This window comes from Rhineura floridana, chromosome 5 (genome assembly GCF_030035675.1).
Source record: "Rhineura floridana isolate rRhiFlo1 chromosome 5, rRhiFlo1.hap2, whole genome shotgun sequence".
NCBI lineage: Eukaryota > Metazoa > Chordata > Lepidosauria > Squamata > Rhineuridae > Rhineura > Rhineura floridana.
The window spans coordinates 180,543,356-180,615,444 of NC_084484.1; the positions used below are offsets into that span (position 1 = coordinate 180,543,356).

The 72,089-nt window shown below is 45.7% G+C and overlaps 1 protein-coding gene across 4 annotated transcripts; it reads right to left on the minus strand.

Annotated features, from left to right (window-relative positions):
• Positions 1–1,233: 1,233 nt before the first annotated feature.
• TSKU (tsukushi, small leucine rich proteoglycan) lies at positions 1,234–36,296 on the minus strand. 4 transcript variants are annotated; one of them, XM_061629033.1, is made up of 2 exons: positions 36,095–36,296; positions 1,234–2,431 (listed from the first exon to the last, which is right to left on the minus strand). In XM_061629033.1, exon 2 carries the CDS (start codon positions 2,420–2,422, stop codon positions 1,361–1,363), a length of 1,062 nt encoding a protein of 353 aa, XP_061485017.1. In that variant the 5' UTR covers positions 2,423–2,431; positions 36,095–36,296; the 3' UTR covers positions 1,234–1,360. The 4 variants fall into 4 exon arrangements, with proteins under 4 accessions (XP_061485017.1, XP_061485018.1, XP_061485015.1 ...); XM_061629034.1 differs by lacking the exon at positions 36,095–36,296 and adding an exon at positions 35,584–35,851; XM_061629031.1 differs by lacking the exon at positions 36,095–36,296 and adding an exon at positions 35,363–35,476.
• Positions 36,297–72,089: the final 35,793 nt, after the last annotated feature.

The following is a 72,089-nucleotide window of genomic DNA, read 5'->3' on the forward strand; positions in this document are numbered from 1 at the left end:
GCCCAACGGTAGGTGGAGGCACAGCCAATAACAGGCAGAGCTACCTAATTCTAGTTTTGCCCCCATTCTCCTCTCTGATCAGTTCCCCAAGGGCAACACTGAGACTAAGGAGAGAGAAGAAGCAGACAGGCAGTGCCATTCCCTAGACTGAATGTAAATAAGAAGGCAGGCAGGTGGAGGCTGGCTGAGGGCAGGCTGAAGTTGGTGGGGCGGAGCCCCAAGTGTCCTAACAAGCCGGCCTCTACTATGCTGGACCCTACAAACGGGCCAAAGGAGATGCAGAGAGTGGCAACACAAGAACGGGCCTTCTCAGTGGTGGCCCCCCTGGCTGTGGAATGCTCTCCCCAGGGAGGTACGCCTGGTGCCATCACTATCCACCTTTAGGCACCAGGCAAAAACATTCCTCTTCTCCCAGGCATTTGGTTCTTAACTTTGGAAGGCTTTTGGAGGGCTTCTGCGGTATAGTCTTCCTAAGAAGGGTTGCTCCACTGTCTGATGTACTGTTTTGGTTTTTAACTTTTTAATATATTTTTAATCTTTTTTAATTTTTTTATTAGCTGCAAGTCACTTTGAGTGTACACATGTGTGTAGAAAATTGACTACCTACCTACCTTATTAATGAAATAAAACACATAACCGAAACAAACACCTAGTCTTTGCCTTGGGAGTCTTGCCCACATGTTGTTTCCCCATCCTCTGTTGTTTCCCTTGGGGTCAAATTTTAGATTGCAAGCCCTTTGGGGCAGAGGCCTCTCTTGTATTTTGCAAAACACTCTGCCTCTTTATGGCATTATATAAATAAAATCAAAAACAGAATTCATATTCTAATTGGAGGATGCATGTCTTTCTCACCATTCCCAGTTAGACACATCTCCTCACCTTGGCTTTTGACACTTGAGAGATTCGGCTATGGGGCAGTATACAAATGTAATAAATAAAATAAAATAAATGAATAAATAAACAATTTTTTAGGACCCCCTCTAGTTGTGAATGTAATTGGTTTTAAACTGTTTTTAATGATGCCCTGGGACCTACTGGTGAAGGCTGTTTGTGGTTGTTTGTGGTTGTGTTAGTAGTGATGGCTGTAGTTGTGGTTGTTGCTGTGGTGGTGGGTTGTGGTGGTGGTAGTTGTTATCATTATCAGTAATGATGATCATGATGTTGTCAGTATTAAGAAGGAGAGAATTTGGGGCAGGAAAGATGAAATCAAATTAACTCACACACAATCACCACTGTCTTCAATCAATCATTGTAATCAAGTATTGAATTATACAAAATATATAAATTAACAGTTTTTTACAGAAGGCACATTTGCGGCTTTTCAAAGTACGGGCATCCATACATTCTCCTTGACCCCTTGTCACAAAACATAGGGTGCCACTGCTACTGACCCACGACTGTCATGGCAACTTAGGACCTCTTTCTTGGTCAGCCCAGTTTGTCTGTGGTATTGGCCCTCTCGGATTGTCTTAAGACATTTTACATTCTTGCCCATAGTGATGCTTTTGATGGAAGGCAAGTATTTCAGCATTGTTTTTGATAAGGAATTGGCCACCCCTGTGCCAGACAGATTGAGTTCTTGCAAAGAATTTAGGCTGTAGAAAACCTCGGCATTCAACAATTTAATGTTGGGGTTGTTGGATAAATCAAGCACTTGGAGAGCAGGCAGATCTTTGAAGCTGTACGGGGAAATCCCCAACAGGTCAGGAATTCCGCTGAGCGACAGATGGATCAAATCCTTCAGCCCCACAAATGCCCCTTTCTCAATGGCCGCGATTGGGTTTCCATCAAGGTTTAAGAACTGGAGTGGTATCCCTTGGAGGTCCGGGATACCCTTTAGCCTGTTTCCAGACAGATTTAAGCTCTGAATGTTGGGAACGACTTTGTCCTGGTGTCTCAGAACAAGGCTTATTAAGTTATTTGAGAGATCGACGTTGATCGGTTTCCCTTGACCTTTTGTTGCAAAGATGTTTGTCGTTATCTCCAGGATGAAATTGTTGCTGAGATCGACATCCCCCAAGGGCGACCTGGAGAAGCACTCATCTGGGAGGGCAACCAAAGAGTTGTGACTCAGATCCAAGGATTCAAGATACCGGAGTCTAGAGAACGTGGTGGGAAAGATCTTTGAGATTTTATTGTAGCTCATATCTAGGCTGACCAACGTCGTATATCCAGGGCCAGTCAACATAGACTCATTGATGGATTCCAGATTGTTTGATGACAAATCCAGGTATGTAGTGTCCAGGGGAATGGGGACAGGCACTATATGAGATCCAATCCCACTGCAGTCGACCTTAGTTAGGCTGAAGCTGTCAAACAGACCAAAGCTCTCCACTTCACAGTGGCATCCTGGGAAGCAAGTCTTTGAAGTTGTAACGCTGGGAAAAAGCAGCAGCAGGCTGAACCAAATTAAGGAAGGCATAACTGGAATCTGCAAGGACAAAACACAGATGGAAAGGCAACATCAGAAGAGTCACCAAGCACTGGCAGAATGTTACAGTGTGCGGAGAAAACTCAGGGGGAAAGATGGCTCCTAAAAGGATACTTGAAAACAGGGATTTCCCCAGATTTGCAATAATGCATCAGCATTATTTGGTTTCTAGACTTTGTTCAGACCCCTGCATGTACAGAGTTTGCCACAATTGTCAACTTGTTTCCCCATACCCCTCCCTCCCCCAGTTACTGATGCACATTTATTGTTGTTGTTGTAATTATTACTATTATTATTAATGATAATGATAATAATAATATTTCTATCCCACCCTTCCTCCCTTTAGGAGCCCAGGGCAGCACACCAGCACATGGATTCAACTGCAGTGCAAAAAGGAGTCTTAATGCAATCAGATGATCACATCAAGATTCCTTTTTGTGCTGCAATCTAATCCATGCTCCTATGCACTGGTGTGCATTGGTAACATGCAGGAAAGAGAGAGACACTGCACATGGACCAGTTTTGAAATTCATTTTAGGAACTTGGAGGAAGTTAAAACCAGACTGCAAGCAGAGATGAACACAGAGAAGCACCCTACTGAACAATAAGAAAATGGGGAAGAGCCACTCAGCCGTATTTGCAAGGCTTGTTTAAACAAAGTGGTGTAACATAGAGCAAACTAACAGAAAACCCCACTGGTGTAACACTCTTTGGATTTTACTGCTTCAGAATGTAGGGGGTAAGGATGGACTGCCTGTGCTTAGGGGCCCCACATTCAAAGCTAAAACAAAATAAAGTAAAAAATGCCCGTGCAATGCAAAGCAAGAGTGTCAGGAAAAGAGCCTTCATTTAAAACAGGCTAACCTTCAGTGCACAATTTTGGGCTCAAAACAGATGCCAGGAAAAGCCTGACTTAACAGTGCGTCCAGTGATGCAAAATGATACATTTTTCCCCAATCGGAAAATATAATGTTGCCTGTCACACTCTGGCGCTGAGAAAAGTACCAGCGAGCTTCTCTCCAGCACCTCTGTAAATTTTTCAGATGTCCTCCTTGGTAAGTTTCTGCAGAACCTTGCTTTAAAAAACTAAAACACCACCCCCTCCACACATTAAGAGATATGAATTCAGGCCTTAAAGATGCACAGACCTGACACTTCATCACTTGATGACTGCAGGGCACTCTGCATACGCTCAGACGAGCATAAGCCAACATTTTGCTTTTTAAGTGGCAACCCTAATGGTCATATTCCCCCATGGTTCCCCGATGACAGCAGATGGATTTTTAAAGGCTTTTGAACTCGGAAGCATTCCAGTTTTGCATGTTTGAAAATGAAAAAAGAATCAGGCTTCTATTTTTTTTAAAGAGCAATTTCCATTTCAAAATTGAACAAAACTGGGCCAATGCTTCCTAACAATTGCACAACAGTTGTTCTTTCTCTCTGAGGGCTGAGGAAGGCAGGTTTTATCCTTAGCAGCTGCCATTAAGACCCATAAACTTTGGAACTGGCCGATTGATCTCAAACCATAGCAACTGTACTCCAGTGTGAATTTACAGCAGTGGAAGTTTAAAGGAAGAAGAAAGAGTGAGAAAGAGCTATTTGAAAACGATGGATGACAGTGGGGGATAAATTCCACAGCCTCACGAGGAAAGGAAGATCATTAGGAGCTTCTATTTTTAAACAGGAAAGAGAGATGCCAGCCCAACAGTGAATGAAACCTTATGACCCGGAGTGATGTTGCTTTAACAGCACCACTTTGCCAGCAAGAGCGATCCTTTACAGCATCTCCATTCTCCAAAATGTGCCCACCGTTTGTAAAGTTTTAATAGACTCCTGGGTTTTTTCTAGGACTGATTAATCTTGTCCACCTGCATTTAAGTTTGACTCCACAGCTAAGTTACACACAGAATTGCTGCTGCTATTGTTTCTCTAACAGAGGCCATAAAAAAAAGAGAGCATTTATTTATTTCTTTTAGCTGAAGCATCAAGGAGAGGAGCACAAAGCAAGTTCTCCAACCTGTCTGCCAACTTTCATGCTCGTCCACAGAAGTTCATAACTGATCAGATGGAAGTGAAAGGAAATTGTCAGGAAAAAATTGTTTTCAGAAATGTTAGGAAGCTTGACACCTGAGGCGAAGGGTACAATCCCATTTTCAAGGATTGGGGAACAGGTCAGATCATCCCCAGCTGACAAAGCGTCAAGGCAAGTTAAGCGTCAAGGCCCCAGCTGACAAAGCGTCAAGGCGAGTTAAGCGTCAAGGCCCCAGCTGACAAAGCGTCAAGGCGAGTTAAGCTTCAGGCCCCAGCTGACAAAGCGTCAAGGCGAGTTAAGTAGCAGAGCGAGTTCGGCAGCAGGGCGAGGAGACCACGGCCCCCCACTCTGCCCGTCTGTTCCCTGACCTCAACTAAACCGCAGTCTCCAACCCATTGACGTAATAAACCTTAAACAAAACTATGCAGGTAAGAAGCCAGCAGGGGTGTGGGGGCTTTCCAGTGTTTTGCACCGCCTGCAGCATGTACGACTATCTGCCTGTTGGACAGAAGTCGTGGGTATGCTCTCGGTTCAATGAGCTCCTGGCTCTCCGGGAACGACTTCATTTCCTTGAGGCCAAGGTGGCGGACCTGGAAAAGCTGAGAGAGGCAGAGAGGTGTGTGGAGGAGGCCTTCAGGGACGTTACAGCTGTGTCCCACTCCAACGATGATAGCTCTCCTGCTATCATGGAGAACGATGGTCTCGAGGAAGGAGAGCATCCAGCTGAGGAAGAGGGAAACGATCCCTTAGAAGGGACCCATTCCTTGGAGGATGAGCAGCTATCCTCTCGTGCCGAGGATATATCTCCAGGGGCTGGAGGGATCCTTGTAGTGGGTGATTCGATCATTAGGAACATAGACAGTGGGGTGTGTGATGGGCATGTAGACCGCAAGGTGTTTTGCCTGCCTGGTACGAAGGTTGCGGATATCGCCCGTCGTTTAGATAGTTTGGTAGACAGTGCTGGGAAGGAGTCAGTGGTCGTGGTGCACGTTGGCACCAACGACATGGGGAAATGCAGCCGTGAGGTCCTGGAAGCAAAATTTAGGTTGCTAGGTAGGATGCTGAAAGCCAGGACCTCCAAGGTGGCTTTCTCTGAAATGCTACCGGTTCCACGCGCAGGACCAGCCAGACAGGCCCAGCTTCGCAGTCTCAATGCGTGGATGAGACGATGGTGTCGGGTGGAAGGGTTTGGATTTGTTAGGCACTGGGGAACATTTTGGGACAAGCCAGGCCTGTACAAAAGGGACGGGCTCCACTTGAACCAGAATGGAACCAGACTGCTGGCACTTAAAATTAAAAAGGTGGCAGAGCAGCTTTTAAACTGACTGAGGGGGGAAACCCGACAGGAGCTGAGAAAGGTCCGGTTCGGAATAAACCTCCCCCCTGGGATAAAAACCAAAGAAATGATGAAATTTTAAAAGGGGTAGGCCTAGAAGTAGGCATTGTGAGAGCAGGGGCACAGGATATAAATTCAGAAGAGCAAAATTACCATAGGCCTAACCACAAGTGCCAAAGACACTTGAAGAGAGACACTGCTTACAAGTGCCTGTACGCTAATGCTAGGAGCCTGCGAACCAAGATGGGAGAACTGGAGTGCTTGGTCTTAGAGGAGAGCATTGATATAGTGAGCATAACGGAGACCTGGTGGAATGGAGAAAACCAGTGGGATACGGTTATCCCTGGATATAAACTATATCGGAAGGACAGGGAAGGACGTATTGGTGGCGGAGTCGCTCTATACGTGAAAGAAGGCATTGAATCCAGCAAGCTCGAAACCCCAAAAGAGGCAGACTCCTCCACAGAATCGTTGTGGGTGGTGATACCATGCCCCAGGAGGGACTTAATACTGGGAACGATCTATCGTCCCCCTGATCAAAATGCTCAGGGAGACCTTGAGATGAGATATGAAATTGAGGAAGCATCCAAACTAGGAAATGTGGTAGTAATGGGTGACTTCAACTACCCGGACATAGACTGGCTGCATATGTGTTCCAGTCATGACAAAGAAGCAAAGTTTCTAGATATTCTAAATGACTATTCCCTAGACCAGTTGGTCATGGAACCGACCAGAGGGACGGCAACCCTGGACTTACTCCTCAGTGGGGACCGGGACCTGGTGCAAGATGTAAGTGTTGTTGAACCGATTGGGAGCAGTGACCACAGTGCTATTAAATTAAATATACATGTAACTGGCCAATTGCCAAGAAAATCCAACATGGTCACATTTGACTTCAAAAGAGGAAACTTCACAAAAATGAGGGGATTGGTAAAAAGAAAGCTGAAAAACAAAGTCCAGAGGGTCACATCACTCGAAAATGCTTGGAAGTTGTTTAAAAACACTATATTAGAAGCTCAACTGGAGTGCATACCGCAGATCAGAAAAGGTACCGCCAGGGCCAAGAAGATGCCAGCATGGTTAACGAGCAAAGTCAAGGAAGCTCTTAGACGCAAAAAGTCTTCCTTCAAAAAATGGAAGTCTTGTCCAAATGAAGAAAATAAAAAAGAACACAAACTCTGGCAAAAGAAATGCAAGAAGACAATAAGGGATGCTAAAAAAGAATTTGAGGAGCACATTGCTAAGAACATAAAAACCAACAACAAAAAATTCTATAAATACATTCAAAGCAGGAGACCATCTAGGGAGACAATTGGACCCTTGGATGATAAGGGAGTCAAAGGTGTACTAAAGAACGATAAGGAGATTGCAGAGAAGCTAAATGAATTCTTTGCATCTGTCTTCACAGTGGAAGATATAGGGCAGATCCCTGAACCTGAACTAACATTTGCAGGAAGGGATTCTGAGGAACTGAGACAAATAGTGGTAACGAGAGAGGAAGTTCTAAGCTTAATGGACAATATAAAAACTGACAAATCACCGGGCCCGGATGGCATCCACCCGAGAGTTCTCAAAGAACTCAAATGTGAAATTGCTGATCTGCTAACTAAAATATGTAACTTGTCCCTTGGGTCCTCCTCCGTGCCTGAGGACTGGAAAGTGGCAAATGTAACGCCAATCTTCAAAAAGGGATCCAGAGGGGATCCCGGAAATTACAGGCCAGTTAGCTTAACTTCTGTCCCTGGAAAACTGGTAGAAAGTATGATTAAAGCTAGATTAACTAAGCACATAGAAGAACAAGCCTTGCTGAAGCAGAGCCAGCATGGCTTCTGCAAGGGAAAGTCCTGTCTCAGTAACCTATTAGAATTCTTTGAGAGTGTCAACAAGCATATAGATAGAGGTGATCCAGTGGACATAGTGTACTTAGACTTTCAAAAAGCGTTTGACAAGGTACCTCACCAAAGGCTTCTGAGGAAGCTTAGCAGTCATGGAATAAGAGGAGAGGTCCTCTTGTGGATAAGAAATTGGTTAAGAAGCAGAAAGCAGAGAATAGGAATAAACGGACAGTTCTCCCAATGGAGGGCTGTAGAAAGTGGAGTCCCTCAAGGATCGGTATTGGGACCTGTACTTTTCAACTTGTTCATTAATGACCTAGAATTAGGAGTGAGCAGTCAAGTGTCCAAGTTTGCTGACGACACTAAATTGTTCAGGGTTGCTAAAACAAAAAGGGATTGCGAAGAGCTCCAAAAAGACCTCTCCAAACTGAGTGAATGGGCAGAAAAATGGCAAATGCAATTCAATATAAACAAGTGTAAAATTATGCATATTGGAGCAAAAAATCTGAATTTCACATATACGCTCATGGGGTCTGAACCGGCGGTGACCGACCAGGAGAGAGACCTCGGGGTTGTAGTGGACAGCACGATGAAAATGTCGACCCAGTGTGCGGCAGCTGTGAAAAAGGCAAATTCCATGCTAGCGATAATTAGGAAAGGTATTGAAAATAAAACAGCCGATATCATAATGCCGTTGTATAAATCTATGGTGCGGCCGCATTTGGAATACTGTGTACAGTTCTGGTCGCCTCATCTCAAAAAGGATATTATAGAGTTGGAAAAGGTTCAGAAGAGGGCAACCAGAATGATCAAGGGGATGGAGCGACTCCCTTACGAGGAAAGGTTGCAGCATTTGGGGCTTTTTAGTTTAGAGAAAATGCGGGTCAGAGGAGACATGATAGAAGTGTATAAAATTATGCATGGCATTGAGAAAGTGGATAGAGAAAAGTTCTTCTCCCTCTCTCATAATACTAGAACTCATGGACATTCAAAGAAGCTGAATGTTGGAAGATTCAGGACAGACAAAAGGAAGTACTTCTTTACTCAGCGCATAGTTAAACTATGGAATTTGCTCCCACAAGATGCAGTCATGGCCACCAGCTTGGACGGCTTTAAAAGAAGATTAGACCAATTCATGGAGGACAGGGCTATCAATGGCTACTAGCCGTGATGGCTGTGCTGTGCCACCCTAGTCAGAGGCAGCATGCTTCTGAAAACCAGTTGCCGGAAGCCTCAGGAGGGGAGAGTGTTCTTACACTCGGGTCCTGCTTGCGGGCTTCCCCCAGGCCCCTGGTTGGCCACTGTGAGAACAGGATGCTGGAGTAGATGGGCCACTGGCCTGATCCAGCAGGCTCTTCTTATGTTTTTATGTTCTTATGTTCAAAATTCACACTTGCAGTTCTCCAACCAAGCAACATTTACAAAAATGCATACCTTAGGGGAAAGTGTGCATAAAAATGAATATATTGGTGGAAAAACATACAAAATGCATTGCATTAGGAGAAATTGCTTACAAAAATGTGTACACTAGTCAAAACTGCATACAAAAATGTATTTATTAGGACAAATTCACCCTAAAATGCTGATGAATTTTCATGAGAATTTTTTTTACCAAAAAAACCCACAAATTGTTGCAGAAATGTGGAGAACTCCTGCTGGGAGGAATGGCGGGATATATATCAATCAATCAATCAAACTGAATGTAAAATTAGAAAAATGAAAAACTGAGAGGGCCAAAACGGACAGATCGTTCCACCCCTACTCAAGGGTAGCTTAATGGGGTGTCTTCCAGATGGTGGGCTACAACTCCCATCAGTCCCAAGCAGCCTGACCAATGGCCAAGGATGATGGGAGTTGTAGTCCAACACCCCCCGAAGGGAACCACATTGGCTAATCCTGCTCTAGCTCAGTCTTATCTGCACTGGCGGGCTCCCCAGGGTTTCAGACAGATGTCTTTCCAGCCCTACCTAGAGCGGTCAGGGAAAGAACCTAGAACTCTCCGTATTCAAAGCATCCCTCTAACAGCAAACTCAAGTGGTGAGTGCCAACTTGACTAAAGATCAAACAGAGCTGGCAAGACACACAAGGAATATATGGCCATACTCCCGGGAATCCTGAGGTTTGCAGAAGTACAGCAAAACCCCCAAAACACTTTTAAAAAAGCCTAAGGGACAATCCCACTGCTCAAAAACATCCCAGTGAGGAACGAGCATGCGCAGTAGTCATTTAGTGGAAGCTGCCTTATATTAAGTCAGGCCGTTGGTCCATTTAGCTCAGCACTGTCTGCACAGACTGGCAGGGGCTTTCCGGGGTTTCAGGTAGGACTCTCCCCCCAGCCCTATGTGGATATGCCACTGGAGTTTGAACCTGGGACTTTCTGCAGCTACGGCCCTTCGGTGTTGAGTGACAGTTGGAAAAACAAAAGGGAGGGTGGCCGTGAGAAAGGGATGTAGAATGCTCAACAGGTTGTCAGACTCTGGAGCAGGGCATGGCTGCCTGCCTGAAACCTTGGACAGAAACACTCCTCTTAGGAGCTGATGACACCCTCCAACATTTTGTTGCAGGCCCCACTTAGGTGCAGGTCCAAATGGTATGCACGCATGAAAACATAACAGTGCTAGTCCTACGCAGAGCAGATCCACTGAAACTGATGAACTTCAATGGGCCTGCTCTGAGCAAGGCTAGCATTAGATTCAACCCACTACAGTAAATTTAATAGCTGATATTTTGCCACCTCCTCCTTCCTGCATTGTTCTCTCGAACAGCAGGGGGCGCTCCTGGTAGAGGCAGAATATTGCACGAGGTTTTCCTTCCTGCCGACAAGAGTCAGAGGTCACGCACTCCAGGTCTGAGTGGGTAACTCCGTTCAGGATTTTCCACCATAGGAATGACCTGGGCAAGGAGAACTAGGCATTAATCTACAATGATTATTTATATATTAAATAATCTTCCCACAAAAAGAGCCCAGGGTGGCAATGATGTTCTTCATACTATAAGTAACCCATGTACTGGCAGCGTAGCAAAGTGGTGGAGACTTGTGTCGGGACATCAGGCTTGTGGGGTCAACTTTAAGAGCATAAGAAGGGTCCTACCGGATCAGGCCAGTGGCCCATTCAGTCCAGCATCCTGTTCTCACAGTGGCTAACGCGAGGCCCCAATGGGAAACCTGCAAGCAGGACCCCATTCACTCCACTAGCAATTCCCAGCAACTGGTATTCAGAAGCACACTGCATCCAACAGTGGAGGTAGAACACTGCAGTCCTCACACCAGCCATGTAAGGTGGGCCAGGATTATTACTGTCATCAAGTTCAAGTTTCTAGTCTTGGTGTGCAAAGCCCTATACAGCTTGGGACCAGGATACCTGAAATACCTTATATACCCAGTCGATCACTGCGCTCTGCAGGTGAGGGCCTCCTGCAGATACAGTCTTATCAGGAAGTCAGTTCTGCACAACATAGGAAATGGACCTTTAGTGTGGCAGCACCTGCCCTGTGGAATTCCCTCCCCTTAAATATTAGACAGGTGCCATCTCTGTTATCCTTTTGGTGCCTACTAAAGACCTTCCTCTTTCAACAAGCCTTTTAAGTTGAGACCTTATCCCAGTCTGCGTCTGTGCTGGAATTGCTTTTTAAGGAGTTTGTAAAGCTTTTTTTAAAAAAACAGTATGTTTTTAACCTCTTTTTTAAAGATGCCTTGAAAGCTTTAAAAAATGTTTTTAAGGTTTTGTTTTAATGTGTTTTAAAGTCTGTTTTTATGATGTTTTAAAGTGTTTTTAGTGCTTTTGTTTGCCCAAATAATAAATTAATAAATAAAATAAAAGAGCCCTGCTGAATCAGGCCAAAGGGGCCCATCTAGTCAAACAGCCTGTTCTCACAGTGGCCAACCAGATGCCCACTATGGGAAGGCCCCAATCAGGACCTGGGTGCAACAGCACTCTCCCCACTTGGGATTCCCAGCAACTGGTATTCAGAGGTGTACTGCATAGTGTAAAGCAGGCTTTGCCAACCTGGTGCCCTCCAGAGGTTTTGGACTACAACTCCCATCAGCCCATGCTGGTGGGTTTTGTATCCCAAAACCTCTGGAGGTCACCGGGTTGGCAAAGGCTGTACTACATTGCTCAGTGATTATCATTAAACACAGGTAGAACATAGCCCAGGGGTGGGGAACTTTGGCCTCTAGTCCAATCATGGCCCTTCAGGGAGTCCCATTTGGCCCCCAAGGCCATTTTCTTCAAACCACACCCGCCTGCCCATCAGCCGATGTCACTGGTGATGTCAGCTGATGGGCAGAACCTTCTTGGAAAGCCCACCCCACGCTGATCCTTTCAACCTTTCAAACTGTGGGCTTTCAAATTAAAAAAAAACCTGTTTGCTTTTGCTGAACACACAGGGAAAGAAAGCAGACCCCCCCTTCTTTGGCTTCATCACTCTGTGGTAAAGCAGCCCCTGCCACAGACGTGGCTCTGACGGGGACATCGTGCAACAATGAAGAAGAAAAAACAGGTCTCCTGGCTTTCGTTTGAGTGTGCAACCCACCTGTCAATCATATGATGCCACAGTGGTCATGTGATTGACACGTGCATTGCCCCACCCACCAGCCAACGTTGGTCCGCTAGATGGCCCCTGGAGCCAAAAAGGTTCCCCATCCCTGCCATAGCCATTGTGGCTAGTAGCCATCAATAGCTGTTGAGCCTCTGCTGCCCCATGAGGGCCAGGGAGGGGGGAGACATGAGTTCCAGGTTTCCAGGCTGTCAGAGGGTGCGGAAGAACAAGGAATTGTTGAGTCTGAGCAAGACCTTGGGAGGGGGTGAGTTCGACTCTGGGCCAATTCCCACAGATGGCGCGGTCTCGGAAGCGGAGAGCGCGCCGCCCCCCGACAGGCTGGAGGAGCCGTTGGAAGATGTCACAGAGGGTGTGTTGACTCCCCCTTTACCAAGCAGTTCTCGAGATGCCTCAAGAGTGTCACTGCCCCTGACCTTGAGCAGGTTGCTAAGGAGATGGTTCTTTCGGATGAGCCATTAGAGGCACACACCCCGTCACCCCGCTCTCTACGTTGCGAGAAGCGGACAGGACAAAGGCAGGACTTGCGAAGGAGTCAGAGATTACGATCTAAAACTTTCCCTACTTAAGACTGCAGCTCTCTGGGTTAAGTTGCTGAGTCAACTTTCTTCACGCGTTGCAGACCATGTCTAGAGTGCAGTTAGGGACTTCTAGTGAGCTAGCTTAAGATATTTCTATGAAGCGTACTGCTTTTGATGTATCCACTACTTTAATAAAACAAGATTTGGTTGCACCTGTGTCTCAGCCTCGTGAATCCCACTCTGAACAGGACAATAGCACTAGACTTTATTTTACAGAAAAAAACCCAAAGTCCACCTACCACTAAGCCAGGTTCAAAGTGGCAGCTCAGTTATCTAACTCTACTCCACAAGAGACACATCAGGGTGGCCTCCATATGCAAGTTTAACAACAGAAGTGGAGCTTTTGTGTTGTTGCTTTTGTTAGAAACAAGGGGGAGTAAGAAACCAATGTGAAATCTATCGGATGGATAAACTGGAGCACATCCATGGAAAAGTGACCAGAAGAGTGTGGTGATAGGGCCAGGGGGGGAAGGCAAGTCCCACGGGGAGCGGTTGAGAGATCCGGGAATGTGTAAGCCTGGAGAGGAAAAGATGAAGTGCATACGTGAAAGCGGCTTTCAGGCATGTTGGAGAGCCAGCATACAAAAGATGGAGCACGCTTGTTCTCCAGAAGGCAAGGATGGGGCCAAGAGGTGGAAACTGCAAAGCAGCTTTGGCTAAAAATTAGAAGACATTTCCTAATGGAATATACCATAGTGTAGTGTATGTATGGATAGATAGACAGATAGATAGGTTAGACCGATCGATCAATTGTAATTGTTTTTTACATGTTGTTAGTGTCTTGTAAGTGGAGAGCCAGTGTGGTGTAGTGGTTAAGGTGTTGGACTAGGACCCAGGAGACCAGGGTTTGAATCCCCACACAGCCATGAACCTCACTGGGTGACCCTGGGCCAGTCACTGCCTCTCAGCCTCATGAAAACCCTATTCATAGGGTCGTCGTAAGTCTGAATTGACTTGAAGGCAGTACATTTGCATTTGGGGAACAACAGCACAAGAGGGCAATTGTGCTCATATCCTGCTTATGGATTGGCTACTGTGGAAAGCACAATGTTTGTGTGATAGGATGGAATATACAAATAAAATGCTGTATAGCCAAACCTATTACATTATATAATATTTCATTTCAGAGAGAGAGAGAGAGCGCCAGTGTGGTGTAGTAGGGTGTTGGACTATGACCTGGGAGACCAGGGTTCGAATCCCCGCATAGCCATGAAGCTCATTGGGTGACCTTGGGCTAGTCACTGCCTCTCAGCCTCATGAAAGCCGTCTTCATAGGGTCACCATAAGTCGGAACCGACTGGAAGGCAGTACATTTACATTACATAGTGTTTTGTAAACAGAGCTTGGAAAAGTTACTTTTTTGAACTACAACTCCCATTGGCCCAATCTGGGGCTGATGGGAGTTGTAGTTCAAAAAAGTAACTTTTCCAAGCTCTGATTGTAAATTGCTTCAAAATGCCTCATAGGAAGCAATTCCTAAATTAAATAATAGTAATAATAATAATAATGGTAAGAATTGTTCAGCAGTGGAACACACTAACTTGGAGGTGAGGGGCTCAGTCTTCTGCATCAGAGGCAGGATGGAACACAGGCAGCTACGTTATACCAAGTCACACAGCTGGTCCCAACTAGCTCAGTACTGTCAACACTGACTGGCAGGAGCTCCTCCGGCTTTCAGACAGGGGACTCTCCCAGGCCTAAGGGAACATGCCACTGGGGATTGAGCCTGGGACCTTCTGCATGCAAAGCAGATGTTCTGCCACTGAGCTACGGCCTTTCCCCAATTGACAGCCATCAGGGATGCTTGTAGTTGATTCGCACAGTGAGCAAGGGGCTGGACTAAATGGCCTCCAAGTTCCCTTCCAGCTCAATGATTCTTACTCTGTGATCAGCCAATAGATCCTCAACTACCTCCTGCTCACCCTTGGGCCAAGCTTCTGAGCTACAAAACAGGCAGTCCCTAGTTGGGAATAGGTTTTCAACCCTTTCCAGGAACAGGGTGAGATCCTTCACATAAGTCAATTATTCAGTGCAATGTGCTTTTCTCCTGGGTTTGCCTCGCTCTTTTTGTTTCGGGGTGGATGAGGTGGCAGTGGAAAGATTTTGTCTGCACAAGAAAAATAAATAAAAAGGGACGAGGACAAACCAACCAACCAAGAGCAAATAGAGTTGGCTGCCAACAGAGAGAGAGAGAAAGCATCATGTTCAGCCTTTAATTAACCTCAGATGCTTGCTTTTTTTGATGCTCAAATGGGCAACTGCCCAGCTTCCTCTTGAATTAGTCTACAAGTCCTTGCTCTTGACAATTCCCCTACCCCCCACAACTTTATTCCTCTACCACCCCATCCCGCCCTCCCAATCATACATTTCTTAAGCATGTCCTTGGATCAAGAATAACAACCTTGCGTGTGTCGGCTTACGGTTTTCTCTTTCAGCAGAGCCATAATTCAGCATCTGCAGCCGCCTGGAGGGAATTTACTGCAAGAGCCATCTGAAGGGGAAAGAGACTCCTCATTCTCACCTGTCCTCCCAAACTCCTCGGGGCCAGGATATCTGTTCAGATTTCTTTTCTTCTTTGGATTTATATAACATTTGGAGGATTCCTCCCCCATGCAGTCGGTTTATTGTGAAATAAATGCACACCGGTTCTCATTTGTTTCACATTGCCCTCCTCTCAAGCTAGTAAGGGGACATTGCCATTTTGAAATTTATTGTAATCCTGGACTTGCAATACGGTGTGCTTGGGAAAATACAATACTTCCTGATGAGAAGAAAGAAGTCTGTTTGATTGCACCAGAGCCCTGGGGAGTCTCGCATCCTGTTTCCCCACAGTGGCTGACCTCTGAACCCCCCCCCCCACGCTTGAAGCCAACAGCCCTCTCTGGTTGGTGCTACCCAGGGCTGGTATCAGTGGCATACTGCTGCTGAAACTGGAAGTTCCACTTTGCTACTATGGCTCATAACTGTTGATAAGCCTCTATCCTCCCCCAATGAATCTGTCTAACCCTTCTTTTCAAGCTGGTGTAGATGTTGCTGAACCAGATGTTGGTAGCCCAACTAGTGGGCTACCAGATGTTGTTGGACTACAACTCCCATCAGCCTCAGCCAGCATTGCCAATGGTCAAGAAAGACGGGAATTGTGGTCCAACAACATCTGGTGGCCCACTAGTTGGGAAAGGCTGCCCTAGGAGGAGAGACTGAAAGAACTGGGCATGTTTAGCCTTGAGAAGACTGAGGGGAGATAGGATAGCATTCTTCAAGTACTTGAAAGGTTGTCACACAGAGGAGGGCCAGGATCTCTTCTCGATCGACCCAGAGTGCAGGACACGAAATAATGGGCTCACGTTGCAAGAAGCCAATTTCAGCTGAACATCAGGAAAAATTTCCTAACTGTTAGAGAGGTACGACAATGGAACCAATGACCTAGGAGGTGGTGGGCTCTCCAACACTGGAGGCCTTCAACAGGCAACTGGACAGCCACCTGTCGGGTATGCTTTCATTTGGATTCCTGCAGGGAGTTGGGACTCGATGGCTTTATAGGCCCCTTCCAATTCCACGATTTTATAATTCTGTGGGAGTGCGATGGAACTATTTTTATATACTAGGAAATGGCACAGCACTGTGATGGATTGTGTAAGGATGGTTGCTATATTGCAAGGACCTTGAAGCAGTGGCGCCACAGTGCATCTCTCATGCGCAGACAATGAAACACTGCACTAGCGGTAAGATTCCCATTGGTGAGGTCTGGAGCCAGTGTGGTGTAGTGGTTAGAGTGTTGGACTACGACCTAGAAGACCAGGGTTCAAATCCCCACATAGCCATGAAGCTCACGGGGTGACCTTGGGCTAGTCACTGCCTCTGAGCCTCATGAAAACCCTATTCATAGGGTCGCCATAAGTCGGAATCGTCTTGAAGGCAGCACATTTACATTTTTACACTGCCTGATGTCAAGAATCGAAGTCTCATTTTGGTCTTCACTTAGGGTATCCACTTACACATCACCCAAAAGAGAGGTAATACACCACACACAAAATTGCATAAAATTTTCAAATGCGTGCACACACATATACTTTGAAATCAGCTTTTGTTCTAGTAAGTGGTATATAAACGTCGATAAAGTAAGTAAATGTAAAAATATAATTACTATAATTCATTCAAGTAGAGCAGCCTTTCCCAACCAGTGTGCCTCCAGCTGTTGTTGGACCACAACCCCCATCTTTCCTGACCGTTGGCAATGCTGGCTGAGGCTGATGGGAGTTGTGGTCCAACAACATCTGGAGGCACAGCGGTTGGGAAAGGCTGAAGTAGAGGATTGTCCTAGGACAGCTCTTCAGCATGAGAACACAAGAGCAGCCTTGCTGGATCAAGCCAATGGCCCATTTAGTTCAGCATCCTGTTCTCACAGTGATCAACCAGGGAATCCTGCAAGCAGGACCCGAGTGCAAGAGCAGCGCTCTCCCCACTTGTCCTTCTAGCTACTGGTATTCAGAGGCATACTGTCTCCAACGGTGCAGGTAGAACAAACCAGGGCTCTGGAGTCGGTACGCCAAACCTTCGACTCCGACTCCTCTGTTTTTCTACTCCCCAACTCGACTCCTTCATAAATGGCAAATGTATATTAACTAGTAACAACAAATTTACTGTAGTAAAATGGTAGCACAAGGCATTTCACCACCACCACGTGAATCATCGGGCTAGATTGATAGAACATAAAATATATTTCATTAACATTGCTGAACAAGAAAACTTTCCTAAATTCCTATGAAAGTTTTTATTTTGAAGTCGGAGTCGGTAGAAATGTACTCCACCCAAAATTGCTTCCGACTCCGAGTCCACAGCCCTGGAACAAAGCCATCATGGCTGGTAGACCTCGACAGCCTTGTCCTCCATGAATTTGTCTAAACACCTTTAAGAACATAAAGAGAGCTCTGCTGGAAAAAGCCAGTGGCCCATTTAGTTCAGCATCCTGTTCTCACAGTGGCCAAGCAGATGCCTATGGGCAGCCCAGAAGTAGGACCCGAGTGCAAGGGCACTCTCCCCACCTGCGATTCCCAGCAACTGGTATATCGAGGCATACTGCCACTGACAGTGGAGGAACAACATCGCCATCATGGCTAGTAGCCACCAACAGCCTTTTCCACGTGAACTTGTCCAATCCTCTTGCAAACGCATCCAAGTTGGGGGCCACCGCTATACCGTGACAGCCAATTCCAGAGTTTATGCGCTGCGTGAGGAAGGACTTTCTTTTGTCTGTCCTGAGTCTAATACTGAGTTTCAGTGGATGTCTCCAAGTTCCTAGTATTATGAGAGGGAGAATTTTTTTTCCTCTGTCCACTTCCTCCACACCATGCATAGTTGTATGTGCTCCTATCACATTGCCTCATACTCATATTTTCTCTGAACTAAAAAGCCCCAAATGCTGTAACCTTTATTCTTCCTCTTTCAGGATTCTTTAAATTAGTATCATTAATAGAGTTGTCCTATTCTTTCTTTACCTTCTGTTTACGGAACAAGTGAAGGCTTTCCCTGTCATGGAAAGGTGCCAGGCCTCTGGGTTTAATTCCTTTCTGTCACCTCCTCAGAGCTTTAGCTGGGGATGACTTCCCTCTTTTTCTCTGGCCTCAGCTGTTGCTGATCACCCCTCCCGCCCCACTGTTTGCTGCAATTTTCTAGACAGGAGAGTGTGGTTAGCTATTTTCAGAGAAACTGATGCCAAGTCCTTTGCGTATTATTAATATTTTTCCTTCCCTGCCACCGAGTTCCGCTTGAAGCCCTCGTAAGCCAAAACTTGCAATCTGCTTTTTAAATTTGGGGGAGGGAGTTTAAAAAGTCACTGTCTGGGGGAGCTGCCAAGAGGAAAATGTTAAAAGAGAGAATAATAGAATAGTAGAGTTGGAAGGGGCCTATAAGACCATCAAGTCCAACCCCCTGCACAATGGAGGAATCCAAATCAAAGCATTCCCGACAGATGGCTGTCCAGCTGCCTCTTGAATGCCTCCAGCGTCAGAGAGCCCACTACCTCTCTAGGTCATTGGTTCCATTGTCGTATGGCTCTAAGGAAGTTTTTCCTGATGTCCAGTCAAAATCTGGCTTCCTGCAACTTGAGCTCATTATTCCGTGTCCTGCACTCTGGGATGATCGAGAAGAGATCCTGGCCCTCCTCTATGTGACAACCTTTCATGTACTTGAAGAGTGCTATCATATCTCCACTCAGTCTTCTCTTCTTCAGACTAAACATGCCCAGTTCTTTCAGTCTCTGTTCCACAGAGAGAGAGAGAGAGAGAGAGAGAGAAAGAGAGAGAGAGAGAGAGAGAGAGAGAGAGAGAGAGAGAGAGACAGGAGAAAGAATCAAAGGTGAGCATATAGACAATGCATGTGCCTCTCTCTGACTCACAGCCAAAACCCCCATTTTTTAGTGTCCTGTGCACTGAAAAAGCTCAATGTCAATCAAAGTATGACATATGCCAGTCTTTGTGAGATGTGGCCAAACGTCCCTTTACAAACGTCCTGTCACTCTCTAGAGCAGGAACCCCTAGGGGCTGGCAATGCAGTGCACATGGGCACGGGTGCCCCCCCAGATGGCCCATCTAGTCCAGCATCCTGTTATCACAGTCCACAAGCAGGACCTGAGCACAAAAGCACTCTCCCCTCCTACGGTTTCCAGTAACTATCCATCTAGCTCAGTAATGTGTACACTGACTGGCAGCAGCTCTCCAAGTTTTCAGACAGTGTCTCTCCCAGCCCTTCTTGGAGATGCCAGAGATTGAACCCGGGCCCTTCTGCACCACGGCAGATGCTCTGCCACTGAGCTACGGCCCTTTCCTCAGGGCGTGGGGTCCTCTCGCCCGTGTTTTGTTGCTGCATTCCAAATGAAGCTGCGGGGGGGGGGGGACTCTAGAAAGCCAGAAGTTCGATGCAGCCGCGCTGTCAGAACAAAGTAATAGGGTGGCGGTGTCCAGGGTGGGTTAAAGAGCACAGTCCCTCAAGTCCTTGGCTGAAGTGTCTCTGTGCTCACCTCCACACAGGATTAAGCAGCATTATGTTGCAACAGACAATAGGATGGGAAGAGGGAGATGGGCTGTCTCAGAAGCATTTCACACACACAGAAAATGAGCTTTTCTCTAGTTCACTTCACCGAGCTTCGCAAGTTAAAACTGCCCCCAACCACAGCCAGCCGTTATTACACATGCAACGGCTCTCGGACCACAACTACGGCACACAGGGACCACAGCTCAACGGTAGGGCCCGTGTTTTGCACGTGGAAGGGTCCACGTTGACTCCCTGCCATCTCCAGTTAAAAGGATCATGTGACGAGAAGGACTCTGAAGAGCTGCTGCCAGCCAGCGCAGGATGCACTGAGCTATTTGGACACAGAGTGACCTGGCACAAGGCGGCTTCCAAACTGCAGTAAAAACAATTAAAAAAATTAGGCATGCTTTTTTGTTCTTCCACTAGAGCAGCCTTTGCCAACATGGCACCCTCTGGATGATTCACACTACAACTCCCATCAGCCCCAGCCAGCATGCGCTGACGGCAGTTGTGGACCAAAACCTTGAGGGCACCAAGTTGGCAAAGGCTGCACTATCAAGTAACAGTAAAGGCTGAAATAAATTTATTATTTTACTTATTACATTTATATCCCACCGTTCCTCCAATGAGCCCAAGATGGCGTGCATGGTTCTTCCCCTCCATATTATCCTCACAACATCCCTGTGATGTAGGTTTGGTCGAGAGATGGTGACTAGCCCAAGGTCACCCTAGAAGTAAGCTTCCAGGCTGAGTGGGGATTTGAACCGTGGTCTCCCAGGTCCTAGTCCAGCGCTCTAACCACTATCCCACACTGGCAGAGAGGGACAGTATCTCTATACTTGGAGACATGAGTAAGATACAAGGGTTACACTCTACCCACTCCTCCATACCATCCAAGAGTCCCCTGCGGTCTCCCATTTCCTAATACAAGGCACAGAGCTGTTGGTACGCAGCTAATCTAAGGAGGGCTCAGAGGCACTCCAGGTTAATCAGGTAGCTGCTTTGCAACTGACACAGACGACTTTAACCAATCCGGTGAATTCCACTGAGAAAATATTCCTGACCTATTTCTAGGGGACATTTCGGTTTATCTACAGTGCAGGCTAGGATTGCTGCGAAGGTGGGACCTTCTCACCGAGGAACCAAGCTAAGTTTCAACCATTCCAACGGTAGAATTTCAAAACCACTCCTCAAGATGCCGCAAGGCCTACTGGTACGACTTCTGCATTTGTGGTATTTCAGCTATCTGTTTATTTATTGCAACTATATACATTCCACTTAATTACCAACGTTTCTGAAGGTAATTGTGAGAGCAAGGACTAGACCCTTTGATGCCCGCTGAGCTGCCTTCCAGCCCAACTGTGGGCAACCAGGGAACTCACGCTGCTGTATATGCAGAAATCTGGCTTTCAGCGTGCAACCATTTGCATGCCCAACGCAGTATTGTGTGTGCTGCACACAACCGGCTGACCACAGGCGAGGAGCCAACACGCGGAAGAGATCCCTACCGCTACCTCTTGCCAAAGCAAGTAAACGGAACAAGCCAGCGCTTCTTTGGGCTGAATTCCAGAAGCGCAGCTACGTTGGTCCTTTGCAGCAAAAAGACAAGACTATTAAGCCACAAGGGGCTTCCTGGCTGGTGGACATGGGTGTAATTTTAATGTGCAATTTTACCATGTGTAACTTGTTCCAAAATTGCCGGTTTTATCTCTATTTAAAAACAAGCCAACATAAAGACATCCAATGCTTGCGTTTCTTGTCAAGGAATAGCTTAGATTTTTCCTTGTAAATTGCTTAGAGGCTTTCCGTCAAGGAAGCAGTATGCACATTTTGTTAAATAAAATAAAAACCAACTTGCTGTTTTGTCCCTTGGCGGAGTCAGAGCACGGCTTCCATTGCAAGGTGTTGCATTTTTGAAGCGTTGTGATGCTTCATGCATTCGCATTAGGTTGCAGACTTCAAGCAACAACGACGCACGTGTGAATGCACTCGTGGGAACACAGAAAGCCTTATCCCAAGGCAAACCACTGGTCCATCTGTTGTAGTACTGTCTATGATGAGCCAGTGTGGCGTAGTGGTTAAGAGTGTCGGCCTACGACCTGGGAGATTAGGGTTCGAATCCCCACACAGCCATGAAGCTCACTGGGTGACCTTGGGCCAGTCACTGCCTCTCAGCCTCAGAGGAAGGCAATGATAAAACCACCTCTGAATACCGCTTACCTGATTCATAGGGTTGCCATAAGTTGGGATAGACTTGAAGGCAGTCCATTTCCATTTCTCAAGCCGATTGGCAGTGGCTGTCCAGGATTTTAGAAAGGGCTGTCTCTTGGCTCTACTCGCTGGGGACTGAGCCTGGTACCTTCTGCACGCCACGCAACTCCTCCACCGAGCTAAGCTAGACTTTGTGAACCTATTCACTTCACCTTTCATCACACTCCCTCCTATGTGCCCACACTTGGCAGACATAATAGCAATATTCTCATTCTAGGAATAAAGGGCAGTGTACAGGAATGTATGCCGTGTTATCCTCACAACCACAACCCTGTGAGGTAGGCGAAGTTACAGGCCAACCTAAATGTCCTTTCAGCAAACGGGGAGTCCCAACCTCATTTGCTGAGATACTGAAAAATGCAGAGAAGATGCTGTTGTGCCCAGAGGACAGATCCACACAATACATTTCAAGCACATCCAGAACACATTTAATGCACATGACTTCCCTCAAAGAACTCTGGGCACTGTGGTTTTCCCTCCACAGAGCTACAAATTCCCAGCACCCTTAACAAACTACGGCTCTCATGATTCTTTAGGGGAAGTCATGTGCTTGAAAGGCATGAGGTGGATTTGGCGTGGACAGTTGCACTGGCTAGGGCCTTGGGACGTTGTGGTCCAAAATGTTTGGTGACAGCCAGGTTAGGAGGAAAGCTTCTCTATCTGCTATATCAGGGGTGAGGAACTTTTGGCCCAGAGGCCAATCTTAGCCTGCCTGGGCATCCAGCACCTATGAGACCATTTTTCTCAAATCACAACCATCTGCCCATTGGCCGACGTCACTCGCAATATCATTTGATGGGCAGGAGGGCAAGATTTAATCCTGCACTGGTTGCACCTCTCTGTTTGCAGCACGCAACGGCACATAGCCAAAGCAGTATGATTTAACACCTCCCTGATCATCAGCTGATGGGGGGGTGTCAATCCTGCCCAGTTCAACAGGATTCCATGCAAACCCCTTCCTGACTCAGAAAGAGGTTTGCATAAGAATCCCCTGCTAAATCAGAGGGGAAAACCTTTGCTCAGGACTTCAAAGCGCCTTGCACCTGATGTGATTGTGATGTCTGGTGGTCGACAGGTGGGCAGCTTGCCCATCTGTCAAATTTGGCCCACAAGGCCGATCCTATTAAGGATCTAGCTCATGTAATTAAAAAGGTTGCCTGCACAATACCATATTGCCTGGCCTCTGAATATGCCACCAGAAACCGATATTATTCTCCAAGGTAACAAAGCCCCATTTGTCATCTTGGGGCTATCTATCGACAGGGAGGAAACACAGTCAGCTTCGTTGCACATAAACCTACTTTTGCCCAAGACGAGTAATTATTTTAAATGGCTTGTTCTGCTCAAGTCTGCCAGCCAGGCACTCTCAAATGTATTGACACAGTTAAACTCTGAAGATAAAATAAATAGTGGGCTGCAGTCATAAGCAGACTTAACTAGGAGGCGAGTCTCCCTTCTCCTAGTGGAAATTACTTCTAAGTACGTACGTTTCAAGACTCGGATCTTCAGCAGGCCACAAGCAACGACAGAACTACGCAGCCAATTTTTCAAAATTTCTTACCCCACATTCATATTCCTGCCTACCTGCCTTGCTGCCTGTCTTCATTTCCAAGTCTAGGTGCTCCAAAATTATTTTACTTTATGTTTTAAAAAAAACTTGGCAAGAGATTGCCTGCAAGAAAGACCGTGCCAAGGAGCAATACAGTCCTCTCTCTCTGTTCCGCCTCGCTTGGCTTGACGCTCACCAGAAACTGCAAAGGCAAGCGTAAAAGGAACACTTGTCTTTTTAAAAAGTGCATGCAGGCCACTCCTGTGTACCACGCTCCCTCCTCCTTTCCAACCGACTTAACAAGGAGGCAGAAGAGGCTGTGGAGGAGGAAAGTCAAAGAGAACCAACTAAGGGAGAGAGGGAAAAGTCTCAAGTCTCCCAGGAAAAAAAAAAAGCCTGCATTCAGGAACAGCGGCATGGAAGAGCAATTGCACTGGGAATCCAGGATGATGGGTGTTAAAAACAAAACAAGGCTTCCCAAGTTCTCCAGAGCCTGGTTCACAAGCTCTCACCTCAACTCTTGGCAGGCTCTTTCTGCTAAGTTCAGCAGTTGAGACAGCAGCTGGGAGTAGGCTTCTGGCATTGTTTCCATCAGGTCTCAGCGGTTATCAGTGCCTGTTAAGGGCTCACCTACATTACATGCCAACATTGGCTGCTGCTGTGTTGTTTTTTTCCAAAGAGAGATGTAACGCAGTATCCAAGATCTGGAGCTGCAATCCAAGCCTCGCCTCTGCCTTGAACTCACTTGACAGCCTGAGGCAAGCCACTGGCTCTTAATCCCCAGTCTGCAATAGAGAGGCAACAGTACTGGCCTATCTCACAGGGTTGTTGTAACGAATCCCGAGCTGCTGCTTGTGAAGTGCTTAGAACGTCCCAATGCAGCCGTGTTCCAGGGGGATGTTGGTGTTCCTTGAGAGCTTATTGGGGGCTCCTCAATGTGAAGCCTGGTGTCCTGGCCAACCCCGTTGGATTCAGACTGGCTCAGTGCTGTGTTATGACTACTCAAGCTAAGACATCGGCACAACAATTAGACACCCTTTGGACCCTTTAAATAAGCTCAGGGTGGGATTTGTGCGGGGAAGGTTTCTCTGAACAGGACCACATGAGCAAACAAGAACTCCTACAAACAGGTTGAAAAGCTGGCAGTATCTGTTTGTGCCTGTGTACAGATAGTCCCAGAGGGCAGGACACGGAGTAATGGGCTCAAGTTACAGGAAGCCAGATTTCAACTGAACATCAGGAAAAACTTCCTAACTGTTAGAGCGGTATGACAATGGAACCAATGACCGAGGGAGGTGGTGACTCCCCTGCTAGGAAAGGTTACACAACAGCTTTTCAGTTTAGAGAAAAGGTAAGAGAGTGACGTGAGAGAGATGCCAGGATCAGAGGAGGGCCAGGATCTGTTCTCGATCATCCCAGAGTGCAGGACACGGAATAATGGGCTCAAGCTGCAGGAAGCCAGATTTCAGCTGAACATCAGGAAAAACTTTCTGACTGTTAGAGCAGTATAGCAATGGAACCAATGGCTTAGGGAGGTGGTGGGCTCTCCAACACTGGAGGCATTCAAGAGACAGCTGGACAGCCACCTGTTGGGTGTGCTTTAATTTGGAGTCCTGCATTGACCAGGGGTTGGACTCGATAGCCTTATAGGCCCCTTCCAACTCTATGATTCTATGCATATACATGGTGTGCAGAAAGTGGATAGAGAGAAGTTTTTCTCCCTCTCATCTTATTAAAATTCAGGGATATCCAATGAAGCCGAACACTGGAAGATTCTGGACAAAAGAAAGGTCTTATTCATTCAGCGCATAGTGAAACTATGGAATTTGCTTGCACAAGATGGACTGATGGCCACCAATGTGGCTTGCATTAAAAGATTAGATCAATTCATGGAGGATAAGGCTATAAGTACTGACTAGCCATGTTGGCTATGTTGCTCCACTCTCAGAGGCAGTATGCCTCCAAATACCAGTTCCTAGGAATCACACGTGCTGTTGCGCTCAGATCCTGCTTGTGGGCTTCCCACAGGCATCTAGCTGGTCTGAGAAAACAGGATGCTGCATTAAATGGGCCTCTGGCCTGATCCAGGAGAGCTCTCATATATTCCAGCTGTCACCAAACTCATACCCTCCCAAAGTTTTGGATTCCCAAGTCCGATCAGCCTTGGGGTTGATGCAAGCTGGAGTGCAACACGTCCTGGCAAAAGCTGGATTATGTTACTACTGATTCAACACCGCTACTGCTTCTGCTTCTTCTCACATAAGCTAAAACCAAAACCACAACACCCATGCACAAGAAAGAGGTACCAGCAGATTCAGGGGAACCCCCAAATCTGCAGATATTAAAAAACAAAACTTGAGAAAAAGATTCTAAGATTGCACTTTCCCACCATAACCACCCCAGAATGTCAGGTATGCTTTAACTTTGATTCCTGCACGGAGCAGGGGGTTGGACTCAATGGCCTTACAGACCCCTTTCCAACTCTACTTTTCTATGAAGTCAGTAGCCTGGAATGATGAGCGAGTGAGCGGAGGGGTGGGGGATATAATGGAGTGGGTGGTACAGGAGGGCAGAAACACATAGATATATGGAAAAAACAATCTCATTGTCTGGATAGGTCACTTCCTGGCTCACACTGAGAGGCTATTTTTAAATGTTCCCAGGGATGGCAAAAAAAGCTGTCCATAAGCATCAATTAGTTAGAAATATAAAGAACTTATATCAAGGTGTAATGTAAAGAACTGGGAACACTTTCTTTATACACAGACCCCCCACACAAAAAAAACCCCAAGTATAGCAGCAAAAGGAAGAGTCCCTGCTGTAACACAGTTCTTATTTACTGTGATTTTAAAATATTAAAAAGTACCTGCTAACGCAAATGCAGTTCATTGTCCCCAAATTGCAGGTTGGAAGGGACAGTTGTTGAAGAGTGACATACAGCAGCTTTCCCAGGGCGTTCAACTAACTTCTAGGTGATTTTTCTTCTTGCAGACCAAGAGCAGACGTTGACTGAAACGTCTGCAAAATTTTTAGCAGGTGCCATTAGAACAAGATCTACAGTGGTACCTTGAGTTTATGATGATGGATTCTGGATATTTTAATTTTATCAACCAGCATCCTACATAACTGCTGGAATTTTAGTAGGATAATTTAATTAAGCTGCATATCTGCTTCTTAATGTTTTTGTGTATTCCAGTTGCAATGGCTTGTGGCTAATGCAAATAAAGGATTGGATTTGACTTACAGCAGTCCTGCAGTGTAGGTCATACTGAAGATCAGATTCTGAGCGGTTTTCAACAACCCTGCAGTGTTGTCCAGGGGTACTGGGACCCCTACTGAAGGTTGGGCAGTTGGGATGAAGGGAGTACAGCTCTGCACTTTATCCATTGCTTCTATCTCTCACTGCAAATTGGGCTGAGAGAGTAGCATGCAACAACCCTGCAGTGTAGTTCACTGTTATACCATAATAGGATTGTGCTGAGAGAATGGTTTATAGCACCCCTGTAGCTTGCAATAGTCCACTGCTACTTAAATTACCTCCCACCCCACACAACTTCCTCATGGCCCAAATCAAGCATTTAATTGCACGGAGAACCCTCATGCATACAGGCTGCATTTTTTTAATAAAAAAAATGCTCCTCAAAACAAACACCCAACTTAGAGCAGGGGCTCTTGCCTTTCATGCTTACTTCCCCCCCCCTTCTCTGGCACAGGTAACACACAGAAACCAGGATATACTGCAACATTTTGTTGTAGAGCACCGCTTGTAAGTACTAATGGTGGCAATAATGATCATTCCCTCCAGCAGCAAACTCAAGTGGTGAGCGCTGACAGGAGTTGAAATGAGGCCAATGAGACTAGGGATGGGTGAGAAATTCAATTCAGTTTGCATTTCAAGCCGAATCTTATCAAATCTGCCCTTTCTGCAACATGAGAACCGTAACACAGTCATCCTTCCAAATTCGCAGTTCACCAACCAACGTTGACAAAAATGCATCTGTTAGGGGAACATATGCATAAACATGAATATGCAAGTGAAAACCTACAAAGATGCATTATATGACAAGAAATTGCTTGCAAAAATTTGTACATTAGTGAAAACTGCCTATATAAATGTGTTTATTAAAGAGAAATTCGCATTAAAATGCTGGAGAATTTTCATGAGGGTTTCTTAATAAAAAAAATTCAGAGATTGCTATCAAAATGTGGAGAACTGAAATTAAAACTGGAAAAATGAGAAACTGAGAGAATCGAAATGGACAGATCTCCCATCCCTAAATGCGAGCAACGCATGGTAGGTAGCCATGCAACATTCCAGGTCAGGGTAGAAAAAAAAGCAGAAGAAGGGGGCAGGGAGGGGGGAGAAATGAAATAATCGGATGGCAGAGGGCATGGCTGGCTGGCACCCTGTCCAGGAGCACTCCTCTTAGGAGGCAAGGATACACTGCAACATCTTGTTGTAGGTCCCCCTTGCAATAACTGTCCAGGCTTGGAGGGTCCAACTTTCGCCCTATATTGATTGAAAGTGCGTCTTAGGAAATATCTGTCACTCCTCTGTGGCTGTGCACTTGCGAAGGAAGTTCGACAGGGTTGGGGAATTTGCCTTTCCAAGACGCTCGTCGAACATTGTTGATCATCCCGTTGCACCCCTAAGAAACGTCCAATGAACGTAGTTTGGAACCTACCATCACAATCTCATGAGCCAACAGTACTGCATTCATCTTACTCTTTGGAATGAGGACGGGGACCGTCTCTCTCCACTTTAAACACAAGTTAATTGGGAGGGGAGGGGTCAACAGAATTCAGGTCCTGCTTGCGGGCTTCCCAGGGGCATCTGGCTGGCCACTGTGAGAACAGGATGCTGAAGTAGATCAGCCTGATACAGCAGGGCTCTTCTTATGTTCTTACCAGACCAAGAGACACTGGGCGGTATCCATTGTGAGTCCTACTCAGAGTAGACCCATTGAAATTAATGGACATGAGTCACTAAGGCCCCTTAATCCCAATGGGTCTCCTCTGAGTAGGAGTATCATTGGATACAACCCATTGGATTGCATTCAACTAACTTTCACTCAGAGTCGAAATCGAAATGGACTGCCTTCAAGTCGATCCCGATGTATGATCACCCTATGAATAGGGTTTTCATGGTATTCAGAGGTGGTTCACCATTGCCTTCCTCTGAGGCCGAGAGGCAGTGACTGGCCCAAGGTCACCCAGTGAGCTTCATGGCTGTTCGGGATTCAAATCCTGGTCTCCTAGGTCATAGTCCAACACCTTAACCACTACACCACACTGGCTCTCATCACTCAGAGTAGATCCACTGAAATTAATGGACCTAAGTTAACCATGGCTATCAATGCCAATGGGTCTATGCTTTGAGTAAAAATTAATTTAATACAACCCACTGACTCCAACTTTGTCTGAAGGATATCCTCAGTTGGTTGGCACAATCAGCACAAACCATATATTCCCCTCTCCCACTCCAAGATATGTTTGGAAAGGGGCAATGAGGAAACAGGGTCTTTCTCCCGTGGCCCGACTGTGGGATGCTTTCTCCAGGGAGGCTCACCTGGCACTGACTTGGGTCATCCTTGTAGATCCAAGCAAAGACATTCTCCTAGGCGTTTGGACAGGTGCTAACACTTTTTGATGTTAATTCTTACGTGGGTGGGGTGGTTACTTAATGTTACTGGATGCCGATTTTCTTTTTCTGTATAAATGTTTCACTCTAATGGATTTTTCATTGTATATTTTATTTTGCATGTTATTGTCCCTGTAGTCATCTTCTGGACTCCTCCTGGCAGTGTGATGCGATGTCAAAATCAAATTAAAAAGGACCAAAGGTCAATGGTGTTGCACTTTTATGAAGAATATGTGCTGCTGCTTCCATTAAATGCTGTGTGACAGAGTGGCCACAACAGCACTAGAGCATCAGAACCAAGGTTCAGATTTCTGAATCAGCAGAAAAAGGTGCCAGGCACTTTAGATTTTTAAAAAGCCAAAAACAAAAAAATAATGCCCTGATGCACAATGGTTCAAAGAGTCAATTCATCTTCCACTGTCTAGGGCTTCCCTCTGACTAAGGCATGATTAATCAACATTTCATCATTTCCTTGGCTGGTTGAGAAGTTGACCACAGGGCTTTTAAAAACGATGACAACGATTAGTATTTCTCCTGCAGAGGCGCAACTTCCCTCCACAATTTTATATTTAAGCCTTACCTCTCCTCCACCAGTTACAACCCTTTTGAGGGCACATACATAGGACTGCACTCTTTCAGACCCTCCCCCCCCCGGTGTGACAGCTGTGGTGGCAATGGCACCCTTGAGGTCTTGCCCCCTTGAGGCATTCCCCTGGCATGCATGAAGCCCCTGAGCCCTGTCACTCAATGCATCCTTGGTCATGAGGTGGGTGCCTTTTTCACCCTTGAAAAATATACCAAGCTGAAGGAGGAAGTTGGAAGAGTGACACTCTTTCCCACTTCCTCTTTCAGCTCTATGTGCTTTTCAAGGCTCAAGTTAATTCTACTGGATCTAACTTTCACCCATATTGCTTGGAAAAGTGAAGTCTGTATGCACACATTTTCTCTCTTTCTGTCTTGGGGGAAGGGGCTGATCCAGAGGGCAGAAAAGAAGTGGCCAGTGGCACCAATGTCACCGGCTCAAAAACCCAACTATGCCCACAGGCCTAAAAAGAAATCGGCAACCCCTGTCGTATCGGCAGACTAGCAGCACAAACCCATGCACCTTTATTTGGAGGTAAAGTCCTCTTTATCTAGGCAGGCTTATGGCATCTGCTCACTATTGCTGCTCACTATTTGGCTGCTATTTTTAATTGATTGGTTTTACTTGCTCCTTTATACATTCTTTTTGCATATTGCAATTTGTTTTTGTTGTTGACTGCCACGGATGCCACACAGAAATGCAGAATATCAATCTAAATTTAAATAACCAAGTGGGCTTACTCCCAGGTGAATGTGCACACATGCTTGAGACTAAGCCCAACTGAACACAGTGCAACTTGCTTCTGAGTTCACTTATGGAAGATTGGCTGCATGGGAAAATCATTCCCAAGAGCTCCAATATATACCCATCCATATGTTCAGGTGATCAGATTAAGACTCTGCTCCAAGGAGCAGGGCTTACTCAGTGGTGGCACCCATTCTGTGTTATTGGAGGGAGAGGGTGCAATCAGAGAGCTGGTCATAGCCTTCATAACTTGCTCAAGAGCATCCAAACACCTCAGACTGGCTGCTTTTGACACGTGGATGATGGGTCAAGATCCAGAGTATAAATCTGGTCAGAGTATAAAACTAAGCTGAGAAAGTGGATAGTGAGTTCTCATAAAACTGGAACTCAGGGCCAGACAACCAAAGTTGATAGATTCAGGACAAACAAAAGAACTTCACCTAATAAAACTATGGAATTTGCTCCCACAGGAGGCACTGATGGCCACCAACCTGGATGGCTTTAAAAGAAGGTTAGGCAAATTCACGGAGGATAAGGCTATCAATGACTATGTTCTAAGGAGGCAGAATGACTCCAAACACCAGTTCCTGGGGATCATACGAATAAGCCTACTGGATCAGGCCAATACCCATCTAGTCCAGCATCCTGTTCTCAGTGGCCAACCAGATGCCCCAATGGGAAGCCCACAAGCAGGATCTGAGCACAAAGGATGGCAAGTGGGGAGAGTGCTGTTGCCCTCATGTCCTTCTTAAGAGCTTCACACAGGCATCTGGTAGGCCACTGCGAGAACAGGATGCCAGACTATTTTGGTCTCATAGAATCATAGAATAGTAGAGTTGGAAGGGGCCTGTGAGGCCATCAAGTCCAACCCCCTGTGCAATGCAGGAATCCAAATCAAAGCATTCCCGGCAGGTGGCTGTCCAGCTGCCTCTTGAATGCCTCCAGTGTCGGACAGCACACTAACTCTCTAGGTAATTGATTCCATTGTCTTATGGCTCTAACAGGAAGTTTTTCCTGATGTGCAGTCAAAATCTGGCTTCCTGCAACTTGAGCCCATTATTCCGTGTGCTGCACTCTGGGACAATCGAGAAGAGATCCCGGCCCACCTCTATGTGACAACCTTTCATGTACTTGAAGAGTGCTATCATATCTCCACTCAGTCTTCTCTTCTCCCGGCTAACCATCCAGCAGGGCCCTTCTGAAGTTGTTAATTTATCACTTACTGAAGTGCCCCGAAGCAACTTACAATGTGAAAACAGAAACATTAAACCAAATATATGAATAAAACAAGAACCTGAAATGCTCATCCGTAAATATATAAAAAGCCAGATCTCGCCCACCCCACTAAAAGGACGAGCACAGAAGAGGCCATTAGACGTACCTGATTATCCTCCAAATTAAGGGCAGTAAGGCCTGGGTAAATAACAATGTTTTTGCCTGATGCTTAAAAACAGTTGATGATGGTGCCAGGTATGTATCCTTGGGAAGAACATTCCACAGTCATGGAGCCAACACTGAAAAGGCCTGACTGGTCCAGTCCAGCAAAGCCACCCAGCTTGAAGTACATGAAATGGTATTTACTCACATCCTTCCTTTTGGACCTTGACTGATCCTCCCTCTCACTTCCCAATGGACTATTTTAGATTTTAAATTCCTTGGGAGCTGTGACCCATCTCTGTTGCCTGAGTAAAATTCTGTAACCTGTCACAGACAATGAATGTGCAATACAAAAATAAATATCAATCTCTTCTTACATCGAAGGCAGGACATTCTAAAATCCAGCATTAACACCTGCTTTCTTCGCTTGCGGAGACACTAAACGTTGCACCAAACCCCAGCCAAGACCTTTTTTTAACCCTTGCAACTTCAATCCAGATGGGGCAAATTGACACGTCTGGGGCTTATCTCGGAAGAACAAACCTTTTAACCTCTTCCCAGCTTGGTCTTTAGAACAGGGAGTTCCCTTTTCACATTCCAGAATCCCTTTAATCCTACCATGGGCATGATTTGAAACAAAGATCCCAGAAACAGCCTCCCACACCCCTCTTTCCGGAGAGCCTGGCCTGTCGGGGAGGAGGTGAAGAGAGCAAGAGAGAGAGAAAGAGAGAGAGAGAAAACAGAGACAGATGTGGGGAAGGCTAAACAGCAGGGAGAAGGAGGAAAAACAGAAGGAGCAAGGTTTGAAATCAAAGGCTGGGCACTGGAGGCGGGCACTGGAACTCCAGCTGCTGATCATATTACTTGCAGCCGTGGCAATTGCTAACACACACTTGGAAGGAGAAGAATCACAGCCCAGAAAGGGCTGGGTAGGGAGGAGGGAGACAGAAAGAAACCAGTGGTTAAAGATACATAGGAAGCTACCTTATACTGAGTCAGACTTGCTAGACTTCCTAGCTTTATACACACTCACTGGCCGCGGCTGGCCAGGGCTCCAGACTGGAGTCTCACCCAGGCCAGCCACAACTGGAGGTGCCAGGCGTTGAACCTGGGACCTTCAACATGCATAGCAGATCCTCCACCGCTAGGCTGTGGCCCACCTCCAAAAGAACATAGAGAATTGCCTTACGCTGAATCAGACCCTCCAGTATCGCCTACGCTGATTGGAGAGGCTCTCCAGGGCTCCAGCCTGGAGTCTCGCCCAGGCCAGCCATAACTGGAGGTGCCGAGGGTTGAACCTGGGCCCTTCTGCATGCAAAGCAGATCCTCCACCGCTGGGCTGCGGCCATACAGTCAACCCCATTTGCCTGGGGAAAAGAAGATTTTTCACACATTGCCTACTGTCAAGCCCACAGCCAACCTTGCCTTCCCGATGATGGGCTGGTTGGTTCCCATCTGCACTGTCACCAACGGGTTTCTCCACACATGCACCACAACGAGGCACAAGAGAAGGGTTGTAGCTCAGTGGCACAGCACCTGCTTTGTCTACAAAAGGTCCAGATTCAATTCCTGACGTCCCCAAGTAAGGCTGGGAAAAAACCCTGTCTGAAAGCCTGGGGAGCTCTTTCCCGCCTGTGTAGACCAACCTTTGCCATGCCGGTGCCCTTCAGGTGGTTTGGACTACAACTCCCATCAGTCCACGCCAGCTGGGTTATAGGAGTTGTAGTCCAATATATGCAGAGGATACCAGCTTGGCAAAGACTGGCCAAGGCCAAACTAGAAGAGCTATGCTGCTTTCTCATGTTCCTAGTCCTGGTGTGGCAGAGTGAACTGCACCGCTGGAAAGGAGAGGTGCCGCTTCTGAATGCTCCCTCAAGTGATGGCCACCAGCTAAAGGAGTTTCAGACAAATTCATGGAGGAGAAGGCCATCAACGGCTACTAGCCACAATGGCTATGTCCCGCCTCTACTGTCAGAGGCTGTACTGCTTTGAACTCCAATTGCTGGGAATCGCAAGTGGAAGTGCTCTTGCACTCTGGTCCCGCTTTGGGGCTTTCTAGAAGTGGCATCTGACTGGTCACTGTGAGAACAGGATGCTGGACTACACGGGCCACTGGCCTGATCCAGCAAGCTTTAAAAAGCAATTCCCTGCAAGAAGAAAACAAAAACATATTAGGTCAGGGATGCTCAACCTGTGGCTTCATGAACCAGGTGCAAAAATCAAAACAAAAAATATACCCAATTTCCAATGCAATAACATTAATTGCATTTATTTATTTATTTGGGTCCATAGCTTTCATCAGATTCTCAAAGGGGCCCATGGTCCAAAAAAAAAAAAAAGTTAAGAACCATTTCATTAGGAGAAACTATTCCAGACTAATCTTCTCCTTGCTGTGCTAGATTCACTTGCTCAGAATCGCAAAAGTAAGGGAATACTAAACATGAACTGCAACCTCAAGTGGTGCAGTCCATTCCCCATCTCAGGACTCTACCACCTCATTCCTCCACACACTGGATTTTAATCACTTGCAGCTACCTGGCTGAAGTGCCCCTACTAACAAGCATTTGTGTTTTGAAGCGATATACACAGTTCTGCAACAGTCCATTCACACATGGAGGTCATTGCTGGTTGTGCAAACCACCAGACCTGCGGTGGGTAGAATACAGGGACCTCCAAACACAAGTTTGTCCTTGCATGTTAATTACACACTCTTTTCCTTCTACTTTTCAAACTGTACACTTTAAATAACTTAGGAGTACAATTCCCTCCCTCCCCACATGAGGATCGGCCCTAAGAAGTCCAACAGATCCCACACACGTGTCAGCACCATCTGAGCTGCACCCAAGAGCACCGAAATCTAAAAAAGAATAATCAAAGTTTCTTCACTCTGAAATGTTTCAAGCTCCCCACTCAGCGGGCCAGAAAGTCCTTTAATTTGGAAGTATCTTAAACGTTGGAGGGAAAAAAGTCCCATAAAATAATAAAGAGTTTTATTTCCGAAAAACACACAGCACAACAGCTCGACCAAAACAGATCCGCCGCACGCGGCATCCTTCCGTTTTGATCCGCTCACTCGATTGCAGTTTCTCTGGAAACCGACCCTTCAAGTTGCAAAGCACAGACAATCACGCTTGTTATCTCTTCCCCCCCCACCCCCAATGTGGCAGCATGGGTCGATTAAAACCGATTTCTTTTCTCCATTGGAAGGATGAAAATAAAAGAGACCCAGGTAACTAACGCGGATGGTTAGCATCCAGACAAAAAGAAAAGATACAGGTCATCCGAACGTCTGAAGGTGTTCACTAAGGGAACCTGGCGATCCTCCCGTTCCGTCTCAGAAAACGAACGCCGGAGCTCAGCGGGCAAGACGGGGCAACTTTTCATGATGCGCACCTTTGTCTCTTTGAGCTTGCAACCGGGAGGGGCGGTCTCCTCACCCTTCCCTCCCCCAGCGCTTAAAGCGTCCACCACGGCGCGAATCGGAATTCGCATTCGCGCCGTTTCGGCGTCTGGATTAGCATCACTTTTTTAAAAAAAGAGAGAGACAGAGAGAGAGGTCTGCAAAAGCTGAATAAAGAATTGAAAAGTTTGCAAGCGAGAAGACCGCCACTCACCTCTTTTATTTTCTTTTTGAAATGGAGGAAAGATTTCTCGCGTCCTTCCTCCTCGAATCGGCAGCGCCTCGGGAGAAGTGGGAGCCGCCGGGCCGAAGCGGCAGCAATTTTCAAACCAGCCGTTCCGAAAGAACGCGGAGCTTTGCTTCTGCCTTGCAAGGGAAGTCCCCCCCCCCAGCAGCGCCTTACAGAAGTGCACCGAACCCACCAGCTGCCGTGGCTGGGGCAGTCGCTGCTGCCTCCGCGGGCGACAGAGCCGGAGCGGCTGCACCGCGGGCCTTTTTAAGTCCCCAGCAGCCGACCTGGCTCTCTTTCTCCGTCGGCGCACAAAACACGCCCACCCCGCCACCCCCCAAGCCTGGCTCACGGCACTGCCTTTCACCTCCGCTGGCTGCGATCACCGCCCCCCCTCGCCCCCTTCTCCTCCCCCCGCACCGCTTTGTAGGCGCTACAATCCCCTCCTCGCCTCCATCTCCACCCGGGCGAGCGCGCGCTCTGTGCGAGCATGTACCGTCTGCCTCCCCAAAGGCACCAGCTGAAGAGCAGCCGCCGCCGCAACAGCAGCCCTCTCCTTCCCCCGTCCTCTCCTTCCCGCTGCGGGGAGCGTCTCAAAAGTGCAACGCTTCGTCCGGCGCGTCCGACGGAGGGGCCCGCCAGCTGCGGGCTTCCGCTGCGGCTGGATCGCGGGGAGAGGGAGCGAGCGTCTCCCGGCGAGCGCGTGGGTGTGTTTCGGGGTGTAACTTTGCAGCCTCCCTGCAGAAGAAGGGAAGCAGGAGGTGGCTCCCCCGCTCCGCCCCGACTGTGGGGAGGGAGGTGGATTTGTGGGTTAGGAGCTGGAAAGAGGAAGGGGGCGGGGAGGGAGAGAGAGAGGTAGGAACTTGGAACAGCTGAATGCATAGAAGGGAACATCTGCTGGAGTGGGGAGGCGAAAGGGGGAACGTCTTGGCTCTTTTCCAGGGCCCCCCAAAAGGAACAGTTTGGAGAAGGACAGATGGGGCTGGGGAGGAAGAATAATGGAGCAATCCTTCAGTTTTCATTCAGTTCAGGGCTGTATTCAGTGCCGCTTGCTAAAGAGGTTTGCCTCCCCGGCTAGCCCAAAGTCTCGGCTAAAGAGGCACAGTTCTGGAAGCGGGGGGGGGGTGTTATTTATTTATTCAGCCCAAGAACTGGCTTTTTTTTAAAAAAAAAATCAACATTATTTCAGGGCTCAGCTCTGGAACATGGATAGGGGTAGAATGGACTTAAAGCATGTGCAGAGTGCACCCCCTCCCCCAGCCGATGCATCACAGCGTCTGGAGTTAGGGGGCTGAGGTGTGGGTGCCTTTTTTCGAATGAGGCCGCTGTAGCGATTCTTAGGTTATATTTAGATGAATGTGGATGCAATAATATTCGATCAAATATATTGGAAGTTCTGTAGAGAAACGTATTTGATCAGGGTGCGTTGACTTTTAGCAAGGTTTTATTACACATTGGCATGTGTTTCTGTAGGCAACAACCTACTTCTCCAGATGCTGGTGCTGGGGAAAGTTAAGGGGAAAAGTCAATTGAAAGCAGCATTTCTGTGGAAATGGTAAATCTGGATTATATGGGGGAAAACAGACACTGGGATTTTGATGCTGATGACATTGTGTGGAAGCTGCAAAACAGAACAAAAAAACCCTGCATGCCCAAGAAACACCAATCCTGCCGTAAGGACCCACCTGGAAGCCCTCTTAGACTGTCTTGGAGCAAGCAGTTCACGGCCGAGAGGGCCTCGCCCCGCCAGCTCCTTGTCGAGATCAGGACAGGACTGGTCCGATATTAAATTAAAAATTAGATTATTCATTCATTCATCCATTGGCGATCACTCGTGGCCGAGTAAGATTGTCTTCCAGGGTAAGGTCTTTAACGGTGGGTCTGTAAGTGACTGTGGAGGCCAATTCTGGATCCACACAGCCTCCCACAGTGAGGACATAGGTTTCCAGATGAAAGATGGTCGCGATGAGGATTTGCTTGATGTGCCTTCCACTTAGCTCAAGGATTTGCTTGATGTACCTTCCACTTAGCTCGTTTGTCCCTTTCGCTCTGTACTTGTGCTTCTTCAAAGTCCACAGCACCTTTGATAATGGCCAACCTCCAATTGGGACGCTCATGGGCCAAGGCTTCCCCGTTCTTGTTGCTCATGTTACATTTTTTTAGATTCTCTTTAAGAACATCTTTAAACCTGTTTTGCTGTCCACCAATATTCCGTTTTCCATCCTTAAGTTGGGAGTAAAGTAGCTGCTTTGGAAGACGGTAGTCAGGCATTCGAACAACATGGTGTGAAACGACAGTTTGTGAATTTGATAGAATAGTAGAAGAGCTAGGAACTCTTAACCCTGGATTTGAGCTCTTCGCTCTCAACCTCAGCTCTGTCTTTCCTCCTCTCTCTAAGCATTAGCTCATTCTGCTCAATTCTGCTTTTCCTTCTGCAGGAAAGCCAAGCAAGACAGCCATCAGATGCTGGGGCCTGCAGCCTAATAACCCTCCCCTACAAACAATCACAGAAAGGCTCTAGCCCCCCCCTCACCAATTTGTGGGGTCCCTGCCCTTCTGCACATTCAGGACACACGTAGGTGAGAGCACCTGCGGATTGTCAAGTGTGGCAATGAGAGAGTATGGGGGAACTGCCTGTCTGTCCGTCCAGATTTGTTTAGAACTATATGTAAGGATAAAAGTAGAGCCTTGGCGCTGGATCAGGCCAAAGGGGGCCCATCTCGTCTAGCATCCTGTTCTCTCAGTGGCCTTCCAGATGCCCCAATGCGAAGCCCACAAGCAGGACCTGAGTGTAAGAGCACTCTGCCTTCCTGCAGTTTTCCAGCAAGTGAAATTCAGAGGCATAACTGCTTCCGCCAATGGAGGTAGTTAGTGTAAGAAGAGAAAGAGAGTCTTGCTGGATCAGGCCAAACATCTGTTTCAGTGTTTCTCAACCGGTGTGCCTCCAGATGTTGTTGGACCACAATTCCCATCTTTCCTGACCATTGGCAATGCTGGCTGAGGCTGATGGGAGTTGTGGTCCAACAACATCTGGAGGCACACCGGTTGGGAAAGGCTGGTCTATCTAGTCCAGGATCTTGTTTTGACAATGACCAACCAGGTGCCTCTGGGAAGTCTGTAAGCAGGACCTGAGTGCAACAGCACCCTCCCTTCCTGTCATTTCCAGCAGCTGGTAGAAGCATACTGCCTCCAACAGTGGAGATAGAATATAGCCATCAGGGTGAGGATCCACTGTTAGCCTTATCCTCCAGGAATTTGTGTCATACAATCATCAGAGTACCTGAAAAGTTAGTAGGAACCAAAGCATTCCATGATTAGGTACATGGAGGGTAGCAGTTCCAGGGAACGCCAGCGAAGAACTGAAGCCTAGGACAGTAGCCATTTTGAGTTGAGTTGCACTGGGTTTAGTAAAGTTTGCTTGTTCCACACTGTCCCAAGGCATCATTGTAATAAACTTTGCAGCAGCAGATATTACATTGCTGTTGCCGTTGTTACAAGCGCATCTGCACTGCAGCTTGGCTTAGCTGGCGCTGGTTCGCTGATGCACAAGAAAATGTCATTATAGAAAATTACATTAGACTATCAGAGTTGAACCCACCCTGGTGACATCACCCAGACATTTCATAATCTGAGGCACACCCGATTACAAGGGCACATTCCTTCTTGCTAAGTTGGACTCATGTGAGTAAAAAAAAACATGTTCAGCCATTGCAAAATATCATAAACTAGTGAAGAACTCACTATTCAAAGAGCTCTGTGTGTGTGTGTTTAGTTGGGGTGGAGGACTGAACTGTGAGGCCTGAAGATATTTGCATCCTGGTCCCTGACAACAACTAGCTGCTTTTTGGTCTATCGAATAATGGGCAGCAACTTATGAGGTTTTTCTGAGATTGCTTATCGGAAGCTGCAGGCAACACAAGATCTTCAGCAACAATTAGGGTTTTCAGTAGATTCCAGAATAAATTGGACATAATAGGACTGTGGATTTGGTTTCATTTTGAACTGACCTGTCAGCCATCCAGAGTTTGTATATCTGGTCTGAAGAGGATTTATTTATTTTATTTTATTATTTATTTATTATTGCATTTCTATTCCGCCTTTCCTCCAAGGAGCTCAAGGTGGCGTACAAATGTGTCTCCCTCCCTCGCCATGTTATCCTCACAACGACCCTGAGAGGTGGGTTAGGCTGAGAGGCAGTGACTGGCCCAAGGTCACCTGTTGAGCTTCATGACTGAGTGTGGATTTTATATTTTATTTATTTATTTAAAATATTTCTATCCCGCCCTTCTACCCTATAATAGGGCACTCAGGGTGGCTTACAAAAATCAAATCAAACACGTACATAATAAAATTGTAAACAATAAAATCACAAAAGCATTAAAATACATAAAATACAATATATATATATATATATATATATACACACACACTTATACATATATATAGTGAGTGGTACTAAAGGGGACTACAAGGGTAAAATTTAATGTAGAAGGCATAAAATCAGTGTGAGGCTCTACCTTCAGTGTCAGGCTCTACCTTTGAACCCTGGTCTCCCCGGTCCTACTCCAACATCTAACCCCCTACACCACACTGGCTTTCAGGTTGCCACGTTTCAGCCTGGAAGATTATGAACTGTCACGCTGTTTGCTATGCTTACAGGGCAAAATGAGTGGGCTGGCAAGAGGCTTTTTGTGTCCTCACTGTAATCATATGTATCGAACCACTTTATTCAGGAAACTTGAGGTGTTTCAGTTGGGGGCTTAAATGGCAATTCAGATATCACAAATAGTATGTTGGTGATAGTTTTTGTAAAAAACAACAACACCCCAAACTTATTGGATTTCCCCCGGAAAGTGCAAATCCTGATTAAGGGCACAATCCAGCTCGCATTTATGCCAGGCTGAGGGGAGTTGGATGCATTAGATCTCCAGTTCAGCTGGCTGGGTTACACTGGTGTAAGTCCCTCAGGCTGGCTCAGCCGGGGCTCAGGTAGGCCAGCCGAGACTGGTGTAAGGCCCCAAAAGGGGCGTGTCGGAGGAGAGGCTGAGGTAAGGGTACGTAGGCCACATCCAACTCATGTTCAGAGCACTCCTGCAGCTCCCAGTCCAAGCAAAAGTTACGCTGGGGAAAAGATCGGTCTAAGAAAATAACTGAAATATTTATTTATTTATTGCACTTGTATACCGCCCCATAGCCGAAGCTGTCTGGGCGGTTTACAGCAATCAAAAACATTAAAACAAATATACAATTTAAAACACATATTTTAAAAACAATTTAAAACACAATTTTAAAATTTAAAACAATATAAAAACAACAGAAGTCAATGAAGAGGGCTTACTCCCCAGCAGGGGTATTTGGGAGAGCAGGCTTTTACTTTCTGGTCCCTGTGTGCAGCTCCCGGCTGAGCCGGCATTCAGCCAACCCAGAGGCTCCTGAATGGCAATTGGATGTGGCATTTACACTGGCTTCTCTTGCTCCAGCACAACGTATGCCGGCCTCCCCTGAGTTGGATCGCTCTGACCATGGGAAAAAATACAGGGCGGCATTTCGAGACGGAAAACAGGTTGTTCATCCTTTTAACACACACAGCAATTTCATTAATCTATACCCTCCTCTCTTGAGCAGTCTTCTATGTTGTGTTTTCTAACTGATTGCTGGGTGGAGCGTGGAGAGATAAGGCCCTGAACAAATCTTTTATCAAACTTTAGTGTGGCGGCACCTATCCTGTGGAATTCCCTCCCTTTGAATATTAGGCAGGCGCCATCTCTGCTATCTTTTCGGCACCTTTTGAAGACTTTTCTTTTTCAACAAGCCTTTTAAGTTGAGAGCTATCCCAGTCTGTCTCTGTGTCAGAATTGCTTAACATGTTTTTAAAAAATGTTTTTAACCCTTTTAAAAAAGTTTTTAAAATGTTTTTAACGCTGTTTTGTCTTAATGTATTTTAAGATTTGTTTTTGTGATGTTTTAAAGTGTTTTTGGTCCCTTGTTTGCTGCCCTGGGCTCCTGCTGGGAGGAAGGGCGAGATACAAATTAAATAAATAAACAAATAAATAATAATAAACTTGGGAAATAGTGGGCGGGTGGCAACTTTAGGTCTGAAATTAATTGAGAATGGGCCCCTGGATTGCATCTACCTGGAGGCCTCTTGGCTCTGCATATACTGATATCATCAACAGGTAGAGATGGCAGCTTGTTCCTATCCGTTTGAATTCCGACAGTCAGGCTTTCAGTATGAATCTGCCATTTATGATTCCTGATTGTTTGTGCAATTGTTGATTCATGGGTTTTTTTCCTGCAGAAAAAACGCAATCGCTAACACAAATGCTAATGAAAATGGTTATGCTGTAAGCTCTTGTCCCACTGAGTTTAGTTAAGAATGCATCAGCTTAGAGGAAAGCTGATTACTAAGACAACAACATAAAATTTGGAGTGGATTTTTTTAAAACCATACCGATGACAGCCACGACCCACCACAAGAAATTAATCCTGGTTAGAAAACAATGTGCATTGTTGGATTATATCAAAATCTGATAATAAATACGACTTACCAAATTTCCAGTTCCTTTGGATGCAAAAATTTGTTTTATATACTCTTAGGAAAAAAATAGGCTGCTTCATTAGAAAAATCTCTAAGCAGCATATAAATAATTATCAATAAAACACAGATAAAATTAGCAAAACTATGTCCCAAACATAGGAAGGTGCCTTTAACTGAATCAGACTATTGGTCCATCCAGCTCAATATTGCCTACGCTGACCGGCAGCGGTTTTCCAGGGTTCCAGAGCCAGACCAGGAATCTTTCAAAACTCTACCTGGACATGGCAGGGATTGAACTTGGGACCTTTCTCATGCAAAGCAGATATTATACCACTGACCTACGGCCCTTCCCCAAGAGCCAGATAGATGGGCATGGAGGGCATTTGGCCGCCCAGGCCTTTCGTTTCTTTACCCTCTGTCTTAAGTAAACATGTAGCCTTAATGCTTCTTGAGTCTGTCCTGTCATCCGACTCACGAGCCTCTAGTAAGAAACACCAAATGATGGGTGTGGAGCACGGAGGGCCTTACCTACAGCATCAGCATCTGAGTCCTCCAGGTCTTGGCGTGTATCAGTGATGTCATTGCCTTGTGCTGGGGCTTAGAGGTCTCTGGGTAGTTCTAGCACCACAGTGGGTCACGCATCACATCTTATTTGGAGTCCTGATTGTGCTTCTGGGCATCTGGTTTACTTTTGGTTGTCTTTTTCAAAAATCTTTTGTCCTAATTATAACACACATGGTTGTAAACACATTTTGTTGCATTTGTACACTGCATTTTTCCATGCAGTGCTCAGAGTGGTGTGGGATGCTATCCTGTTTTCAGGCACGCCTATAACCATCTCACTTCTTTACGGGGGTGGCATGAGTCTGGCGGCTGCCTGAGTATATCAGTTCATTTTTCCCCTCCCAGTCAAAACCATCCCTGCTTCCTTTTTTCCCTTCTCACTTCAGACACTGTTTACCTGTCCCCATGAAAGATTTTACAGGCACACCTTGAAAATGCAAGCTCCAGATCCACAGAATGACACCATTTCTACAAAAGGATCTGTCAGGTCCATAAAGGGGTTTACATCTCACTGTTCCTTCCCTCCAGTTGGAATTTTGCTGTTTTACTTTCAGCTCAAAACTTTTCTCGTTTTTCATTGGGCACATATTGTGTGTGTACAAAGTGCTTTATGGGAAATCAATGACTGCCGCTTCTATGATAGGATAGCAGGGCAACTGAAACTGAAAGAAGACAGCTTGATATTCAGTACTTTCATGATCGAAACTCCATCTAGAAGACCAGGAGATTTTGACAGAGGAAGAAAGAAGAATCTTTGCTGCTTCTCTGATTTTTTTTTAACAGAGTGGTTATCGGAACATTTCCTAACAGGCTCTCAAATTTATGGCCTAGATGCCAAAATTGCAGTGTCAGACTTTATGGCCTGCGCTATAGATCTTATAGATGGCACAGACCATTGTGATAATACCATCTGACCTCCTGTACAAAGAAGCTGTAGAATATTAATCAACAGTGCTTTTATGAAGCCCGTAACTTCTGACTGCACTAGAATCAGAGCTTCAAAGTCCCTTTCAGCCATCAAATTTAACTCCTTGCTTGTTATCATTATGAATCATTTATTATTTTCTTTCATTTTCATTTATAGAAGATCTAAACAGCAGAGAAATCATAATAGAAAAAGTCACAAAAATGGTTGCACAGAACCATTACTTTTCTTGTTCCAATATTAAGTAAACATTTATTATTATTTATTAGATTTATATCCTACCCTTCTGCCCAGTAGGAGCCCAGGGCTGCAAACAAAAGCACTAAAAATACTCTAAGATGTCATAAAAACAGATTTTAAAATATATTACAACAAAACATCCTTAAAAACATTAAAACAAAACATCTTTAAAAACATCGTATTTAAAAAAGCTTTAAAAACATATTAAAAAGCAATTCTAACACAGATGCAGACAGGATGAGGTCTCTACTTAAAAGGCTTGTTGAAAGAGGAACGCCTTCAATAGGCACTGAAAAGATAACAGAGATGGTGCCTGTCTAATATTTAAGGGGAGGGAATTCCAAAGGGTAGGTGTCACTACACTAAAGGTCCGCTATGTTGTATGGAATGGACCTCCTGATGAAGATGGTATCTGCAGGTGGCACTCACCTGCAGCGTAGTTATCGACTGGGTATATAAGAGGTAAGACAGTCTTTCAGGTATGTTGTGCCCAAGCTGTATAGGGCTATGTACACCAAAACTAGAACCTTAAACATAGCCCGGTAGCTTATAGATAGCCAGTGCAATTCTTTCAGCAATGGGGTGGCATGTTTATTTATTTATTTGTTGCATTTGTATATCGCCCCATAGCCAAAGCTCTCTGGGTGGTTTACAAGAATTAAAAACATTAAAAACAAATATACAAATTTAAAAACATTTTTAAAAAGCCATTTTAAAAGACATGCTAAAATGCCTGGGAGAAGAGGAAAGTCTTGACCTGGTGCCGAAAAGATAACAGCGTTGGCGCCAGGTGCACCTCGTCAGGACGATCATTCCATAATTTGGGGGCCACCACTGAGAAGGCCCTCTCCCTTGTTGCCAGCCTCTTGGCTTTCCTCGCAGTAGGCACCCGGAGGAGGGCCTTGGATGTTGAGTGTAGTGGACGGATGGGTTTGTGTCGGGAGAGGCGTTCATCAGGTATTGTGGTCCTAAGCCATGTAAGGCTTTATAGGTTTAAACCAGCACCTTGAATCAAGCTTGGAAACATACAGGCAGCCAATGCAATTGGGCCAGAATCGGTTTTATATGTTTGAACTGTCTGGTCCCTGTTACCAATCTGGCCACTGTATTTTGCACAAGCTGCAGTTTCCGAATCGTCTTCAAAGGCAGCCCCACGTAGAGTGCATTGCAGTAACCTAACTTGGAGGTTACCAGAGCATGGACAACTGAATCCAGGTTATCCCTGTCCAGATAAGGGCGTAGCTGGGCCACCAACCAAAGTTGGTAGAAGGCACTCCGTGCCACCAAGGCTACCTGAGCCTCAAGTGACAGAGATGGTTCTAGGAGAACCCCCAAGCTACGAACCTGCTCCTTCAGGGGGAGTGCAACCCCATCCAGGACAGGTTGGACATCCACCATCCGGTCAGAAGAACCACCCACTAGCAGCATCTCAGTCTTGTCTGGACTGAGCCTCAGTTTATTAGCCCTCATCCAATCCATTGTCGCAGCCAGGCATTGGTTCAGCACATTGACAGCCTCACCTGAAGAAGATGAAAAGGAGAAATAGAGCTGCGTGTCACCAGCACACTGATGGCAACATACTGCAAAGCTCCGGATGACCACACCCAATGGTTTCATGTAGATGTTGAACAGCATGGGGGACAGAAGTGATCCCTGCGGAACCCCATACTGGAGAGTCCAGGGTGCCGAGTAATGTTCCCCAAGCACCACCTTTTGGAGCCAACCCACCAAGTAGGAGTGGAACGATCGAGGAGAATCAACAGAGTCACACTCCCCCTGTCTCTCTCCCAACAGAAGTCATCATACAGGGCGACCAAGGCTGTTTCCATGCCAAAACCAGGCCTGAAACCTGACTGAAATGGATCCAGATAATTGGTCTCATCCAAGAGTGTCTGGAGCTGGCCTGCCACCACTTGTTCAAGGACCTTGGCCAGGAATGGAACATTTGCTACTGGCCTATAGTTATTAAGATTGTTGGCGATACCCTGCCCCAGTGAGAAGTCTTGCTGCCACATTTTGCACCAGCTGCAGCTTCCAAACCAACCTCAAGGGCAGCCCAACATAGAGCGCATTACAGTAATCCAGCCTGGAGGTTACCAGTGCATGGACAACAGTAGTCAGCCTATCCTGGTCCAGAAACACAGCACCTGTCTTACCAGCTGAAGCTGGTAAAAGGCACTCCTAGCCACTGAGATCACCTGGGCCTCTAGTGACAAAGATGAATTGAGGAGCACCCCAGAATACAGACCTGCTCTTTCAGAGGGAGTACAACCCCATCCAAAGCAGGCAAGTGACCAATTATTCGAACTCGGGAATGACCAATGCACAGCGTTTCTGTCTTGCTAGGATTCAGACTCAGTTTATTGCCCTTATCCAGCCCACCACCAACTCTAGACACCAGTCCAGGGCTTGCACGGCCTCTCCTAATTCAGATGTTACAGGGGAATAGAGCTGGATATCATCAGCATACTGCTGACACCTCACCCCAAATCTCCTGATGACCACTCCCAAGGACTTCATATAAATGTTAAACAGCATCAGGTACAAGATGGTACCCTGTGGCATCTCACAGCACAACTGCCAGGGGGCTGAAAGACAATCACCCAATGCTATTGACTGAAAACGACCTTGGAGATAGAATCGGAACCACTGTAAAACAGTGCCTCCAATACCCATCTCACCAAGTCGGCCCAGAAAGATACCACTATCTATGGTATCAAAAGCTGCCAAGAGATCAAGTAAGAATAACAGGGTCGCACTCCCCGTCTTTCTCCTAATGAAGGTCATCCACCCGCGCAACCAATGCCGATTCAGTCCCATAACCAGGCCTAAATCCAGACTGGAATGGGTCAAGATAATTTGTTTCCTCCAAGAATACTTGGTCCCAGGTTATGGTCTGGAAGCACATAAGGCCAGCTCCCTGCTGAAGTTAAGCAGGGTCAGATCTGGTCAGTGCCTGAATGGGAGACTGCCTGGGAACCATATGTAAGCCGCCTTGGGTTTCTATCATGGAAAGAAAGGCGGGGTATAAATGTAATAAATAAAATAAAAAATACTTGCAATTGCTACGCCATAACCCTCTCAATCACTTTTCCTAAAAAGGGGGTATTTGCGACTGAGCTGTAGTTGTCGCAAGCCAATGGGTCCAGGGTGGCCTTTTCAGGAGTGGTCGGATCACCACCTCTTTCAGGGCGGCTGGAACTACTTAGGAGGTGAGCAATTTTATCCTCAAAGTACCATGCAGACAATTCACAGTGGGCCTCCAAAGGGTCTAAAACTCCATTTCCTGGAGTTGATGTCAACAGACCCCTAACAATATGGAAAAGCTCCACTGGACGGCTACTTGAGGATGCAATGGTGGCAGAGAAGTGGGCCTTCTTTGCTGCCCTCACCAGCACATAGTAGGCACGGTTATGATGTTTTACTCATGCCTGATCACTTTCACATAATGTCTTTAGCTACTTGTGCTCTAGTAGTCGTCCAGACTGTTTCATTGCCCTTAGCTCATTGGTGGACCAAGGTGCAAACCAGGCTCCACAATGCTGGAGAGAGCGTTCAGGGACAACCGTGTCAAGAGCCTGACGCATCTCGCTGTTCCACAGCGTGACAAGGGCTTTAACAGGGTCACCTGCTCTATCTACTGGGAACTCCCTCAGGGCATTCAGGAATCCAGTGGATTCCATTAGTCTCTGAGGGAGGGCATCTTAATCTGTCCACCATCTCTGCAGGGAAGGATCAGAGCCGTAAGTCTAAACTTCACCAGGAAGTGAACCTACCCTTTGGAATTCCCTCCCCTTAAATATTAGCCAGGCGCTATCTCTGTTATCTTTTTGGCGCCTACTGAAGACCTTCCTCTTTCAACAAGCCTTTTAAGTTGAGACCTTTCCCAGTCTGTGTATGTGTTGGAAATGCTTTTTAATATGTTTTTGAACCTTTTCTTTTTTAAAAAAAAGATGTTTTTAAAGCTTTTTTTAAAAAATGTTTTAAATATGTTTTGTTTTAATATATTTTAAAGTCTGTTTTTATAATGCTTTAACGTGTTTTTAGTGCCTTTGTTTGCCGCCCTGGGCTCCTACTGGGAGGAAGGGTGGGATATAACTAAATAAATAAATAAAGTGGTGTGACCATGACAATGGGGTGACATCCAACCCCCTATCTCCAGACCCCCCCTTCCTCCATCTGGAGCAAAAACCAAGTCGAGGGTGTGCTCTGCCCTATGCGTTGGGCCAGTGACAACTTGAGACAGCTCTGTCGTCATGGAGGGTCATGAAGTCTCAACCCAGAATACTAGAGGCCACCTCAGCATGGACATTGAAATCACCCAGGACTATTGTTCTGGGCTCCTCCAACACCACAGCCAAGACAGCCTCCACCAGCTCAGTCAGAGAAGCTGCTGGACAGCAGGGTGGACAGTACACCAGCAGCAGCCCTAGTTTACTGTCTGCTTGGCCCGACACCAGGTGCAGGCCCTCACAGCCAGCTGCAAGACAGAGTGGTTTCTGTAGACCACAGCAACTCCTCCCCGCCCCCTCCATTCCTACAGCCTGTGCTGGTGTTGTACCGAGTATCCCGGTGGGCAAAGCTGGGTCAGATCAACTCCTCCCAGCTCATCCACCCAGGTCTCAGTAATGCACACCAAATCGGCACCTTCATCCACAATCAAATCATGGATGAGTGTGGTCTTATTGTGTACCCATCTGGTGTTAAATAACAACACACACAGGCCTGCGGGCACAGCAGATGAGCAACGAGAAACCCATCCATGGGAGGAGTGGGAGTGAGGAACAAGGCGTAGATAGCCTTGCCCTCATCTTCTATGGTAGCTCACCACCTTCCCATGGCTATATATTCCTCTACCCATGATCACTGAGATTGGAGTTGGCATCACCCATGTTCCTTCTTGCTAAGATGGCTCCTAAACACCTGATATAGGCACAACAACAGCCCACCGATAAAACCTACCTGAACCACTTATCCCAGTAGGCCTCTGAGAGAATTGGAAACAGTTAGACCCACTCAATTACTTTCACAGAGGCACATCTCCCCTCCGTCTGACACCCAGGGAGGGCTGGTCTTTGGCCAGTTGCAGACTCTCACTTTGAAGGCATATGACGACTTTCTCCTATCGTTCAGTTCACTGCACAGGCTGTCACCCTGCGCAGGAACTACACATGCACCATATGCCCTCCTCACTACCAATCTCCTCCAGATTGGTTTTTTTTTTAAAAATAGGGGATAGCACCCTTGCACTCTGGACTCTCTAAGGAGCTCCCCAACAGTTGACTCTCTTTGATGTCACCCTTTTGGTGTCGTCCCCACCAGCAGCAGACCCGCCACCCAAGGACAGCCAGGCTTTTATGCCTCCTGACCCAGCCAAGAGCTGATGCAAGAGGCTGGAAGATTGACGGATGCAGTTTTCTCAGTTTTGAAAGACTGTGGCTTGTTGTTATGTGCCTTCAAGTCGATTTTGACTTATGGCGACCCTATGAATCAGCGATCTCCAATGACATCTGTCATGAACCACCCTGTTCAGATCTTGTAAGTTCAGGTCTGTGGCTTCCTTTATGGAATCAATCCATCTATTCTTTGGCCTTCCTCTTTTTCTAGTCCCTTCTGTTTTTCCCAGCAGTATTATATTTTCTAGTGAATCCTGTCTTCTCATTATGTGTCCAAAGTATGATAACCTCTTTTTTATCATTTTAGCTTCTAGTAGCAGTCCTGGTTTAATTTGTTCTGACACCCAATTATTGGTTTTTCGCAGTCCATGGTATCAGCAAAGCTCTCCTCCAACACCACATTTCAAATGAGTTGATTTTTCTCTTATCCGCTCTTTTCAATGTCCAACTTTCACATCCATACATAGAGATCGGGAATACCATGGTCTGAATGATCCTGACTTTGGTGTTCAGTGATACATCTTTGCATTTGAGGACCTTTTCTAGTTCTCTCATTGCTGCCCTCCCCAGTCCTAGCTTTCTTCTGATTTCTTGACTATTGTCTCCAGTTTGTTTGATGACTGTGCTGAGGTATTGATAATCCTTGACAAGTTCAATGTCCTCATTGTCAACTTTAAAGTTACATAAATCTTCTGTTGTCATTACTTTAGTCTTTTTGATATTCAGCTGTAGTCCTGCTTTTGTGCTTTCCTCTTTAACTTTCATCAGCATTTGTTTCAGATCATTACTGGTTTCTGCTAGTAGTATGGTATCGTTTGCATATCTTAAATTATTGATTTTTCTCCCTCCAATTTTCACACCTCCTTCATCTTGGTCCAATCCTGCTTTCCATATGATATGTTCTTCGTATAGATTAAATAGGGTGATAAAATACACCCCTGTCTCACACCAATTGGTAGTGGACCACCAAGTCACAGGAATGCCTGCTGGATGCTGGGATTCTTACAGAGTCATACAAGAGGACAAACCAATCAGGTGATGGCCACTTAGATGGCTTTAAAATGGGGTTAGATGAATCCATGGAAGGCTACTAGTCATTTCTAGGGATGGGGAGGAATTCGAATCAGTTCACATTTAAAGGTGAACCTACCTAATTCACACTTTACACAGCAATATGCAAACAGAAACACAGCCATCCTTTGAAATTCCCAGTTCTCTGAATTTTGCAATTCTCCAGCCAAGTAACGTGTACAAAAATGCATATACTAGGATAAAAATGTGTATGTTAGTGAAACAGAATTATAAATTCATTATATTAGGGGAAATTGCTTTGCAAGAATGTCAATGTTATGAGAAAATTGCATAAAATGTGTATATCAGAAGAAATTTGTTGATGAATTTTCATGACTGCTTTAAAAACATTTACAAATTGCAGCAGAAATGTGGAGAACTGAATTTAAGATTGGAAGAACAATTCTACCTCCTGCAAAATCAGAGGTATCATGACTCTGAATGCCAGTTGTTGAGGAACATGTGTGAGACAGGCCTATTGCTTCCTTGTAGGCTTGCTTGAGGTGTCTCATTGGCCCCTGCGGGAAACTTCCTCCTAGCCACACCCCCCCCCAAAAGCCCATGGCAACACCAAAGGAGTGTCCACCAATGCAGACATCTGGTTGACCACTGTGAGAAACAGGATGTTGGACTAGATTAGCCTTTGGTCTGATCTAGCAGGGCTCCTCATATGTTCATATGCTGGACTAGATGGATTTTGGTCTCACTGATCATGCCAGACACTTATGTTCTTAAGCAAGAAAGTATACTAAGGGGTGCTGTAGGCAAGTGTTGGAGCTGAGAAATCTATATCTAGGGACTTGGTAACCTGTTAGAGTTCCTTGAGAGCGTAAACAAGCATAGATAGAGATGACCCAGTTGAGATAGTGTATTTGGACTTTCAAAAAGCTTTCAACAAGGTTCCTCACCAAAGACTCCTGTGTAAGCTTTGCAGTCATGGAATAAGAGGAGAGGTCCTCTTGTGGATCAGGAACTGGCTAGGAAACAAGAGGAAGAAAGTAGGACTAAATGGACAGTTCTCCCAATGGAGGGATGTAAAAAGGGGAGTCCCCCAAGGATTGGTATTGAGACCTGTGCTTTTAAAAACTTGTTCATAAATTATCTAGCGTTAAGGGTGAGGGGTGAGATGGCCATGTTTGCTGCACAGCTCGAGGTGGCCAAGCTGAGCAGTGAGGCGGCCATGTAAATTGTTCAGGGTTGTTTAAACAAATTGCAAAGGGATTGCAAAGAGCTCCAAAAGGACCTCTCCAAACTGAGTGAGTGGGAGGTAAAATGGCAAATGCAATTCAATATAAACAAATGTAAAGTTTAGTGATGCATGTTGGGACAAAATTTCTTAATTTCCCATACGCTCATGGGGTCTGAACTGACTTGCCTTGGGGTAGTCGTGGATAGCTCAATGAAGATATCAACCCAGTGTGCAGAAGCTGTGAAAAAGGCAACTGTCATGCTACGGATCATTAGGAAAGGTATTGAAAATAACACTTCTGATGTCATAATGCCATTGTATAAAACTTTGGTGTGGCTGCATTTGGAACACTGTGTACAGCTCTGGTCACCTCACCTCAGAAAGGATATTATAGAGTTGAAAAAGGGGATGGAGTGACTCCCCAGTGAGGAAAGGTTGCATCATTGGGGGCTGTTTAGTTTAGAAAAAAGGTAAGTAAGAGGGGACATGATAGATGTGTATAAAATTATGCATGGCATGGAGAAAGTGGGTAGAGAAAGGTTTTTCTCCCTCTCTCATAAGACTAGAACTTGTGGACATCCAGTGAAGCTGAAGGTGGGACGATTCAGGACAGAGCAGACAAAAGAAAGTACTTCTTCACATAGCGTATGGTTAACAGGGCTGTGGAGTCAGAACGTCAAACCTTTGACTCCAACTCCAACTCCGACACCTCTGTTTTTCTACTGTCCAACTCCGACTCCTTCATAAATGGCAAATGTATATTAATTTAGTAATAATAATAATAATAATAAATAATAAATTTAATTTTTGAGTCGCCTATCTGGCCGAAACCACTCTAGGCGACGTACAACATTAAATTCAACAATACATAATAATACAATACATAATAAAATACAGCGCAGTCAACAATAACCATTTTAAAAAGCGGCAGTACAGGGCCATCAATAGACAATTTTAAAACAATATAAAGAAATTAGCCCACCCCGGGGACCCCAAAGGCCTGTCCAAAGAGCCATGTTTTTAAGGCTCGGCAAAATGTATCTAGGGAAGGGGCATGGCGAAGATCGAACGGGAGGGAGTTCCAGAGAGTGGGGGCCGCCACTGAGAATGCCCTCTCTCTAGTCCCCATCAACCTAGCTGTTTTCGTTGGTGGGACGGAGAGAAGGCCCTGTGTGGCTGATCTGGTCGGGCGGCTTAGTTGGTGGTACTGGAGGTGCTCCTTCAGGTAAACTGGGCCGAGACCATATAGGGATTTAAAGGTTAAGACCAACACCTTGAATTGGGCCCAGAAAACAAGCCAATGTAGATGAAATAACACCGGCGTGATGTGATCACGGCGGCAGCTGTTTGTAAGCAGGCGTGCCGCCGCATTCTGCACCAGCTGTAGTTTCCGGACCGTTTTCAAGGGTAACCCCATGTAGAGCGCATTGCAGTAGTCTAATCGAGAGGTAACCAGGGCATGTACCACCAGTGGGAGCTGATGAATAGGAAGGTAGGGTTTCAACCTCCGTATGAGGTGTAGTTGATACCAAGCTGCCTGGCTCACTGCCGAAATCTGAGCCTCCATGGACAGCTTGGAATCAAGAACAACCCCGAGGCTGCGGACCTGATCCTTCAGGGGCAATTTTATCCCATTAAGATTCAGGTCAGCAACACCCAACCTTCCCCTGTCACCCACAAGTAGCACCTCGGTCTTATCAGGATTGAGCTTCAGCCTGTTTCTTCCCATCCACCCACTCACAGATTCCAGGCACTTGGACAAGGTCTCTACAGCCAACTCCGGTGAAGATTTAAAGGAGAGATAGAGCTGCGTGTCATCAGCATATTGGTGACATCGCAGCCCAAAACCCCTGATGATAGCTCCCAGCGGTTTTACATAGATGTTAAATAGCATGGGAGAGAGGATAGAACCCTGTGGTACTCCACAAGTGAGGGGCCAAGGGTCTGAAACCTCATCTCCCAATGCTACCTGTTGATGCCTGTCAGAGAGAAAGGAACAGAACCACTGTAAAACAGTGCCTCCTATTCCTAATCCCTCCAGGCGATCTAACAGGATACCGTGGTCGACGGTATCAAAAGCCGCTGAGAGATCCAGGAGGACAAGAAAGGTGAATTCTCCCCTGTCTAGTGCCCTCCTCATATCATCTACCAGAGCGACCAAGGCTGTTTCAGTACCATGCCCAGTCCTGAAACCCGACTGGTATGGATCTAAATAATCCGTTTCATCCAAGTGTGCTGACAGTAATGCTAATAAATTAATATTAATATTAAAATATTAATTTTATTTTGAAGTCGGAGTCGGTAGAAATGTACCGACTCCGACTCCACCCAAAATTGCTTCCGACTCCACGACTCCATAGCCCTGATAGGCTCCTACAAGAGGCAGTGACGGCCATCAACTTGGATGGCTTTAAAAGAAGATTAGACAAATTCATGGAGAATAAGGCTATCAAGACTGGAGGCAGTATGCACCTGAATACCCGTTGTTGGAAACTGCAGGAAGGGAGAGTGCTCTTGCACTCAGGTCCTGCTTGCAGGCTTCCTACAGGCATCTGGTTGGCCACTGTGAGAGTAGGATGCTAGACACAATGGGCCACTGGCCTGATCCAGCAGGCTCTTCTTATGTTATTATGACAGAGTTGGTGTCAGCACCTGGCTTCATTGAGCAGCTGCCAGGTCCATGGCTGACACCTCCTCTGGACCCCCCCATTATATTTCACCAGTTCACTGCTTTGAGCATTTTCATTTCCCACAATGCCCTGGAGCAATGCTACAACTGGGGAATGGTGGGAAATTTAAATGGCAGCTGCCTAGAACTAGTCAGAGCTCTGATTAGAGTGCTGCTGCTAGGTAAGCCCACTAGGGCCTAACAACGTAGGAGACAAATGGCCCAGGTGGCCCATTGCCCAGGGCCCTCTCAGACCTGGAGCCGGTCCTGCCTGGTGGAGCCATGGATCCAGGGCCGGTTCTAAAGGGCAGCCAGGTGGGGCACTGGCTGAGGGCCCCTGGGGCTACAGGGGGCCCTGCAGGGCCCCTGCGCTCCCCTTCCGCAATCTGCGACAGGATTGCTGCTGCAGATAGCAGGGCAGGAGCTTCAGAGCCACCCACCATTCCCCCACTTCACCTGCCTTTCTCTCTGCTGTTTTTTGCTGCTGCGCGCATTGCAGGTTTGCCATCAATTAAGATGGCAGCCGAGGTTTCCCTAAGGGGCTGAAGCCTCTGCTGCCATCTTAGTTGATGGCAGCAATGTGCGCGTGTAGCACGCATGCGTGCCATCAACCAAGATGGTGGCAGAGGCTTCAGCCCCTTAGGGAAACCTCAGCTGCCATCTTGATTGATGGCAAACCTGCGCGTGCAGTGTGTGCAGCCGAAAAAACAGTACAGAGAAAGGTAAGTAGAGCGAGGGAATAGCAGGCGGCTTGGGATCTCCCGCCCTGCGATCCACAGTAGCAATCCTGCCGCGAATCACAGAAGGGGAGTGCCGGGGCCAGGAGGCTTTTTAATTGAATTCTGATTTTATTATTTTAACCCTCTTTAATTCTATCGTACTGAGTCTTCAGTACACTGCTTAGAGAAAACTGTAATTAAGTGGTACTAGTGATGGGGGAATATGCGCTAAATTGAATTTAGTACTGGATTTCAGCATAATCTGACAATCCGCTGTCTTTTCGGACTGGCCTTGATTTCTTGCAGCAAGTGGCGGCTGTCATTGGCATGTTATTATTTTTTTTTAAAAAAAAATCTGCTCCAAATTTTATGTTATTGTCTTCGTAACTGGATTTCCTCTAATCTGATGCATTCTTAACTGCTGTCTAGGTGATAATGAGAGCCATTTACATCCATTAACCTCCCTCGTACTTTAGGCAATTATCTGCCTAATTGTTATATAAATAGGAAAAAAAGTAGAGTACCATAAACATTTTCATAATTATTTTTGTTTAAAATTACTTTTTTTTTTCACTTAAAAAAAAAAATTAGTGGATCGGCAACTGCAAAAGCAAACCGGAAACGAAAAATGGGCTGCTACGTAACGAAAACCGGACTCTCAGAAATCAAGCAGATCGGAACTAGGCCACGAACCCCATCCCTAAGTGGTACATAAATTGTCAAAATATATAAATAAAGTTAGGGCACTGCCCCATCAACCTCAGTCTGAGCTCAGCCAGCCCCCACCTGCCTTTCTTACTTAAGAACATAAGAACATAAGAAGAGCCTGCTGGATCAGGCCAGTGACCCATCTAGTCCAGCATCCTGTTCTCACAGTGGCCAACCAGGTGCCTGGGGGAAGCCTACAGGCAGGACCTGAGCACCAGAGCACTCTCCCCTCCTGAGGCTTCCGGCAACTGGTTTTCAGAAACATACTGCCTCTGATTAGGGTGGCAGAGCACTGCCAGCATGGCTAGTAGCCATTGATAGCCCTGTCCTCCATGAATTTGTCTAATCTTTTAAAGCCATCCAAGCTGGTGGCCATGACTGCATCTTGTGGGAGCAAATTCCATAGTTTAACTATGCGCTGAGTAAAGAAGTACTTCCTTTTGTCCGTCCTGAATCTTCCAACATTCAGCTTCTTTGAATGTCCACGAGTTCTAGTATTATGAGGGAGAAGAACTTTTCTCTATCCACTTTCTCAATGCCATGCATAATTTTATACACTTCTATCATGTCTCCCCTGACCCGCCTTTTCTCTAAACTAAAAAGCCCCAAATGCTGCAACCTTTCCTGCTTACATCCAGTCCAGAGGGTGGCCCTGGAGGTCATTCTCCTCCTCAGTCTCAGTGCTGCCCTTGTAGAACTCAGCGGACAGGAGGATGGAGTCAGGACCAGAATGAGCTGGCTACGTCTGTCATTGCCTCTGGCTCCACTTGCTGTTGGGCTCCCTGTCTTAGAATCATAGAAGAGTAGAGTTGGAAGGGGCCTATAAGGCCATCAAGGCCAACCCCCTGATCAATGTCTTCCATCCCACAAGTCCCAATGGGCAGCTGCTAGCACTGTACTGCTACCACTGTATAATAATGTTTGATGAAGCCTCAAGTGGCTTGTGAAAGGGGACGACAGCAATACTTAATTGTTGTAAACCGCCCAGAGAGCTTCAGCTATGGTGTGGTATATAAATGCAATAAATAAATAATAAATACTTAGACTGGGAGGCTCCCAGATTGACACCTAACTTAACTTGACAGTGGGTGATCATTAAAGGGCCTTTCAAACCCTTTGTGAAAATGCCTTGAAACAGAGGTTTCAGGTCTCCTGGTTTGAGTGGTAACTTTAGAAGGTGGGTTTTTTTGGGGGGAGACCTGCTGCCTTAGAGTCTCCAGACAAAGGAGCTTGAAGATCCACACCATACATTTAAAGCACATCCAACACACATTTAAATCACATGACGTCTCCAAAGGAATCCTGGGAACTGTGGTTTCCCCCAGTTGTTATGTGCCTTCAAGTCGATTACAACTCATGGCGACCCTATGAATCAGCAACCTCCAATAGCATCTGTTATGAACCACTCTGTTCAGATCTTGTAAGCCCTTTTGCAGTCGAACATTTCCCAATGCTGTGTTTTGATTCAGCTCAGATAAGCCACAGGTTTACAGAGACCTGCTGCTCTGTGGAAGGTCAGATAAATGTGGTTTTAAATTGGTTAGAGCCTTGTTCCCCTCCCACCCGCACCAGTCCATACCTAGCACAGGCAAAGGAGTTCATGTTAACGAGTGATTTTATGGGTCAGAGTTAAGTGCTGTGGCCATATTACCGGCTGGGGTTCCTTTTAGAACTCGTAACCCCTGTTCTAAAACAGTTGCATTTGTTGTCAATTTGCTTTCAGGCCCAATTCAAGGTGCTCATGTTAGTGTTTAAAGCCCTAGATAACTTAGGCCCCAAATATCTCAGAGACCATCTCCTTCCCTACAGACCCTCTTGGGTGCATTTTGGACCTTCGCTGTACAGTTTTCGGTGAATGCTGCAGACGTAGCTTTTTACCCTGACCTTTGGCACTCACAATATATGTTTTCAGGACGTATTCTATTCCTCTGAATGTATTGTGTTTTAGCGGTTTTTAATACTGTATTTTAAATTTCTGTACCCTGCCCTGGGACCTAATGGTGAAGGGTGAACAATCATCATCATCAACAACAACTCTGCCCAGATATATATATATGTTGTTGTTATGTGCCTTCAAGTCGATTTCGACTTATGGCAATTCTATGAATCAGCAACCTCCAAGAGCATCTGTCATGAACCACCCTGTTCACATCTTGTAAGTTCAGGTCGGTGGCTTCCTTGATGGAATCAATCCATCTCTTGTTTGGCCTTCCTCTTTTTCTACTCCCTTCTGTTTTTCCCAGCATTATTGTCTTTTCTAGTGAATCATGTCTTCTCATTATGTGTCCAAAGTATGATAACCTCAGTTTCATCATTTTAGCTCCTAATGAGCTTCAAATCATCATCATCATCATCATCATCATCATCATCATCATCATCTATTTATAATGCCCCGTCCACCAAAGGGTAGCACACCAAACATATTCCCAGCAACCTTAACAAATAACAGTTCCCATGATTCTTTGGGGGAAGTCTTGTGCTCCAAATGTATGGTGTGGACCTACCCTCCAGTCACAGGGGATAAAGGCAAGGGATGGAAAACTTTTTTCCTGTTTGGCTTGGGAGGAGCTTTTGGTACTAGTTCCACCCCATGTCTATCCGGCCTGCCCTTGAGGGGGCTGTGGCACAACCAAGCCCCTCCTCCCTCCTGCCAGCTGCCATTGCCTGCCCCAACCAGCCACTGTTAGTCCCCACTCTTCTCCCACCAGGGCCCACTCCCTGATTTGTCTTTAGCCCTCAGGCTCGAGTCTACGTCCTGAATCTCAAGCTCTGAGTCTGAAAAGGTCTGGCGACCTTGTCCTGAGATTTCAACTCAGGTATAAGCCCAAGCTCTATCTGCAGCAGGAGTGGGGAACCTCAGCCCTGGGTAGAAATGTGGCCCTCCACGCCTCTGTGTCTGGACCTTAGGACTGTTCCCAGGCCACATCCCTTACTGGTTGTATCCTCCTTGAGTGCCTTTGCCTGGCTGGAATTGTCCTTGAGCTCTGATTAGGACCCTTGCCTGCCTGGATGAAGGATAGATATCTCCAGAGCTTGGAAAAGTTACGTTTTTGAACTACAGCTCCCATCTGGCTGGGGCTGATGGGAGTTGTAGTTCAAAAAAGTAACTTTTCCAAGCTCTGGAGATATCTATCAATCTATTACATTTATATCCCACCTTTTTCTCCAAGGAGCTCAAGGTGGCGTACATGGTTCTCCCTTTCCTCATTTAATCCTCACAACAACCCTGTGAGGTAGGTTAGGCTGAGAGGTAGTGACTGGCCCAAGGTCACCCAGTGAGCTTCCTGGTCTCCCAGGTCCTAGTCCAACACCCTCATCACTTTAGCACATTGGCTGTCTCTGTGTAGAAACTAGTCTGCTGCGCACAGACAAAATTTACATAGAATCGTAGAATAGTATAGTTGGGTTGGAAGGGACCTATAAGGCCATCAAGTCCAATCCCCTGATCAATGCAGGAATCCAAATCAAAGCATTCCCGACAGATCGCTGTCCAGCTGCCTCTTGAAGGCCTCCAGTGTCGGAGAGCCCACTACCTCTCTAGGTAATTGATTCCATTGCCGTATGGCTCTAACAGTTAGGAAGGTTCTCCTGATGTTCAGTCGAAATCTGGCTTCCTGCAACTTGAGTCCATTATTCCGTGTCCTGCACTCTGGGACAATTGAGAAGAGATCCTGGCCCTCCTCTATGTGACAACCTTTCATGTACTTGAAGAGTGCTATCATATCTCCCCTCAGTCTTCTCTTCTCCAGGCTAGACATGCCCAGTTCAGTCTCTCCTCTTAGTGCTTGGTTTCTAGTCCCCTGATCATCCTTGTTGCTCTCCTCTGAACCTGTTCCAGTTTGTCTACATTCTTTTTGAAGTGCGGAGACCAGAACTGGACGCAGTATTCAAGATGAGGCCTAACCAGTGCTGAATAGAGGGGAACTAATACTTCATGCGATTTAGAAACTATACTTCTGTTAATGCAGCCTAATATAGCATTTGCCTTTTTTGCAGCCACATCGCACTGTTGGCTCATATTCACCTTGTGATCAACGACAATTTCAAGATCCTTCTCACATGTCGTATTGCTGAGCCAAGTATTCCCCATCTTATAACTGTGCATTTGGTTTCTTTTTCCCAAGTGTAGAACTTTGCATTTATCTCTGTTGAATTTCATTCTGCTGTTTTCAGGCCAATGCTCCAGCCTATCAAAGTCCCTTTGAATTTTGTTTCTGTCTTCCATGGTATTAGCTATGCCCCCCAATTTTGTATCATTTGCAGATTTGATAAGCATGCTCTGTACCTCCTCATCCAATTCGTTAATAAAAATGTTGAAGAGCACTGGGCCCAGGACCTAGCCCTGTGGTACCCCACTTGTTACTTCCGCCCAGTTTGAGAAGGAACCGTTGATAAGCACTCTTTAAGTATGATTCTGGAGCCAACTGTAGATCCACCTGATAGTTGTTCCATCCAGCCTACATTTAGCTAGCTTGCTAATCAGAATATCACGGGCACTTTGTCAAAAGCTTTGCTGAAGTCAAGGTATATTATGTCCACAGCATTCCCACAGTCTACAAGGGAGGTTACCCGGTCATAAAATGAGATAAGATTGGCTTGGCAGGATTTGTTATTTATAAATCCATGTTGGCTCCTAGTAATCACTGCATTGTTTTCAAGGTGCTTACAGATCGACTGCTTTATAATCTGCTCCAGAGTTTTTCCAGGGGTTGATGTTAGGCTGACTGGTCTGTAGTTCCGTTTCCTCCTTTTTGTCTTTTTTGAAGATAGGGACAACATTAGCTCTCCTCCAGTCATTTGGCACATCACCAGTCCTCCAAGATTTCGCAAAGATAATAGACAGCGGTTCTGAGAGTTCTTCTGCCAGTTCCTTTAATACTCTAGGATGCAGTATATCGGGCCCTGCCGATTTGAACTCATTCAAAGTGATTAGGTATTCCTTGACCATTTGTCTATCAATCTCAAGCTCCAATCCTGCCCCTTCTACTTCATGTTTCCTGGAAGGGTCACAGATCCTTTTTTGGGAGAAGGCTGAGCCAAAGTAGGAATTGAGCACTTCTGCCTTTTCTTTGTCATGTTATCATTTTACCATCCTCATTGAGTAGCTGTGCCACCATTTCTTTTCTCTGTCTTTTACAGATGTACCTGAAGAAAGCTTTTTTGTTGCTTTTAGCATCCCTCACTAACCTAAGCTCATTCTCAGCTTTAGCCTTCCTGACACCATCCCTGCAATTCCGTCATACCTGCCTGAACTCTTTCTTTGTGGCCTGGCCTTCTTTCCACTTCCTGTATGTGTCATTTTTTCTTTTCATTTCAGCTCTAAGCTTTTTGTGAAGCCATATTGGCTTCTTCTTGCTGTTTCCCCCCTTTTTTCCTTGTTGGAATTGCTTGCCATTGTGCTTTTAGAATTTCCTTTTTTAGAAACTCCCACCCATCTTGGACTCCTTTTCTCATTAGGGTCGCTTGCCATGGAACCGTACTTACAATTGTTCTGAGTTTATTAAAATCAGCTTTCCTGAAGTCCAGGGTGCGCGTATGGCTACTCTCAACTTTTGCTTCTGTTAGATGCTGTTAATTATCAAGAATTCAAGTATGGTGTGGTCACTTTCCCCCAGAGTTCCCGTAACTTCCACTTCATCCACCAGATCATCTCTACTGGTTACAATCAAGTCCAGGATAGCTGATCCTCTGGTGGCTTCCTCCACTTTCTGTAGGAGAAAGTTACCTCCAACACAAATCAGAAATTTCTTGAGGGACCGTGTTTGGCAGAATTTGTCTCCCAACAGATATCCCCCATTACTACTACATCATGCCTCCTCAAAACACTGGCAATTTGCTTTTCAAAAGCAGGGCCGGTTCTAAAGGGCGGCCAGGTGGGGCACTGGCCCAACAGCCCCTGGGGCTACAGGGGGCCCCTCAGCTGCCCCTCTGCTCCCCTTCCATGATCCGCACCCCCCACCTCCCCACTTACCTGTCTGCTGTCTTTTACCATTGCCCTTAAGATGGCGGCTGCGGTTTCCCTAAGCTACTGCCGCCATCTTAGTTGATGGCAGAGATGCATGCACGCGTGCCATCAGCAAAGATGGCGGTGGGGGCCGTGTGTGTGTGTTAATGGCTCCATCCCACTGTTTGCCTCTGGCCCCTCCCCCAGCTGGCATGTGGCCCCCACCCCAAAGGTTGCCCAGAAAGGAATGTGGCCCCTGGGATGAAAAAGGCTCCCTACCCCCAATCTACACCGTGCGTGAATCCTTTTTGCCTTCCCCCAGGCTTCCTGAGTGTTTGAGCTTTTAGTTCCTGCCACCCAACAAGAACTTTCTTTGGATGACTGGTGACGATCCTCTGGCCTTATTCTTCCTCCAGGCTCATGAAAGAGCTCAAACGAGGACCAAGCGAGAGAAGGGAGCACTGGAGTCTCAGTTCATTTAACAGATTTCTTTGCAAGGCAGCTGAGCTTAGGTGCACCACGGGGCCCAGTGAGTCTTGCAGCAAGATGGTGCTTGATTTCCACCGCCTTGATTGCAATGGTACCCCAGCGGACAGGGCCATCTTCGCAGTGAGATAGGGCTCCTCACGGAAACCTCCTTTCAACAGCTGTGCTTTTCTTCCAGAGATGTTTTGATATGCTAATCAGTCCCTGTCACATTTTATAAAAGCATTTTGCAGACGAAGGCCCCTTCGCTTGAATGTAATCTGCATATCTCTCTCTGTCTGTCTCTCAGATAAAAGAACTTGGCAGTTGGATGTCTCATCCGCAGCAACCCCCCCCCTTTCCAGAGCCAGTTCCTAATGGAGATGGACATCCCATGCTGGCTCAAGGTTTTTTGGAGGGAGGGCTGGACCAGATGCCATCAATAGACACCATCTGTGAGAGGGCCACCTCCCCTTTGCCACTGTCACAGCTGCTCATATGTTGGGGCTCTCCTTCTGTAGCGCATGGAGACACATGCCGTAGTGGTACATGTCAAAGTGCCAGAGCTCATTGTACCAGCCCCCAAGGAAACTGTCTCGGTTCTAAACCAGTGTCTGATAGCAGTGGTGGACTGGATGAGGGTGAACAAGCTGAAGCTTAATCCAGAGAAGACAGAGGTGCTCCTAGTCAGTCGAAAGGCGGATCAGGGAATAGGGGTTCAGCCTGTGCTGGATGGGGTTGCACTCCCCCTGAAGACGCAGGTTCGCAGTTTGGGTGTGCTCCTGGACTCAGCCTTAAACCTGGAGGCCCAGGTTTCTGCGGTGGCCAGGAATGCTTTTGCACAGTTAAGACTAGTGCGCCAACTGCACCCGTTCCTGGAGTCGTCTGATCTGGCTATGGAGACACATGCCTTAGTTACATCCCGCTTAGACTACTGTAACACGCTCTATGTGGGGCTGCCTTTGAAGACTGTTTGGAAACTTCAGTTGGTGCAACGAGCTGCAGCCAGAATGTTAACTGGGGCTGGTTACAGGGACCATACAACTCCCCTGCTGCAACAGCTCCACTGGCTGCCAGTCTGTTTCCGGACACAATTCAAAGTGCTGGTTATGGCCTATAAAGCCCTATATGGCTTAGGTCCAGGCTATTTGTCAGACTGTATCTCCCTATATGAACCAGCCCAGGCCCTGAGATCTTCAGGAGAGACCCTTCTCACGATCCCAACACCTTCACAAGTGTGACTGGTGGGGACACGGGATGCTGATGACACGCAACTCTATTTCTCCTTTTCATCTTCTTCAGGTGAGGCTGTTAATGTGCTGAACCGTTGCCTGGCCGCGATAATGGACTGGATGAGAGCTAATAAACTGAGGCTCAATCCTGACAAGACTGAGATGCTGTTGGTGAGCACCTTCTCTGACCAGATGGTGGATGTTCAACCTGTTCTAGATGGGGTTACACTCCCCCTGAAAGAACAGGTTCGTAGCTTGGGGGTTCTTTTCGATCCATTCCTGTCTCTCAAGGCGCAGGCGGCCTCAGTGGCACGGAATGCGTTCTACCACCTTCGGTTGGTAGCCCAGCTACGTCCCTATCTGGAAAGCGACGACCTCGCTTCAGTTGTGCATGCTCTGGTAACCTCTAGATTGGATTACTGCAATGCGCTCTACGTGGGGCTGCCTTTGAAGACAGTTCGGAAACTACAGCTAGTGCAAAACGCAGCAGCTAGACTGTTGACGAGGACTAGGCGGTCCACACATATAACACCTGTTCTGGCTCATTTGCACTGGCTACCTATCTGTTTCTGGGCCAAATTCAAAGTGCTAGTTTTGACTTATAAAGCCTTACACGGCACGGGACCACAATACCTAGCGGAACGCCTCTCCCGATATGAACCTACCCGTTCACTACATTCAACATCTAAGGCCCTCCTCCGAGTTCCGACTCACAGAGAAGCTCGGAGGGTTGTAACAAGATCTAGGGCCTTTTCGGTGGTTGCCCCCGAATTATGGAACAGTTTCCCTGATGAGGTGCGCCTGGTGCCTACACTTTTATCTTTTCGGCGCCAGGTTAAAACCTTCTTATTCTCCCAGGCATTTTAATCTATTTTTTAGCTTTTAATGTATATCAGGTCGTTTAATTGTTTAATATGTATGCTTTTACTGTTTTTGTGATTCTATTGTATTTTATCCTATGTTGTGCACCGCCCTGAGAGCCTTCGGGCTGTGAGCGGTATAGAAATCGAATAAAATAAAAATAAAATAAATTTCGGTGGCTGCCCCTAGGCTCTGGAACTCCCTCCCTAGGGAGGCAAGAATGGCCTCCTCTGTGCAGTCCTTCCGCCAACAGCTAAACACTTTTTTCTTCCGGCAGGCCTTTGGAACTGAAAGTGTTAAGGGTAGTGACTGAAGAGGATGCTGCATGTTATTGTTTTACTTGTATGCTCCTAAACTGGGTTGCGGTATTTTAAGTGTATATCTAATTGGTTTTAACATCTTAATAGTTTAATCCTGTTTTAATGCTGAATTTATATGTTTATATGTTTTATATTTTTATAGGTTCTTAATGATATGTACTTATTTTTATCTGGAAGCCGCCTTGAGTTCCAGTTTGAAAACGGGGGGGATATAAATAAAGATAAATAATAATAATAATAATAATAATAATAATAACCACACCCTCAAGGAGAGTCCGGAAATGCAGGCAGATGTGTAGATCCATTATTACCCACCAGCAGCACCATAGCCTAATACCCAATTCACCAGGATCTTCCTGGCTGCAATCCTAAGCATAATTTCCTGAGAATAAGGTCCACTGGCCTCAGTCCTAGGGATGCACTAGAATTCTGTCCAACTGGGATTTGGTATTGACTTTTCCATTACCTTGCTTATTCTCTAGCATTGTGGATTGGATTTTTGAAATGATCTATATTTCCTTTAAAATTATCGACATTATTATCAATATTTTGAGGGAGGGGGAAGAAAGGATCCGTAAAAGCAGCGGATAGTGGACAAAGAACGAACTCGAATCGACACCAGCCTGTTACTTTGACGGAATGCTTTTGAAGTGGCACCAGTCAACAGATGCTATCACTACTGAGCGCTGCTTCCTTTGGAGCACTGTCAGCTCAATAGATAAAACACATGGAGCTTTTAGCAAATGATCTTCAGGCTGCTGAAATGAAGCCTGCAGCTTTTAATTAGAAACACAAGCAATGTTGCAAAGGCGTGCTAACCATTCACAGTACTAGCATGAAGTAGGAACCCCCTCGAAGACAAGGGAAGGAGTAGGTAGCCTGCTTATACCATGTGTAGCGTGAGCCAGATTGTCTAGGCACATCAGGGGGAAATTCCCTCTGAGTCTGGCATAAATGCACAAACCCCACAACTAATTTTAGGAAGTTTATTAAGAATAAAAACAAAAGGGATCAGCAGCTTGCTTCAAGAAAATAAGGAAGAGAATGCTTTTGTTTAAGACAATCCATGCTATCACTGGTACTTACAAACAGACTTCTGGTCTCCTTACATGTAATGAAGTGGCACAGATCAGGGAGTGCCCATGTGGTGCCTCCTAAATGTTGTTGGACTACAACTCCCATCAGCCCCAGCCAGGATAAGGATGATGGGAGTTGTAGTCCAACAGCATCTAGAGTGCACTGCAATTACTACCCCTGGCACAGATGGTCAGATAGAAGTAGAGAGAGACATTAAGGGACAAAAGACTCTTAGCATCAGTTTACCTTTAAAGTCCTTCACACAGGTGGGCCTCTGTTGATGGGTGGCGCCGCGTAGCTAGGAATATGACCAATGGCCTGATTCAGTGTAAGCTAGCCACCTCACACTGAGTCAGACCATTAGGCCATCTAGCTCAGCATTGTCTGAATCAGAGGTCCCCAAATTGTGCCCTGTGGACCCCCCAGTGGTACGCAAGCTTCATTCAGGTGGTCCACAACACGCCCGCATGTCAATATTCATGTTGATTTTTAATTGCATTTTTATTGCTTCTGTTATTTCTCACATTGCAGCTTGAATTCTGCAAGAATGCAAGTTGCAATACAACAAAATGTGACACAGGAACTAAAAGAAGCAATACAAATTACGTTAAAAATCCTGCAGCAGCTGGCGCAGCGCATGGTAATCGATGCGACAGGCGGAAAAATCACGAAGGGGTCCACTGGGACCCTCAGCAATGTTCACGTGATCTGGGTGGGGAAAAAAGTTGGTGACCTGTTCCTGAGCCTACACTGATTGGCAGTGGCTCTGCAGGGTTTCAGACAAGAGACATTCCCAGCCCTAACCGGAGGCGCTTGGGATTGAACGTGGGACCTTCTGCATGTCACTGGGCTATGGCCATGCCAAGGTGCAAGAGAGCACTCTTTCCTCGGTCTGTGTGTGTGTGTTTATTTATTTATTGCATTTATATACCGCCACATAGCCGAAGCTCTCTGGGTGGTTTACAACCATTAAAAACAAGTATACAAATTTAAAACCATACCAAATTAAAACCCATAAAAACCAAGAAGCAAGTTTAAAACGTGCTATTCAAATGCTGTTAAAAAACACCTGGGAGAAGAGGAAAGTCTTGACCTGGTGCTGAAAAGATAACAGTGTTGGCGCAAGGCACACCTTGTCAGGGTGATCATTCCATAATTTGGGGGCCACCACTGAGAAGGCCCTCTCCCTTGTTGCCACCCTCCCAGCTTCCCTCCGAGGAGGCACCCGGAGGAGGACATTTGATGTTGAGCGTAGTGTACGGGTGGGTTCGTGTCGGGAGAGGCGTTCCATCAGGTATTGTGGTCCCAAGCCATGTAAGGCTTTATAGGTTAAAACCAGCACCTTGAATCGGGCTCAGAAACATACAGGCAGCCAATGCAAGCGGGCCAGAATCGGTTTTGTACGTTTGAACCATCTGGTCCCTGTTACCAATCTGGCCGCTGCATTTTGCACAAGCTGCAGTTTTCGAACCGTCTTCAAAGGCAGCCCCACATAGAGTGCATTGCAGTAATCTAACTTGAAGGTTACCAGAGCATGGACAACTGAAGCCAGGTTATCCCTGTCCAGATAGGGACATAGCTGGGCCACCAACCAAAGTTGGTAGAAGGCACTCCGTGCCACCGAGGCTACCTGAGCCTCAAGTGACAGAGATGTCACTGCGAGCTTGGTGGGAAGAACAGGGTGCTTTTACAGATGGATAATCTCTATGTATTTATTTATTTGATTTATATCCCGCCCTGTCTCCCAGTAGGAGAAACAACTTAATGTGACAAGCTGGCATAGGGGAGGGGGGGCTGCATTACAGGTTCCCACCTCTGCCCTCCACAGCACATTGATCAGACCTCATGTGCAGAGCTTAGGCACGTACACCTTGACTGCACTTGGCTCTTCTTTCAAGATCTGGGACTTTTCGGTTTCTGCAATACTGGATTTGCGGTTCAAAAAGCCATGAATGTTTGGGTGTACATGTGTGGGCACACAAAGTCTAATCAAATGCATAGATACCGCAGGTGGAGCTAGCCGTTACAATCCCAACCCCCCTCTTCACCTATTGGTGATACCTAGATTTAGAATATCTGCTCTGCATAAGAACTACACATCACCCTTCTCAAGGATAGTTGGTTTTCTGCAATTGGGTCAGTGGTTTGGTTGAGACGAACAGAAAGGGACATATTCATATTTCAGCTGCAAACAGGAAAGGAATCTGGCAATAAAAATTCCCAGGGTGAGTCACTGCAACTTCCTTTCCGCATCACTCCTACCAAGTCAATAGCAAAAGGAGCCAAGGATGGATGAACTATGATTACATAAGACACCAGGCTAAGGGGAAATTTTTGGAAAGTATGTTGCTGCATACACACTTCTGGTTGCTAAGCGCAATGTGCATGACAGAGAGGCGGATGACAGCCCCCTTTCATTGCTGTGCAGCTTTGCTGTCTTTACAAATGTTGAATGATGATCATAAAACACTGGCTAGGTCTGGTGTTGGATTTACCTGCTAGCAGGAATTACTCTCAGTTCATTAGAATGTGGTCCTCCTCTCCAAGTCTTCAACTGCACCTCAAGACTTGGAAGGCAAGCTGAAGGTTTTAGAGGCAGTGCTTCATTTTGTTTTTAAAACCCTCTACAACAGAGGTGCCCTCCAGATGTTGCTGGACTCCAACGTCCATCAACACGCAGTCATGGTTAGGGGTGGAATGATCAATTTTGGTCCTCTGTTTTTCATTTTTTCAATCTAAAATCTGGTTCTTCACATTTTTGCAGAAATTTGCGATTGTTTTTAAAATCCTCATGAAAATTCTCCAGCATTTTAGTCTGAATTTCTCCTACTAAACACATTTTTCTAGGCAGTTTTGACTACAGTTCAAATTTTCAAGCAACTTCTTATCACATAATGCATTTTTGTATGTTATTTTCACTAATATTATATTCATTTTCATGCACACTTTCTCCTAATATATGATTTTTCATGAACCACTGATTTGTTGCAGAACTGTATGGGAAAATTCAGACAAGTGCGAATTTTGAAGGATGGCTGTGTTTTGGTTCTCATATTGTTTCAGAAAAATGCGAATTGGATAAATTCAGCTTTAAATGTGATCTGAATCAGATTTCTCCCCATCCCTAGTCTGGGTAAGCCAGCCGCCACAGAGTCTCTCAAAAAGGCTGCCACAACACTTTCCTTAAGTTCCCTCTAACCATGGCCAATAATTTAAGATATGCAAACAATACCATACTACTAGCAGAAACCAGTAATGATTTGAAACGAATGCTGATGAAAGTTCAAGAGGAAAGCACAAAAGCAGGACTACAGCTGAATGTTAAGAAGACTGAAGCAATGACAACAGAAGATTTATGTAACTTTAAAGTTGACGAGGACATTGAACTTGTCAAGGATTATCAATACCTCAGCACAGTCATTAAACAAACTGGAGACAATAGTCAAGAAATCAGAAGAAGGCTAGGACTGGGGAGGGCAGCTATGAGAGAACTAGAAAAGGTCCGCAAATGCAAAGATGTATGTATCACTGAACACTAAAGTCAGGATCATTCAGACCACGGTATTCCCGATATCTATGTATGGATGTGAAAGTTGGACAGTGAAAAAGGTGGATAAGAGAAAAATCAGCTCATTTGAAATGTGGTGTTGGAGGAGAGTTTTGCGGATACCATGGCCTGCAAAAAAGACAAATAATTGGGTGTTAGAACAAATTAAACCAGAACTATCACTAGAAGCTAAAATGATGAAACTGAGGTTATCATACTTTGGACACATAATGAGAAGACATGATTCACTAGAAAAGATAATAATGCTGAGAAAAACAGAAGGGACTAGAAAAAGAGGAAGGCCAAACAAGAGATGGATTGATTCCATAAAGGAAGCCACAGACCTGAACTTACAAGATCTAAACAGGGTGGTTCACGACAGATGCTGTTGGAGGTCACTGATTCATAGGGTCACCATAAGTCATAGTCGACTTGGAGGCACATAACAACAAACCATGGCCAATGGTCAGAAGTGACGGAGTTGGAGGGCATCACACTGATGACCCCTGCTCTACAACAATACCCCCCCCCCCTCTCTCTCTCATTTCTGTTCTTCCATCTCTCCCAATTTCTCCCACTTGCCTGCCTGCCTGCCTTCCTTCCTTCCTGAATATTTAATTATAGCTTTCTTGTGTGCATGAAAGTATGAATGGTGGTTGGTATGCAAGTGCCCCCAAAATCCATCATATTTTTAACTGAGTGGATGATTTAAAATGGCAAGGGCTGTCTTGAAAGGAAGGAGCAGTGATTAAGGGATTAAATGAGTGTGGGGAAAAATATTTGTATTTATTCATTTATTTACAATATCTATATACTGCTTACTGGATAGGAAACCTCTGTGCAGTTTGCAAAGGACAATCTAAAATATTCACACACACCCAAACCCCCAAACCCTAATAAAGGCAAACAGTAAAAACAAGTTAATGCTAAATGTTTAAATATAAATAAAATCAGCAGTCTTTAAATCATTATAAATAATAAAACTGCACATTAAAATTACACGCCTGCTGAGCCTTTCTGAAGTGAAGACTTTCTTTTTTTTTTTACAATAATTTTTATTCAAATTTTCATAAAACATACAAAACAAAATCATAAAACATTCAAAGACAAAAAACAAAACAAAACAAAAATGATTAAACAAAAAAATAAAATGTTGACTTCCCATTTGTCACAGATCAAATCAGTTATAGGTCTACAATATATAACAATCCTGTCTCTTAAATTATATTATAAAATCACTTTCCTCCAGTAGTTATCTTAATTAATCATCAAATCTCATAAACATTACTTTATTCTTTCCACAAAAAGTCAAAGAGAGGTTTCAATTCTTTAAGAAATATATCTATCAATTTTTCTCCTAATAAACATGTCGATTAATCCATCTCGTTAATAATAATAATAATCTTATTGTCATAACCATAGTCCAAATAAACATATCGATTAATCCATCTCATCAAAATCTGTTAGGTCCAATAATTTCAATAGCCATTATTCCATTATCCATATTAATTCCATCTTCCATCTTCAATAGTCCTGTTAAGTCCAGTAATTTCAGTGTCCAATCTTCCATTATCAGTATTCCATAATAATCTTGCTGTCATAACCATAGTCATATAATAAGAGTCTGATGGGAATTTCCTCTATCCCAAATATTTTCTTGCCATCAATTCTGAATAAGTTGCTGAAATATTGTTGTAAAGTCATATCTCTGTTCTTCTTTTTTACAAAATGCACTGGCTCATCTCTTGAGAGTTTTTCCATTGTCACATGGCTGCAGTTAATTCCATATATTTTCTCTATATCAAGCTCCATCACGTCATTCTAGTCCAGAAGATTATCCAAGCCATTGATAACTTTATCTCTAATATCTTCATTAATTTCTTCAGAGGTAACGTTAAATTCCAAACAGTAGATTTTATTTCTAATATCCATAAACTCCAGATCTTTTTCCAATTCCACATTTGTTCCAATCTCCAGGGCTTGTATCTTCCCTTTATTTTTTCTTTTCTCATCTCTGATCTCATTCTCCTCTCTCACAGGATCCCCTATTTCTTTAAGCTCCTGCGTCATTTTGCTCATTTCAATTTTCAGCTCCTTACTGCCCTGTCGCAGGGTTTGTTTCGTTATCTCAATCTCATCCATTATTTTCTGAAACATAATTACTTCCAGATTCTCAGCCACTTTCTTGATTGCCATTTTTAAAACCACAAAAACAAAACAAAACAAAAATAAAGAAGAACCACTTCTTATTTCAGCAACAATTGGGTTAATATTCCAGGCTTGATGACATCACAGTATAAACAGAGCAGCCTGCCTTATCTCTCTATGTTCAAGAATACAAAACAAATTTAGTTCCCAGCATCAAAACAGTTAGTGGCGTCGTGAAGAAGCAGATTCGTCAAAATAAAATAGACCAAAAAGAGAATAGTCCCAGACAATATAATGTTCCTCGGAATAGAAATCCCTCTTCTGTTTATATCTTTAGAATGCACTTCCAGGACCGCTTTTTGCAATAGAAACAGAGATAAGCTGTTAATTTCGTGAATAACAGAGAAGAGTTATAGCTCACCCAGAAGTTCTTTAAAGCTGATTCATTTGACAAATCTCTTTTTGCTGCAACAATTTAAACCAAGTAAAAAAAATAATAGAAAGAAGGGTGCTTGCCTGTTAGTCCGTTTTCTCTTTGAAGAAAGGATAAACGTATCGCATTAATCAGATAGAGCTTGTTCGGAAGTCCGTCCGGCATTGCTGGCTGGACCTTTTCTCATAAATTAATGAAATCCAGTCCTCCCAACAAAAACAGGCTTTTGAGGTTGATCTCTACGTTTCTCCCTGCCCGGGAGAAATTTCATCAGTCAAAAAAAAAATGTTCTGACTGATTTATATCTGAATAAGCTTCTTTTGAGGCGGGAGCCCGTCTCAAAAGCAGGCACAAGCGAAGTCACCCTTCCCGGAAGTCTGAAGTGAAGACTTTCTTAGCAGTTGCTGAAAACAAAACACCTGCCTCTTATTAATTACATAGGATCA

Bases quoted from the DNA above. Each gene is read 5' to 3' on its own strand.
- TSKU (XM_061629031.1), bottom strand. From the start codon at position 35,461: ATGCGAATTCCGATTCGCGCCGTGGTGGACGCTTTAAGCGCTGGGGGA. The intron at 2,432-35,362 runs GTGCGCATCATG...TTGTCCTTGCAG, and splicing joins GCAAGCTCAAAGAGACAAAG to ATTCCAGTTATGCCTTCCTT.